General features: G+C 41.0%; 1 long non-coding RNA gene across 1 annotated transcript; it reads right to left on the bottom strand.

The window, feature by feature from the left end:
- LOC110405106 lies at positions 14,898-44,571 on the bottom strand. Its single transcript, XR_002442684.1, has 3 exons — positions 44,480-44,571; positions 18,926-19,067; positions 14,898-16,084 (listed from the first exon to the last, which is right to left on the bottom strand). It is a non-coding gene; the product is annotated as an uncharacterized LOC110405106 (long non-coding RNA).

The raw sequence follows: 72,089 nt of genomic DNA, 5'->3' as shown, positions 1-72,089 counted from the left end.
CTTACTGAAACTTGCATGAATTAATTCTTTATCCAGCTCCCAGTAGGCATGGAGAGCAACCTGATCCCTTCTTGGAAGTGATCTTTCAGACATTGCAATGTTGCAAATCACTTTGGGCTATGGTGACCTGACAGAATAGCACCCATTCCTCCAATCTTTCCTCACAGCTCATCTTTTTCATAGGAAGAGGTGGAAGAAGGAGTACTATGTGGCGGTTGGAACTTGGATGTGCTGGTCATGCTGCTTAGAAGTTGTGGGCAAGGGTAGTGGCATCTGCCTTGTCACCCCCCTACATGCAGGACGGCCCACAGCTTAGCAGAGGCCACGTGGTCTGCTTAGGCTCTTTTCTGTTTAAAGACTACAAACATTTTCTTTCCCTAATGAGTACAGGTTACCCTTATGTTTTGTAATATTTGGATAGTAGATAAAATAGAACAAGTTTGCCCTGTAAAGGAAATCTGTTTGTTCTGTGCGTCTGTCCCACCCTTTGTTGCTGTACTTCATATTGAAGAAATCTTCATTTAGCTCCATCGTTTTCATCTCACATGCTTGCTACACCTGGTTTCATAATCTGTTGTCATGGAAATCAGACAGATGTCAAAAACATGGCTTTATCACTTAATTGTGTGATCCACTCAAGAGAAAGAATAACGTAGAAAACCTGATGAGAAGTTTTGCAGTTGAAAGCAAAACAGGCAGACAACAGAGAGTTAAAATAAAAAATAAAATACATTTCAATTGTAACAGTGCTCTTACTCTCACCACTAATAAAATAGTGAAAATCTGAAGTTACTGCTTTCAGTGCTTATTTTTGTATATTATTGTGTGTTGCAGCTAAAAGGCTCCCACTCTACTCGTGGGGCTTCATCCCCAGTGCAAAACGAGCTGTGATTGTGCGAGGAGTTTTGCAAGTGTTCTCTGGGCTCAAACCTGACAAGTAGCACGAGAGGTTTCTTATACATGTTAAACAGTGAGAGCACCATTAATAGCAAAGCAGGAATAAAAGTAAAATGCCATTCCCCTGTGTGTCCAGCAGAGTGGGCAGGGAAGTCTCCTTCCCTGAGGGATCCAACCTCAAGGTAAAATGGCACCAAGTGAAGCTGGTGCTAGGGCTGAAAACCAAAGCAGCTACAAGACCCCGTGCTTCTTGCTCAGGGTGCGGCCCTCTTACCACCACTGCACTCACAAGTGCTTTCAATGGCACTACCTAGCCTCTTCTACTGAGAATGTCATCTTCCATGTCTGTATTAGTACAGTGGATTTCCAATTAGCTATTAACATTATTCACGTATTCATGCTTCCTCACCATGTTGTTTTTCAAAAACGATAAATATCATTTGAAGAGAACGGGTGCAATTGGATTAATGAGTAAAGCACATCAATTCTAGAGACTCCATCTCTGTAAGTAGGAAAATAGAGGTTTGGGTTTGCTTTTTTAAACATAAAAAACCCACCTGTATCTTTGTTAGCCAAGGAAGAAGAAAACAGTGAAATTAAAGACCGAAGTCAGGATAGAGCAAGGCTGGCAGGAATAAAGAAAGGGGGGAAGGAAGGAAAAGAAGAAAAGGAACAAACCAGCCTGTGAACCCAGCTTGAGCCTCAGTCTTAAGGATGAATTTGCTGAGTCTGGCTGTTGAGGAAACAACCCTGAATTATAAATTGAACGCATCTATATGGGAAACACTGAGAGACAGCGCACATAAAACTCTGCAACCACACTTCCACAAAATCATTATCCAGAGGATAGCAGCAGTTTCCATAGCACAGGATCTGCAAAATAGGCACCAAGACCCCTCCTGCGGGCTATCCGCACCGGTGTGCTGAGACCTGCTTAATGCCAGCAATAGCTCCCGCAGAGATTACTTAGCTTCAAACTGCCATAAGCACGATGACAACCATGCAGCGCCTACCAGTATTTTAATATTTTATGCAACAGAATGAACTGTAGCTTTTCAGTATTAATTCATATTGCAGCAACAACATTATAGTCAGAGAAGGGTAAAATTAACATGCTATTTATGCTGAAATTACATTGAGTCACAAACAGTGTTCCTGGAAGGCTGAAAAACAGAATAATTTTGAATAAATTATTGATGATTTTAAAAGCCTCTCTTATTGATTAAAGCTTATACTCTTAGATTAAAAGAGTGCAACTAAGTCCTGTCAAAGTCTTTAAAAGTCAGAGTTCATCAGAGTAAACAAGTGCCACCATGCTGCAGTAATCCAGGTCAGCCAACTGGGAGTGAATGGTACCAGGTGCATTGCTTCATCATGTAAAACTGCTCAATTTATTACCTCCTTGTTTTCTGAAATTACTCAGGAATTATACAGAACAAAACTAGAATCATAGAATCATTCAGGTTGGAAAAGACCTCCAAGATCCTCAAGTGCAATCCCACCCCCACCACACCCACTGCCCACATCTCCATATTCCCGGAACACTCCAAGGATAGTGACCCCACCACCCCCTTGGCAGCCTGTGCCAGTGCCTGACTGCTCTTTCTGAGAAGAAATTTCTCCTGATATCCAACCTGAACCTCCCCTAGCCCAACATGAGACCACTACTCTTGACCTCGATGGTTGGACTAGGTGATCTTGGTAGGTCTTTTCCAACCTAGCTAATTCTATGATTCTATGATTCTATGACCTAAAAGTATTTCAGCTATTCCAAGTTACCTTCAGTCCACACTTGCCTAGGTTGAGCATTAGGTGCCAGGGGACACCTAGGCAACAAGAAGCCACCAGGCACTCAGCAACACAACCACAGATGCTCTACTAGTACCCACCTCGTATACTTCCCCCAGGCCCTTGTAGCCTGCTTACCAGCTGGTTCACTCACGGTGCTGCATTAGCTCTGCATTGCTGTAAACATGCTGGCAGGATTACCACAGGCTGTTCTCAATTTACTTCTGGATAATTGAAGTATCCTGTTACTAACTGCATTTAGTTTCTAGATCTGTTTCCTCACACAGTGTGCTGTGGTCATGTGCATTTCACCCTAGAGGTCTTTAGTAAATTCCTGTAATTACTTCTCCACATCTCTTGTTCATTCATTCCAACTGAAATTATCTCTGAACATTAGTTCCATTTGCTAAATCTGTTCTTGCTTTATTAACTTTAATCAAACTAATATATATTGCTAAATGAAAGGTGGTCTATGATGCCCATACCTGGCTAAGCCCTCTTCCCAGGGGTAAACACTCTCTTGAAACAGTGACACAATTTAATTTTGCAATTATTAGAGTATAATTTGGTTGCTGTAATTTCAGTTATTGAGTAGTTGCCATTGATGCCATTCAAAAGCTGTACTGCTACCGCAAAACACATCTGAAAAAGATTCTACATATAGTCACTTGAATTTCAAAGTAGGTTCACTCTGCAATGGAGATTGCATCTCCATTAACGTTTGCTTTTCATGAAGTTTCGAGTGAAAGAAAATTCAGTTGGGCAAAGTGCACTCCCTCCTCGTGGAGAGGTGTGATTAAAGAGAGGAGAGAGAAAGAGGTTGGCTTTCATTTGTATTTATTTTTAGAATTGGTGAGGTGCACGAATCCTGTGGTGTTGAGGGAACACAAAAGACTGGCTGAACACTTTATAACACACCGCTGTTAAGGAAAAGATTCCTGTAGCAAAAAAAGAAAAAAAAACCAAAACTGTAAGAAGTAAGGCAGCTCAAAAAACCCTCATTAAAATCAACCTAACTAGACCTCTAAAACCATTTTGACTTCAATTAGTCTGCTTCTCTATGTCAAATGCACATTAATGGCCCAATCCCGTTCCCACCGAAGTCAGTAGAAACACTGGCCCTTGCCTGAATAGGAGTGAACAGGAGGGCAAGAGTCAAGCCAGAGATCTCTGAAGAGCAGATGAAAGCTGAGCCTCAAGCTGAAGTTTTCAGAAAGTCTTCAAACTAAGACGATAATTAGAAAAGTTGGTTTTTTTAAAATATAAAAATTTACAAAATACATAGATCAGCTACATTTATAGGGACATTGTTGCTCTTCTTTATATAGTGAATTTTTACATACAAAAATGAGAGAAAAACGTCCTTTGTGCTATAATACACAGTATGAGCTTACAAGTAGTTAGCTGGATGAACAAAAACACTTGCTTCATTGCTATCAATGGAATTCCTTCTGAAACACATCTATTGTGTATGTCAAAACTTGGGATTGAATTCAGTATTTGTTACCCAAAATTAGAGTGGGACATACACAATGAGTCATCTTTAAAAAATGGTTGACATCATTATGACATAAAGCATGGCATGCCACATAGGTTCGTAAACCTGTGGCAGTGAAAACCAGTCTGAATTCCAAAATAGAGAAAATAATTTTTTTTAAAAAGGTGATGTTTCCAAACTTCCTAAGTATCTGGCACTTTCTTTCAGGCACATCTATAATCCTCCCATTGCCTCCCAAAGAGAGCTTTCCTGACCTGTAAAAGTTAGCTGGCTGACCTCTTTTGTCCAGAATTTATCTTTATAGGAGTCTCCTTGCAGGTTTTCAAATTAATAACAGCACAGTTCTTTTACTTAACCTGAGTGAAGTATCTGCTATTTGGTGTATTTTCATGCTGATCGTCTTCAAATATCTGTCCTGGTAGTTTCCACTCTCCCTTGAGAGAAGATTTAAATCACTCAGTCACATACTGGGAACAGAGTTATCATTTTTAAGGCTGCATTGCAAGACCCAGACCCTTGCTGGCCTAATTATATGGTAGATAGAAACACAGAAGATATACATTTTTTACATCAATTGTCCTGTAAATTCAGACATCTAAAATACCCCCATAAAAGCAGATAAACCAAAGAACCAAAAAAAAAAAAAAAAAAAAAGTCCACATAGCACATAAGAATAGCAAACCTACATTAATATGTGTCTTTTGCAAAGGGCTAACAAATGTAGAGAAAAAGGAGAGTTTTTGAATTCTGTGAGCTTGTTGCCTTTCACTGAGACAAACTTAGAAAAAAGTTTGTAGCGGATCACTCACAAAGTTTCTAAACATAGCAAAAATTTAAGTCACCTTGAATCTACATCTCTGATATTATGCTATACATTTTTCTCTTCCCTTTACCATTTTGTGCCATCAAAACATAAGGCTGAAAGTACCAAGATCTAATAACCAACGTCTCAACGTGTTTGATGAGTTATGTCAAGTACTTCAATTTTACAGCATTTAATTTTCAAGTTTGCACAGGTCTCTCCTATCAAATAGCTGTTATCATTTATACAAAAAAAAAAAAAAAGACATCTTTAGTAGTAAGTTTTTATAAATGAAAATCCTCTGACCAATTAAAAAAAAAGTTGTTACAACTGACTGTATAAAGCATTTTGTTTTCTGAATTACTTTAAAATGGGAAATTTAAGTACGGCGGATGTCTCTGATGGACTAAGCCTCTGGAAATAGGCTTCAAATCAGCAGCTCATTTTCTTGGGCCTTGACTGAGAATTAGTCTTAGCTTTTGGAAAATGGAAAGAGAGCAAACATCAACTGGATATCTGGGTAAACTGTGTTTCGCTGCTTACAAAATCAAATAAATTCTGGCCAGGCACGGAGTTCAGATATCTTATCTGCAGGGATTTTGCTGAAAAGTTTTCCAGATAACCAGCACTGTTAAGACATTATCTATTTTCAGGGCTGTAGCTATATCAGGATCAGAAGAAAGTGACAAAGCACAGATAAAGCACTCCTCTGCGGCCCTGGCTCCTTGGAAATACTGCTGAATGCTGCATCAGGAGTGCTTCTCATAGCCATAGTCCAGAAACATCCCCAAGGAGATCAGCCCGGGCTGTGGAAAAAGGAACACTTTCCTAACTCTGTGTACTTGTTTGACCTGAAAATAAGAACCGTGTACATCCCAAAATGGCAGTTCACTGAATATTCAAATGTGGCACCATCGTTCTTCCATTCAGTCCTTGCCTGACTTAAAAATAATAATAAAAATAGAGTCATCTTGAGAAGTAGTGTAGAATAAATCAAAGTCGATGGAGCTACTGCTGTCTGAACACTTAGGGTTATCTGGTTGCCAAGGGCTGAGCGCAACCCAGCATTGTGAGAAACAGCTGAAGATCTGATTCAAAATGGAAGTGAATGGAAGGAGACACAGCTGCCTTGTATTGCATGAGGCCCCATGAGAAGAAAGCCTCTGTAAGCATATTTTAACATCTTGCAAAAGTCTTGTATTCAAAGACATAAAGAGAGCAAGGTTTGAGGCATCTCTATTACAAAATTATCCAAAGGAAGACAGGCAACGCAGTTTGCCTGGCAGACTAAACACTGCTATAAAAAAAGCTCCAGTATTTCCACAAATGCCATTCCCCAAGCCACAGTGCTGTGCTTGGAATCTGGTATTCTTTACGAAGCTTCACCGAAACTCTATAAATGGGCATATTCTTCCCTCTGCCTTCCCCACAGCCCTGCTCTTACCTGCAGCCCACGAGAAGCAGCTGGCAGCAGGCTTTACTCAACAGATGGCAGGCACAGGGGCTTACGTGCATTTACTTGTCTCTGGCACTAGTCAGGGATGGATGGTATAAAGAAATTCTTCATAGCTGTTGGATGAAAAAAATACAGTCTGGCCCATTCTAGTAAGACAATTATTTTATAGGAGTGTGGTTTTACCTTGGTACCTTTTCAAAGGTCAGCTGAATCTCTTGGAGATCTGTGAAAGGAAATCAACAAATTACCTGGTATGTTTTCCTTATCATTGCTTTAGGATTACTAGCAGCGAGGCTGGTCATGTTTTTAACCAGTAAGGATTCCGCTGGCTCTCGCTTCAATCAGCAGTTAAACGAGCTGAATGCATGCTTCAGGGAGGAGATTCTCCCTGACACATGTTTTCTTAGGAACGCTCTATCTCCATTAATACAGAGAGATCAGGTTTTAATCATCCTAACCAAGTGGTAGGAGAAACAAGAAGCAGTAGTGAAATAGCAGCGTTGATTTTAGCGCGTTGTCTGTCTAATTGGTGCCTTATTAGACTCTGGTGGTTGGATGTTAGGCTATTTCAAACAGCAATGTTTCATGTGTGGTCTATGCACGTTTTAAATGTGCTTTCAATAATATATATAGAGAGGAGTCTGCAGGAATGAGCTCATGGGAGAGTGAGGAAAACATAGGACTTTTATTAAGCCTAAGAAAAAGGGAGGAAAAAGCTGGAATTTAACTGGATCTGATGTGATGATGTTTACCTCCTTGTGTACATCCCTGCAGGAGAATGAGAAAGCGGGATTGCTGTGGGAATTGTATGTTTCTATCAGGTGCAGCAAATAGTTCTCTCTCCAAGCAGAAGAGGTCAACCCAGGATGATTGGTAGCTACAAACTATTTGCTTAATCAAAGGATTTCTCAAAGGAGTTCTAAAAGTTGAGTTTAACCATGACATGCTGTCATGTAGAAATGGATGTGAAACATACAGAAACATACACTTGCCTGGCAGGCTGGAAGAGCTTTTCCTTATATCGTCTCATTTCAGCATTTACAGCATTTTCAAATGCTGTAAATCTGATGGTTTTTCATTGCCTTCTGAGGACACAAAGTTGTTGGTATCTGCTCCCAGGGTCCCAAGTTCCAACAGTTCCTCCATCACTAAGTACAACTGGTCCTTTCATAAAGCAGCCTCCCTTGGCTCTGCACTGCTGTTTCTTCTAAGAGTCTGCCACTCCATCTTTAGCTAAAAATAGTGGGGAAAAAGCATTAGAGCTTTAGTGAAAAAATGAAAACTTCAGTTAATTTCAATGTCTAGTAGTTAATGGGTTTTCCTAAATGCATGGTCCACAAATACTGTAAGCTTCTAACTGTCTTAGCTTAAAATAGAGTTTTTAAGTAAAACTCTACAAATGAGCAAAGAAAATTTGTTCTCCTATTTAGGAATTTTTTTTACATTTAATATTTTTAAAAATTGGGCTCAATTTTGTTTTGCCATACCACCTCACAGTAAAGGCAGGATGGGAGCTGAGGTACCCCTCTACCCACAAGAAACATCTGATGAGCACCAAGCTGTTAATCCAACGTTGCCTGTGGTGTATCTGCAGTAAGCACCTCATCATGAGAAAGATTTGGAAAATACTTCAGCACGGATGTTTTTAGGTCCTGCCTGATTTATACAGAGCTCTGAAGGCTGTTGCTGAAATCAAAGTTTTCCATCTGTGCTGCCTCGCCAGCCCTTAATTTTCTTTCTGGTGATGGATTCACCAAAACTACTGACAGGTCTGATGTCAGCATAGAGCTCCTGCAGTGAGGGAGATGTGGGCCTCACCTGGTCTGCCCGTGGGCTGGCAGTGGGGCTCTGCCAGGTGATGTGCCAGGCAGATTTGGATCTGTATAGTGGCTCAGAGCAGATCTTCCAACTTTCTATAATGGGAATATATGAGCTGGAAACCCTGAAAAATAACAAAATGTGTAATCCTCCTATCTAGCTTTTTTTCCCAAACAGAAGGCACCTCTTGAAACCATAGACAAGTATTTGAATTAAACAGGAATAATGAATGTAGCCATATAGTTGGGGCACAAATAACTACAGATCAGCAGAGCAACACGAGTGCAGTGGACAGAGGTCAGAGCAGCATCTGCTTTGATCTCGCATGTACAGAGAAGCAGGTCTAGCAGTTTGTTACCCTGGAGCTGCCCAAGCATACAGGACATGGATTTGCAATAAACGGAGACCTTCTGCTTGAGCTTATGTTGCTTTCTTCCTGCTGCTGTTCTGGGATTTATCTGGAGTTCACAGACTGGGTAAGGTGGCCACTAATCTTGTGGCAGCAGATAGAACATTTCGGTGGTGCAGCAGCTGCCAGAGGGGAACCACTCAGAAGCAGGCACTGCCTGTGCACAGCAGTGAGCCCTCTGGGGTTGGGAGGATTTTTCTGAGCGCGCAGGTGAAAGCAGATTTATTTTCACCTGAAAAGTTTGGGGAACCAATTTTTGGCTCACTTTGAGAGTGGATCCCAATAGGAATTAAGCATAAAGAGAAACTGAAGTTGCCAGCTTGCTCTTGCTCTTAATGCTCCCTATCCGGTTAGGGAAAGGATTTTGTGCGTGAATCACATTACTGCATCCTTGGAATCTATGAGAAACCCCATGCCTTGGAAAAAACCCTCAGCATATAGAAAAAGCATGCAGGAGAAGGCACCAGAGAAGGAGAAAATGCTTTCTGGGGGAGGCAGGTTGAAATGAAAGGTGTGCCGAGTGCTACAAAGCATGATTTAGTGCTGCTGAGGATATACAGCTGGTTTTGGAGGATGCACTGAAGTAAAACATGGAGAATCATAGATTCTATAGAGAAGCGGATTGCTGACGAGGCATCCAGTGTGCTGTGCTGCTGATCAATTCACCTCTACCCTGTCCTTTACTCCCAGTCCCTATCTACCTATGGTCTTGGGGCCTGTGTCTAGATACAAGATTTTAAAGTCAAAGACAGTTTCCTGTGGCTGTTTCAGGCTTGCACAGCTGCTGGCTTAGCTATCCCCCCATGTGCCACCAGCTCTGCAAAGAGCTTCAGCAATATAAAGTTGCGTATGTAGCAAAGGAGCTGTGGGATAGGGTTGGTGACCAACAGTGAAGCAAAAGAGGAGGCTTTGCTCTTGAGATAGATGCTCCTTGAAGTGCAGAAAGGGAGAAGTTTTTGTCTTTTGGGGTTTGGCAGGGGACCTGCTGAGATGCTCCTGAAGTATTCCCAGAAAAGTCATCAGGACTTTTGAAATGTCACCAGCACAATGATATTGAGAGCAAAAATTCAAAGTCTTGGCCACTAGAGCCTCACCAACATCTGCAGGGAGCAAGCATCTGGCTGCAGGGGCTCAGGGGTCACCAGGAGAGCCATGAAACCCCAAGGGGCCAAATCCAGCAGCCACAGCCAATGCGTGCATGGAAAGGCTTTCTAGCCAGGCTCTCGGGAATGGGCAGAAGGGCACTTTGTCAGCAAAACCAGTGCCGCTTCTGATTAGGAGTGCAGTGGTTAAATAAGTGGCTGAGAGCAGCATAAACCACGTGTGCCAAAATAATCCCCCCTTCTGCATCCCAACTTCCTGCGGTTCAGCATCCATTGTAGGCCAGTCCATATTTAGCAAAGGTAAAGCAGACATAATGTAATTAAGCAAGGTGTTCCTTATTTTCCTATTGGAAATGGTAATAACAGTAAATTATCCCAAATAATTATGGGCTGCTCACAGAATTTCCACAGACAAGACAATACACTTTTATATGATAAGATTTTATAACCATACAGCCTTTATAGCTGTAGAGGTAAATTACTTTTCCTGTGGTTTCAACATAATGGGTCGTACAGATAAAGTATTTTTGTGAAAATATGAACGCTTCCAGATGCATCACATATTTTCTCTCATTGATTTAAACTTTATCGTCACATGATTGTGCATAGGGAGCTCATGCAAGGTATGTATAAAAAGCATGAATGGAAAAAGGTGGGGACTTGGACCAAGAAAATGTAAAATCTTATATCAGGTTTAAAAGCAAATGATGATTAGATTGATTATATCAACCAAATATAGTCAGAAATGCTGCTAGGTTGGAAACCTTGTGTTATTTCTGATGTCATGCCAAGAAAATTCTAATCTATAAAAATAATACGCTAATAGGCATTGTGCCAGTTCCAATGTGTGCACTCTAAATTAAGCCTGAGGGTTCTTGATGTCCAATTTTAAGATCGGCCTTGAATTTAAATTTCACCAAGTAATTATTAAGATATTGGTTGGGAAATAATCCAAAAATTAATCCAAAACCAATTATCAAATAATAGAGACACAGGGACTCCCTCAGGACCCAAAGACGTGTATTTGTTGTATGTGTGTGCTGTGTTAATAGATAAATAACCTTCCTCTGTGGCACAAAGTTTCCTCGGTCTATGGCTATTTGAGTTTAGGAGTAGAAGAAAGCAATGAATAGAACGGCATTTCATCCTGTGTTTGTTGCTAGAAATGGGAACAAGAAATGCACATAGGTTAGCGCGGCACCAGAAACCTTTTATTCACAGGCTTACCTTCAAGCACACACCCAAATCCTATTGAAATCAGAGAGCTTTAGAAGTGCAATTAAAGCTAAGTATACGTGTCATGCTTAGCTGACAAGGGGCAAAGTGCTTGGGAGGCTGTTTAGCATTATATATCACTTGGACCAGACAAAACTTATGTTGGCCTTCTAAAACTATTTTAATGTGCATTCCCATCAATGTTAAATGGATTATCCCCAAAAGTTTCATGAAGGGGTCTACAAGCAAGAAGGTAGCAAAGTTTTCAATGAAAACTCTTGGCAAATCATAATTTTCGATGGCAAACAAATCCAGCACGTTTGATCCTAATTTTCATTAAAAATGTCAAAGGAATGCCATTCAGTCAAATCCCATTTTACCAGCAGAAGGAATCACATTGCAATATGATTTAAAAGTCATTATAAACTTTGCAAATAATTCAAAATGAACTGTAAATTCGCCTGTGATAGGAAAGCAGGCCTAACCGCACCTAGCAGCAGAACTTGGGGGCTGGGGCAGGTGAGCTGCCTGCTGGGCAGCTGCTGTTGAAGCCTCATGTTTTGAAGGGTTTAACGAGAACAAATAGCAGTGCAAGAGGAAAACGGAGCTGAGCAGAGGTCTGCCTCGCTGATCGCCCAGTCAGCGCTGAGCCACGAGCCAAGAGGATATTGGCAAACGTTGTTAAGTACAAAATAAAGTAATAATCTTCATAAGAATGTCCATATGCTTCTAAACCTGTAGGGCCTTAAAAACCACAAAGTGATTGTGAATGTAGGGCTCCCGGGTTAATAGCTGGAAATCAAATGCATTAGGAAGTCCAGCCGGAAGACACTGATAAGAAATACTCTTTGTTCCTTTGGAAATAGCAATACTTAAGATAAAAGTGGAGTACATTTTAGAGTGGCGATGAATCTAACTTCCAAATAAAACATGAAGTGAATATTGAAAAGAACAGCAGGGAAAGCACTTTTGATTTTCCTCTCGAGTTCAATATCTGAACTTTAAAAATACTGTATATTTTGTTTGTGTTGATAGGTCTATAGGAGAAGAAAACTTCAGGTTTGCTGGGTTTATACAGTCTGCATTTTTTTTTTTAAACTAAATTGCTTTTTAAAAAATATATATATTTTTATAAGCAATGCTCTCAAAGTTAGTGACATAAACCAAAGAAAATCCAACATTTCTATGTATGTGCTGGTGGGGAGTAGAGCCAAGCCCTGTGCCCCTCATTACCTGAGCCTGGAGAGTTTTGCTTCAGATTGTACAGAAGATGCTGTGCAGAATTATTCAGGGAGTAGCTGTATGGTCCCACTGGTGCGCAGGAAAGAAGAAGAACTGTAGGCATTGCAATGTGCTCAGAATACACCGCTTGGGAACTCACCTACCTGCCTTTCTGTGTTCATCACATCGGGATGTTAGGAATGTTCCTGAAGTATTCAGAAGAGACGTTGAAACCCCATTTACTCACAAACCAGATCAGGCTTTCAGTGCTCACCCAGCCAAACTCTGCACATCCCGTTTTCAGTAAAGGATGAAGTTAATGGGTCTGTTGCGAGGGGTACACGAGGAGCACTACGAATCTCTGGTCTGGGCGACATACAGCTCCATAGGTTTCTGACATCAGAGCCCTGAAGATGCCCTTCAGGAGTTAGGCTGCAGTTAGCACATACTTAGGGGCCACAAATTAATGCCATAAACCCTGCACGTTCAATATTTTTGTGAAATAGGAAAAGCTGGAAAGAAAAGGACATGCAGAAATCACACAGCTTCATTTCTTCTTCTCCAGCTCTTTCCTGCTCAGGTTTTCAAAGTTATTCTCTAGGATCCAACAGGATTCATCTATGCGACTCCACAGTGAGTGAATGTTTCCATCCCAATAAGGCTCACAGCAGACATGGGTGCAACAGGGTAAGGGCTTAACCTCGTGGAAGAGAAAGTTTACCTCCTGGTGTGCAGAAACTCAGGTGAGAGAGTGGCAGGTTGGGGGGTCTCAGAAGTTATGAATGAGTTAGGATTCAGCACGTTCTAATGTGAATGTCATAACGCAGAGGGGGAAAAACATTATGTCACTTAAAGGTCAATCAGTCTTTGGCACTGTAGATAACCTTATCAAGTTACGGATGTGAAATTTGATTCAGCTGAGGCTTATGATAGCTCAGAAAATATTTAAAAACAGTATCTTCAGTATTTTACTCTTTAAATCATTTGGCCTTTAACAAGAAAAGCTGCCAATATTTTCAATTAAAATAGACTTCCAGAGTATCAGTAAAATAATTTAGAAGATGTGACTCTGATTTCTTGGCAGTGATTTATCGCTTTTCTCACTGTGGCAACACGTTGATGATATTACCTACTGCAGAAATAGAGCTGAAGCGGACAGTTACTGTTTCCTCTTAGTGTAACTAATCTATTCTTGTTTTTCCATTTATTCTTATATTTTCCCCCACTTTTTCTTTTCTTTTTTTCCCTCCAAGTTGGTAAAGAGTCGTTTTCTCTGGAAAATGAACAAAATGATCTCTAATGAGCGGTGCAAAACTGAGACTAGGACACAGCGAAAGTAAGAGCTGCTCGTTCAAGTCAGGAGCCTTTATAGCCCTTTCTTCCTCAGCTGATGGAAGGAGGAAAACATACCTCTTTCAAGCTTGGCTGGATTTGAAATTATCTATTGTCATGCTTCCTCTAGCTCAGCATCCTCACGGGCTGTTCTTAGTAACGTCTTCATTCTAGGATTATATAGACTATTTAATGCATATGCAGCAGACGCCTAATTGCCTTTGTTGCTGCAATCCTCGGTCATCAAGTTTCTCTCCCAGAGGCTGGCACACGCTCATGGAGAAACGCTCTTTCAGCAGGAAATTCACAAATGGGGCAGAGGTGAGGAGCTGGCAGAGGGTGTGGGGGAGGGAGAGAGCTGGGGCACCTCAGTGTGTGCAAGACCACAGCTCAGTCCCAACCTGCACATGAACGGTTATCAGAAGGGAAAAGCCAGCAGACGTCTGCCCGGCCTGAATGACAGGTGCATGTACAGGCAGAAGTAGGTCAGATGTGAGGGGAGCTGTTATTTCAAAGGTTTATGAATCACAAATTTCTTCTGGAGCATGTTCCTTTCTTTTTCCCAATGTATTACCTGCTGGGACCAAACTGGAAGTGCGGGAGCCCTCCATTAAAGTGTGGCTTCTAAAACTTAGATGCATACAACATGGGCAGTTCCACTGTTTCATTTCAACATGCTGACCCTCAAACTGCATGAAATTAGATAGGCTCCAACTAATATGAAATTATTTTCCATTTAATCTTGTGTCAAATTTCCTTCAAAGCCTGTCTGAATCAGATGCATGAGAACATAAAAATATATATTTATCATGTGGGAATTGGAATTAACTTTGTTTTTCATATTCATTCCTCAGTAATTCTCATTTGTGCATTAGGTTTTCTGTTTCTTCATAGCTGTGCTAACACAAGCCTTACCTGGCTTATACCACACACAGACTGAGAGCATCATTCAGCTAGCACCGACACTACAGCTTGACCTAGCAAGCGCTGTAGGAGAAGGGTGGTGATGCAGCAGTTCCCACAGTGCTGATTATTTAACTATAATAAAAGCAGTTGTGAAAAGCAATACCAGTACTGAAAGGTAGGAAAAGCATCGCATCCGAGTTTTCTAGGAGCGAAAAGGTCACCACAATCTTTCCTTAGTAAGACAATCCCATAAAAATATCACAGAGTCACCAAGGTTGGCAAAGACCTCTAAGATCATCCAGTCCAACCATCCACCTAGCACCACCGTTTCCCCACTAAAAAATAGGTAGTTGTTCAAAAATATAGGCAGTCACCATCCTCACCGTAACTTAATTTACTTCTATCTGGTAACTAAGAGACACATACCCTTTTTTTTTCCTTTTTTTTTTTTAATCAAAGATAAAAATCTCATCACCATCAAGAAGGGCTCCTGTGAGATTAGCTGTTGAGCTGATGTTTTCAACATTCAGATTTCACACATCTGGCCCCGACATTGTGCATTTTCTGTGCACTTCTGGCTACATGATTTCTATCCAGAGGCCAGAAAGTAACCAGAAGGCGATCAGATGAGTAAAAAAGTGCTCCTGGGACAGCGTGTCCCTGCACTCACATACACACAGTCATCCCAGGAAATACACAGAGTAATCACATTCATCAGGAGGAATTGGTAAAACACCTGGAAGCCATCAGGCCCTCTGACTTTCATATCACAAGCTTTTATATGGACTGTAAGATGTAAAACACGGTTCCTTATCCCCTGCACACCTTCCTGAAGAAGAGCAATACCAACCCTACGTGTCATGTGCTGAAGGTCACAGCCATAATGCTGAGCACTGTGTTTCAAGAGCCTCAAACATGCGTCTCCCATTACCCATTCTCCCCAGAGGAGCTGTTTCTAGTTTTTTGCCAAACCATATAAATTGATGAGTACCACAATACTGTATCAGCATTTTCCAGCACTCTCACACTAGGAACAGGTGCCGTTTCTAAGAACAACCCCAGTGAGAAAGAACTCCTTTTTTCTCATCAGCATCAACTTTGTTAAAGCCTAATTTTTTTTTCCACCATCTTTGAAGACAAAGCTTTAAAAACATTTTCCCACCGAATTCTAGAAGACCCACCAGAATTAGATTTATGATGAATTGAGCTTGCTGCAGTGAGGAAGATATATGTAATTGTTATCATCCATAGTTTGTTAATATTGTGCATATTTTTAGCCCGTGACCTATATTTAACAAATATATGCAATGTGACACATGCCATCAGAAATTAGAGATGTCATTATGAAAATATAAAGAACGTGACATACACCATTAACACGTGTCAAAAGCCATTAGAATCCTTCTCCATTAAAGCCACGCAAACACTTATAAAATGAGGAATCCCAGCCTCTTTATAAACACTCAGTTTAGCTGGTACACCTTGTGTCTTCGTGCAGGCTCCCAAATAAATTCTGTGCTATGGTTACATTCACTTTCTTTGCTCACAGAGCATCCAGTCTTTCCTGCAGTACGTGGCCAGAAGTGTTGCAGTACAGAAACTGGTTTCGGATAGCACTTGGCACATGCTGATGGGATTTCTATAGATTAAAATGCAAAGCAAGTTGATAATGGAATGCAAAATATTTTTCAGACCTGAATCAGAAGCAGAAAATGTAGCAGCCCTGTTCTCCCTCTCAATCATTCAAGAAATATTGAACTTTACTCTTCTTCTCCAGAAAAGCTGTTGATCCATCCCTCTCTTTCTCCATTCTCAGTAAAAATTAATTAATTCCTAGAAGCATTAAAGGGGTTTTGTCCACAAAACGTGTTAGTAACATCGATGCTATCACAGTCATCTTCATCTAAAGAAGATTTTTGTTGCTACAAAAAAGTGCAAGAAAACCATTTACAAGCCAAAACAGCTCACTTGGAAGGGTTGTGTTAAGATCTGAGTTTTAAAGAAATTAACATTTTCTGATCACTCAAGCAAGAATTTATCTATCTATATAGTTATTAAGGGAATAATAATATACATATAAGTACATATGTGATTACTTATTATTTTGAAAATACCCTCGTTCTCAATCTGGATTCTCTGTGGATATCACACAACTAATCCTTAAGCCACCCTTGCAAAGAACATGGGTAGATATCTCCATTTTATCAAGGTGAGCAGACAAAGCGGCTTGTGGCCTGCCAGACCCACAGCTCAGGCCCCAAACCACACAAGGGTTTTCCAGGCAGCACACAGCTCTGAATTTGACACCCAGAATAACCCTCGTCCTGTCCTCTCCCGTATTTCAAGTCTGAAAGATCTTCTTTGATCTTGGGAGACTATGAAAGTTATTTTTGCTCTTTCCAAATCTAGGAGAGAAAACAAGAGGTTGCAATAGATTTTCAACATCCCTAAATGCAGTGACATCCTTCTCCCACACTCAGCCAGCATGGTGGGATGTGGGAGTCCCTGAGCTTCCCCTGGGACAGGTTGGCACCAGCAGGATGGAGAGGAGGAGAGCTGGACAACAGAAGTGGTCCTTTCTGCAAAAAGTGGAAGAAATAGTGAGCATCTGGCCTCCCTAGCTACTGAGCGAGTGGGTAGGTAAACTGTCAACGTCAATTTGCTTCCAGCCTTCGCTGCTATGCAGTCTGGGGTGTCTCAGGAGCATCACTCGGGAACATCCGATCCCGAAATCTCATGCTCTACTTGTCCCCGGGGCTTGCTGCCCTTTGATTCATTAGCGCAGACAGACGATTCCTTTCCACCCCTTCTCTGCACATCCCACGCTGAGGATTCTGCTTTTGGGTGTGCACAACAACTTGTCCTAGAAAGTCCTAAAATGAAAAATGTTTGCATCACAGCTTGTTTGCTAGAAAAGTCGTATTCTCACCTGACACATTGATCTTTTTCATACTGTTTTTGTTCCCTCGTTAGCATACACAGCTGCCTGCATTATACCATACAGAACGTAACACACAGAGGATGTGCTTGTCAGTGTGTCAGGCTTGAAAACCTATGATTAAAAATTATGTTGCTCATTAGTCATCGCGAATCAAACTGAGAACGATGCTCTCTGGCCAATTTGTAAACAAACATCCTGTTCAACTTGTTCCGTGGCTCCTCTTTAAGGAAGAGAGTAAGAGACCAGCTCATAAATAAATAACTCCCTCATTCTGCTGGAGACACATACTCAGGGCAGCTTACTGGATGGATAAATATTCCATAATTTCATTTTCTTCAAAATTGCTTCCTACAAGTTTTGGCTTCAGATATCACTAATGCTAATAATGATTCATAAATATTTTATGGAAGGAGCCGTGTGCGTGTGTCTGTGTGTGTGTGTGTGTGTAAGAGAGATGTATGCCTGTTCTCATGCAGGCAAGGAATTACCATTACAAGCTACAAATTAGTATCCTGAGAATAACGTCAAGAACATCACACCAGTCATAAAGGAAACCTCACTATGAAGACAGATGTATGTTCCCCTTCTGTCTGAGAGCATATGTGAAAAGGTGTCAATATGACAAAAAAAGGAGTTTCCTGTAAAACTCCTGCAGGTGTTCTCCCTCCACAAACATGTCAGGTCTCTTGAGCACCACGAGGTCTAGGGAGAGCTTGGAAATTGGTGGCATGACGCCTCTGCATACCTGACCCCTAACCCGCTCATATGCAGAAGGAGCACAGACCATGTACCATACTGCATGGATGAAGGCGCCGGCCACGTTTAAAAGTAATTCTGGTTTTGTCACTGCACATGTAAATGTAAAGGTCTGATTCTTCACCTACTGACACAGACTGACTTCATAGGTTGTTAATTAGAAGCCATTTAGTACTCTGAGGCACGAGGGCTGATATTGTTGAAACAATCCTGTTTGTTTTAGTTGTTCCTGGACGCAGTGAGCATGCTTGACTTAATGTTCCATTGATTTAGTGACGCTAGCGAGGTACAGAGGGACAGCGCAGAGCCCAGCACAAGCTGACTTGTAGCTCTGCCTAAGGATGAAGAAAACACTCATTTCAATTCCTCGTTGCTGGTTTTTTTTTTTTTTTGAGCAGTAAGTGTTATACAATCTACATCTCAATTCTCTTCTAGTTCATCAGGCAAACATCTACTCTCATTTGCCTTTCAGTTTTCTGAAGCAGCGTTATTAACCCAGCAGACCACAATAAATCATTGACCAGATATACCTTTGTATTTTCACCAATAATGCACATGTACTTCTGCAAAGTTCCTTTCCAGCAGCGCATGACACTGCAGGCAACGTTCCCCAGGACGAGCTAAGTGCTACTGCCTGCGTGCCCTGACTCCTTGCAACTGAGCAGAAAAGAAAACATTTCTGTCAAATCTTGTAATACGGTGCACTGTGGTGTTCTACTGACAAACGTCTCTGGTTTCAACTCCAATCCATTTGAACTAGCACACTAGCAAGAAACTACTTACCGTTATAGCATTAGATGACTAAATGCTCATTTGCATTCCCACGTGTAGGCTCCAGGTGGGCAGGGCAGCTCTGCTCCAGCGCTCTGCGTCCTCCGAGCAGCATCTCAGCTGAGGCACACGGCCACCAGGACAGGCGATGGGTCTGATGAGCAGAGAGACACGTTTCTGTTTGCGAAGACGACAAAGGCCGCATTCTCCCAGATAAGCAATTGGCAGCGCTGCTTGCACCTTATGCAGAGGAGGTTTTGTCTCTGCTCAGGTACCAGCTCAGCCTGCAGCTGGGCCCATCAGAACCTCCGTGCAGTGCATTCCAAAGAAACAAACTCAGTAATGCTAGTTTTCCTATTCAGGATTTCTCATGCTGTTTCGTTATGTGGGTCTCTCAGACTACGCCTTCAAGCCTTCTTAGGACCAAACCAGTGCTCAGCAAAGTAGAATTTCTTTGTACCTGGTATACAGCCTTTGTGTCTTGTCTATACACTATGCTGTTTTCTATGTTGCCCTTGTCCATACGTCCTTCCATTTTGATTTTTCTTTCCCCCCTCAGGACACTTATTCAAAGTCATCTGATATTCAAATTCTATCCACCAAAGCACTTCCAATTCTACTAAATTCACAAATTTTTGTTTTCTGTTTTCAGAATCATTTGTTTGGCCATCCAGGTAATTAATTTATATATTGAACACTTTTCCTACAAATCCCATTAGGTGCATCTCTCCTTCTTGAAAAGGAATCAACTTCTATAAGAATATTCTTTTTTTCATATGAGATTTGCAGCCATTAGTTATTTCATTAGGTCTTGCTCTAAAAACATAATGATTATTGAATTGCTAAACTACAGGAAAGGTCAAGAAATGATAACATTACAGCATATTCACCATAGCCCTGTTTACTCCAAGACCTACTACTCTGCTGAACAGTATCATTAGAATTGTTGTTTGTGTGCTTTAAGGCAAGCCCATACACAAAATAACATCAAGCATTAGCCCGTCATTAGACCTGGAGCATTTTGAGCATGCTGCCAAACTCTGAGATCAAATACTCCGATACAATTATATAAATAGTAGTGACTGTACGCTAGCGATTTGGGTAAGATCCATGGCGATGCTAATCACACTAGCAACTCTGTCTTCACATGGGTCGTACTCTTATCCTGGTCTTGATGCGAGGAAGATTATATTTTGAGGAACATAGATAAAGGCCTATTGCATCAGTAAATACCAGTGGATCAGACACAAGCTATGATTGCCAATGAGATCCTCATTAAAACCAATGTATTGATGGTAGTATTGCCTGTTAAGGCACTATAAGATATAGACAGCTGGATCATATATAATTTACACCATTCTCACTTTAGGAACCTGACAACCGAACAAATATAATTGATTCATGTATTGCAATATTCATTCCATTAGTTAGAATATATATCCAAAATTGAAGATGTCAATCAAATAAAATGAATGCATGTTTTCATAGAGTGCTGTGATTCCTTTTATTAAACTAAGAAAAAAATATAAAAATCAATCACTGGTTTCTTATTCAGATTCAATGAGAGCATGACTCCTGCAAGTGACGTGGCAATAAAGATGTGTGTTTATTTTAGTCGTGTTAGAAAATTACTCTGGTTACTTTTGATCTATTTAATGTATAAGAAAATAAGCTATTTATGATAGCAGTGTCTATAAAAGCTTTAAGCAAATATTTTATCTGACATATAGGTATGGGAGATGGCACCGATTCCCACTCACACCAATTTTACACTCCATTGGGTTCACGAGTCTTAGTCTTGATTTACACCAGCACAGAGCAGAGGAGATAGGAACAGGTCCTGTATTTTAACTGCTGTCTTTCACATGCTGATCTGCGGCTCCCAAACCACCAGATGAATGATGTGGAGGCCAGTATTACAGGTTCCATCTGCATTTTTGTGGTAATTTACTTCTGAACCTTGGGAATAAAAACAGAGATCTGTCACCAGCAAAGCACTCATTTCCTCTGTTTGGAGCAATGCCTGCACTTGGAGAGCGGATCTGCCCTGTGCCGCATGTACAACACGCTGTACAGTGTTTTCTTTTCCAAAAAGAAAAACAGGAGGGAGGAAACTTTGCTGCAAGTCTGAGACCTGAGAGCCACGGTTTGTCTGTTCCTCAGGTTGCTGCGTTGCACTGACCTGGAATGGTTTCCTTTTCCACTGTGCTCATCCTGCATTCTGTGCAGCACACCTAAGGAAGGCGAGAGCCCGCACAGCTTTTCCCAAAGCCACAGTTTACATTACTCAGGCTATTTGAATGTTTGTTTGAAGCATTTTAATTTTGACCTCTCTCTAATATACACTGCTGCCTTGGATGTGTGCATGTGTACAGAGCAGCACTGGGTCCCTCCTCACACAGGGAGGGATGAAAGTATGGAGGCCCATGTGTGTATGTTAGAACATCGTCAGAAAAATATGCGATGGACATTATATAACATGTTATTTCTATTTTAAAATACCAATAAATATTATTAATTAGAATATGCATTATGATGTTCTAATGTATATCCTCTCTTCGTTGAAATAAATGGAATCTAAATTTTTTTTTTTTTTTTTTTGCCATTGAACCTGCAGTCAAACCACAGGAGCACAGCACAGTCCTCCCAGGAAAGAGATGGTTGTCCCTGCCCCATCATCTTTGTCCCAAAGAGTTTCCCATGGCCACCTCCGCTCCCGGCCCCAAGAAGGGATTTCAGTGACATGGCATCACCATCATGCAGGAGGGCCTGGGAACAATGCTCTGCTTTTGTAGAAGGCAAAAAATAAACACACTTTGCCGAGCGTGATAAAATAAACACACACAAAAGTCTATGTAATATACACCCGGCCACACTGTAACTTTTAAAAATTAATACCACTTACAATTTATTTCCTTAACCTGTAACTTGCAGCAATGGGCCCTGACACGAGCTGCAGTGGAAGTGCTCAGTATCTGAGAATTTCTACATGCAGGATCTTACAATATCATTACCTGGTTCTCTGGACATCCGTATGAGGGAATGGTATTGTAGATTTTTTTGGTAGATGCTAGATTAGGGTTCCTTGATGTGCAGTCACACAGATGCCTTATAGAGGAGCCAGCTAGTCCCAGAGGGAGGACGGCTCAGGCTCCGGGCTCTCTGATATCGCAGGGATTTGGGGTACACACAGCAGGAATTATGGGGAGGGATGGCATTTATCATGTGTTCAAGAGGGGACACAGCCCTGCAGTGACCAGATAGATCCCTAGAGAGCTGGACACAGAAAACAACCCCTTGCCCACAAAAAGCTGCGGAATCCCTTCACTGGAGAAGCCTGCGTCACTGGGTGGGATGTGGCCATCCCCCTCACCCAGCAATGCCCTGCAAGCCCAGCCCAGCTGCCCACAGCGCCTCAACCAGAGCAGACCAGCAGGCAGATCCCACCCAGCCATACGTTCTTGTGTCAGACCCCAAATCTGCAGTGCACACGTGGCAAACCGTGAGCAACACGCACAGCTCAGCCACCCGTCACAGCACCATATGGCCAGATGTAAAAAAAAATAGGCCCTAAGGATTAGATTATAATGAACTGAAATGAGTGGCTTCGCTATTATAAATAATTAAACCTTCACATAGGCATAGCTATATATATGTGCATGTCCACCTCTTCATTTTTTTTGTTTATATACATGCACACGTATACAAATTGAAAGCAACTGATTTAATCCATGTTTACAAAGAGGAAGAATACATAGCACCCACATGAACGCACTTCACAGTCACAAATCCAACAAAAAAAAATCTAGCTTCTTGTTTAATTTAAATGAACCTATATTTAAAAATAAAAAGCACTGCCTGATCACAAATGTCAGAGTCTGCCTGAACACACCTTGGGTAAATAAATTTCTTCTTCGAAAGTGGGGCAGTGGCTGCATATCTACTCCCCATACCCTGTGCTGGCAGCCAGTGCAGCACCTCCAATCCTTTGCTTTCTCCAGCTAATGCTGTAGCTCAGGAAAACCTCTGCAGATGGGCACTAACACGAGCCTGCCTTCTCCACAGGCAGACTTGCAATGATCTGCGTTTCCTCTCTTTAAACTAGTGCTTTAAGATTTCAGGAGTGGGCCAGTAACAGTGCTGCTGATGAATCCCCCTCGTTCACTCTACCTTATTCCCAAACTGTGTCCACATTTACCTCACTACACTTCTGCAACACCACGAGAACTTTCTTGTTGCATTTCCACCAAATGCCGAACAGCAAAGAAATCAAGTCCCCAGCAAAGGGTTTTACCATTTGTGTCAACACTGAATGACATTTCTAACTACAGACCTGGTATTGCTCTGCTGTAAATAGAGAGGAAAGGATTTGTTATGGCACAAGCTAAGACCTCACTGAAAACAACCAATTCCCCATCCTGCCACAGAGCCCGTGAGCCGCAAAGCGCTGTGGCCTCGTCTCCTCCTCAAGAAAGAGGAAAAAAACGTTTTGGAAAAAGTTACATGAACGTTTACAGCTCTCAGCTTTATCACTAAAAATTAATAGATGTCTTTGAATGTGGATCTAGACATCGTTTCGGGACCTCTTCTTTGGTGAAAGCTGGTCAGGCTCTGCAAATACATACGCATGTGTATGTTAGTATTATTAATGGACCGCACATAAACAGTTACACCAAAGATGTGTTTATTCTTCCAGCCATTTTCTTAGTTTGTTCTCCTCCCTTCCTATTTGATCTCATTATTCAAACATGTAACTTGAGGAGAATCTTTTTCCTTCACTGTGGGTAGATATACCTGAGAGAAAGATGTAGGATAAACACCAGGAAAACAAAGCAAAACAGAACAAAGTACAGTTTATCAGGAAAGCCCATTAAGCAGCTCAATTTCCATTCTAAAACCATGGGTTCTCTATCACTGGGAATTTCAAAGGACAGACACGATGTGATTAATACTATCTCAGTGTAGAATAAAATAGATGGTTTCTTGAAGCCCTTCTACCTGCATTTCCTGCAGATCTCAGTTTAGTGCCTCAACCATAAGGCTGTGGCTCTTTGGAGGAACTCTTTTTCCCTCTTATTTCACAACACCACTTCATCCCAATAGGCACGATAAGGTTGCTGACATCTCAAGACATAAAGAATTGCTGTGGGATAGGAAATAGCCTTTTTCTTATCCATCTGTATCTAGATTGCTGGGCTTTCATCTCTAAAAAGTCAGTTTTGACCAAAATGGCTTAAGTGATAAAAACAGCTAGTGTGTTCTTTTCCTTATGTCTCCATCTTTCTATATTTCTGGGGGGAATAGAAAAAGGAGCAGTTCCTGGGGTCAGATCAGGAGAAATTCTGGCCACACACAGCTCCTGTCACAATCGTGTATGTTCCTTTGCTAATTAAGAGAGAGGATACTTGACTCTTGTACTGGGTTCAAACAGTAGAGTCACATTTCTGTTAAAAAAAAAGCAAAACAGGAAAGGACGAGCTCACCGCAGCTCAGCATGCCTTTTTTTTTCCCCTCTTCCCATCAGAGCTAACAGCTTTCCTCTTGGCACATTTTCCACGATATCTATAGCACGTAAACCTGTTTGAAGGAGCTGCCGGCAATGGGCTAATACAGTGTAATGGAGTTGTTATCCGTTATTCCGCGGCAGGTTTACAAGTGAGTAAAAATGATTTGCGAAGGATACCGAGAAGTAGATGTCTTCCTGCTAGTTTTACGTAACGTGAAAATGGAGGGATAATCCGGGAGCACAGACAGGCCTGCACACGCAATTAATGCATTTGCAGGCTAATTGGTCCTTGGAATGCACATATACAGGTAAGGGCTCAATCTAACAGCATAGCATGAATCAAAGGTGCTGATCCATGCTATGGACAAACGAAAATATTAAGTGAAAATATTTCTATATGGACGTATGTTAAGACAGTACCAAGAAGTCACCCTTTTTCCAACTGAAATAAAATGAGCAGTCAGCTTTATCCCATAGTGTCAGTGTTTAGAGAAAGGATTTGTTTCAGCTTTACCTCTGGACTCAATAGATCTCTAGCACGGAAATTTCTGTGCTTCCTTCCAGGCTAAACACCTCATGCAACTTTTTACTTTTGTCTTTATCACAGAGATGCATTTCCTCCCATCAAACTCACGCTGAAGCCTCAGTAGGAGTCCTTATTGGCATCAGTGCTATATAGACTAATATATAGACTAATAGTATATTTCATAACTACTCAAAAACAAATGTATTTTCCCCAGAAAAGGAGATTTTTTTGTCTGGAAAACTTCTAAAACCCTTTTGCTGTGGGGAGCGCTGTGGCGAGAGTGTGAGATTTTTGTGCATGTTGTTTTTTCTTTTCTGTGTCTGTTTTGTGCCACACAGGGGCCCCCAAAGATCTGGGGCCCGGGGGGTGTTTTTGGCTCTCGTGTGTGGGGGGTTTTTTTTGCTCTTTTATTTTTTTTTTGTGGTGTGTGTGTGGCTTTTTTAGGGGGTTTTTTTATGTGTGTTTTTTTGAGAATTTTTGTGAGATTTTAGGGTGTGGGAGAGTCTTTTTTTTTTCTTTTCCCACTGTGGCGTCTTGTGACTTTTGTGCGAGGGGCGCGCCCCGCTCTCTCTCTGTGTCTGTTTTTCCTCTCTGTGGGCTGTTGTGTAGCGCCCCCCAGCGGTGTTCTGTGTGTTCTCGTGTGTGTGTGTGTTGTGTTTTTTTTCCCCCCCCCGCGCCCTCTCCCAGCGTCTGTGGGTTTTTTTTTTCTGTTTTTTCTTCTGAGACCCCTTTTTTGTCTAGGCTCTCTTTTTTGCGTCTGTTTTTTTTCTCAGCGCAACCTGTGGTTTTTTTTTTTTTGAGAGAGATTTTTGCTTTTTGTGGGGACTGTGCACCACCAGCTGTGTGTTCTCATATATATATGGGGGAGCCTGTTGTGTGTTCTTTTTTATCTCTCTTTTTGTCCCAGTGTCCCTCTCGGTGTCTCTTTTTCTGTTGTACCATTTTATCGTATTTTACACCTTTTGTGTGTGCGGGGTCTCCTGTGCCACGCTGTGTGGGCTGTGCTGTTCTCGCGTCTCCGAGTGTGTCTGTTTTTGGGACGAGCTGTGCGCGATGTGTGTTCTTCTGCGGGGTTTTGATCTCTGTGCCGCGACGCGGATGTTTTCTCGAGAGATATGGGCACGGTTTTGCTCTAGCGCCGTTTTGCGCTGTGCGCCGGGGCGGCGCTCTCGTGTGTTGTGTTCTCAGAGTGTGGCGGCGGATGTGTTTTTTAGAGCCCGTTTTTTTTTTCTGTTTTTGTTGTTTTTTGTCCGGTGTGAGGGGTGTGGGGCCATTTTTGTCTCTGTTGTGGGGTTTTTTCTCGCTCTGTGTGACATCTTTTTTGTTATATATCTCCAGATTTTGGGGAAAATGTGTATTCTGTGTTTTTTTCTCGAGCGCGCTCTCGGTGTTATTTTGATATCCTCTGAGATTTTGTGTATCTCTCTATACCACTGTGGTGTCTCCTCTAAGTTTTTTTATCATATTGTGTCTTTTAAAAAAAACTTTTCGAGTGTTTTTGTGTTCTCACAGAGAGCCCCAGATGTGTCTCTCCGTTTTGAGTGTGTTTTTTCCCCCTTTTGTCTCTTTTTGTTTTCTCCCATTTTTTGTGTGCTGTGTGTGTTTTTTTTTGGGACTGTGTGTGTCTGAGCACTGTGCGCTATATTGTTTTTGTCTATGTGTGTGGCCTGTGCTCTCTGTGTGTGCGATTTTTTATTTTTCCGTGTAAATATTCTGTGCATTTTTGTGTCTTTTTGTGTCTATCTCGTGTGGAAACGGGGTGTGTATCTCTCTGGGGTTTTGTGTGTATTTTTTTTTGTGTGTGATATTATATATTTTTTTTTTCTAGGGTATGGTGTACATCTCCTTTTAATATGATGTGGCGTGTACTTTTTTTTTTCTTTTTTGTCAGCGTATAGCGTTTTTTCATTTTTTCTATATTTTTTTTTTGTTTTAATATAGTGTGATGTTTTTAACATTTTTATGGTGTTTTTTACTGTTGTGTTGTCTATGTTTTTCTATGTGGGTGTTGTGTATATTTTTTAGCGCTCTTTTGCGGAGCGCGTGTGTGGTTTTCTGCGGAGCGGGGTCTCCCCGGTGTGCGGGGGCGGGGGCCTGTGGCCGCTCTGTTCTCATCTCACCTCTGCGCTCTATAGAGTGTGGCAACCCCTGTGGCCCTCTGAGCTGTGGAGCCCCCCCTCTAGGTGTTGTGTGTGTGTGTTGTGGGTGTTCTCCCCCCGGGGGGTGTTATCGCTTTTGTCGCCACCTTTTTTTTATCTCGCGGCGCCCTTTTCTGTGGAGATTTTTCTTTTTTCCAGCGCCAGATTTTTGGCGTATTTTTTTTTTTTTTCTTCTCGGGGGTGTTGTTTTGACTGTGCCCGTGTGCTGTGGTGTGTGTCTTCTCCGGGGTGTGGGGGCGGGGGGAGTTTTCTCTTTTTCTCTAGCGCGATGTGGACACGTGTTTTTTTGGCTGTGTGTTTTTGTATTCTGTGTTTTTGTTATGCGCAACACAGCGGGGGTTTTTGTTTTTTTTTTTTGTTCTAGGTGTCGGTGTGTGTGTTTTAGCTGTGGTCTCTGTTGTGAGCACATGTGTTGTGTCTCCCCGCGGCGTGTTGTGTCTCCTGTGTTTTGTGTGTAGCGCGTGTCCCGTGTGCGCGTGTTATGTGTGTGTGGCTCTACTCTATGTGCGTGTTTTTTTCCTGTGTCTTTTTGTGGTGTGTAGGGGATCTCTCCCCAATGTTCTCTTTTATATCTCTATTATATATACATTTTTTTTCTTTTATGTGATTTTCACGTGTCCCCCTTTTTCTCGAGGGGCAAGTGTCATCTTCTTCTAAGTTTTATTTTTAGCTCTGATATTATATATAGACATGTGGTTTTTGTGTGGGAGCTTTTTTGATTTTCATGTTTTAGTCTCTTTTTTTTTTAACTGTGTGAGAGACTGTGAGACTGTGGCAGAGCGTTTTTTTTTATGTGTATTTTATCTCGCGTTTTTCAGCGCGATTTTTTTATTTTTTTTTGTTTTTATGTGTTGTGTACTATCTTTTCTGTGTGTGAGCGCGATCTCTCTGTGTGTGGATATATTTTTGCCGTGTGGGGGAGAGCTTTTTAAATGTGTTGTGTCCCCAATCTTTTTCTGTGGCGTGTTCTCCCAGGGGTGTGTCTCCCGTGTTGTTGTGTTTTTATATGCGCTATATGTGATTTTTGTGTGTTTTGTCTGTGTTTTTGCCCCTTTTCGGCGCTGTTGTGGGGACGTGTGAACGTGTCTCTATATATGGGGGGACACAAGAGTGTGGGGTTTTGGTGTGTCTTTTTTTTTGTGTGTCCTGTTTTCTCCCTCTTTTTCTCTGTGGCCTTTTTTCCGGGGTCTCTGTGTTGTGCCCTCTTTTTTTTTTTCTCTCTCTTTTTTTACGAGGCTGTTCTTTTATAGTGTATTTTTTGGGGTTTTTTTTGGTGTGTTTTTTTGTACAGAGTGTTTTACGCGCGGGGGAGAGATTTTGTGTCTGGTTTTTTGTTGTGAAGAGCTTTTTGTTTTGGGGCGCGTCTTTTTTTTTGAACAGAGAAGATGTTTTTCTCTCACCCCAACACTCTCCACTGTGACATCTCCCCTGTGTTGTCTCGGGGGGGGCGTGTGGCGCTCTCCCCTTTTTGTCTGGGGAGCCCAGAGAGCCCTGTGGGGGCGCGTGTTCTTTTTCTCTTGTGCTCTCACTGTGCGCCTTTTTGTCGCGAGACATGTGCCCATCTCCTTTTCCCAGCGCGCTGTGGTTTTGTGCCAGGGGCGGGGCTGTTGTGCCCCCTTTTCGTTTTTGTTTTTTCTAGGGGTCTCTTTTTTGTGTTGTGGGTGTGGGAGGTGTCTATTTTATTTTTGGGCTCTTTTTTTCCAGAGTCTCTCCCTCTTGTGTGTACACTATATGTGGCGTGTGTCTTTTATCTTCTTGTTTTTTTTTTATTTTTTTTGGCTTTTGCGTTTTTTTTGCGGGGCTCTGTGTTATATGTGTTTTGTTTTTTTTATGGTTTTATTTTTTGCTCTACTCTCATATAGCGGTGTGACACGATATATGTGGCGTTTTCCCCCCATATGGGGTGTGGTTTTGTTGTTATCCGCGCGCTCTGTGTATGTGGGGGTGTGTTTTCGGGGGGGGCACAGCGCTTTTGTGGTGTGTTTTTTTTTCTTTTGTGGTTTTCGATTTTTGGGCGCAGGGGCGTTTTTGTTGTTTTTGCCAAAAAAATATATAACCCGCGACAAAGTGTATGTGATTTTTTTATTTTTGTTTTTGGGTCTCCTGTGAGCCGAGGGGGATCTCCCTCTTTTTTTTTAGGGGTTTTTTGTCTGGGGCTTTTCGTGTTTTTTTGACAATATAACAGAGTATGTGTGAGATTTTCACAAATGTGAGAGCGCCGGGTATCTTTTTTTTGTGTTGTATGTGACAGTGTTTTGTGTGTGTGTGGGAGATCTGTGGAGAAACACTGTGACTGTGTTCTTTTTTTTTTTTACACCACTGTGTGTTTTGGGGTTTTTTTTAAAAAAAAAGTTTTGTCTTTTTAGTGTGCTCTCGCGCCCTCTCTGTGTATCTCTGTTTTTTTTTCTCAGCGTCTGTGCAGCTCTCTTTTCCTATTGTTCTTGTGGTCTTGTAGTTTTTCCGTGTGGGATATGTGACACTCTTTTAACATATGTGTGAGATTTTTCGAGTTTTGCACATGTTGTTTTTTATGTGGCGATTTTTTTTTTCTTATAAGCGTCTTTTTATTTTGTGTGAGAGAGAATTTTTATCTGGGGTATAAACCCGGGGCCCGCGGGGTGTCTGTGAGTTTTTTGTGTGTTGTGCGTGTGGCCCCGATTTTTTCTCTGCTTTTCGCCCCATGTGTGGGGGTGTTGTTATCGTGTGCGTCTGTGTCTGCGCTGTGCGCGAGTGTGCGCCGGGGGGCTGTTCTGCGCCCCGCGCGCTGTTCTGCTCTCCGGGGCCCCCGGGTGTTGTTTTTGGGGCGTGTGGACACACAGAGCGGGGGCGCCCTGTGCTGTGATCTGTGTGCGCTGTTGTGAGAGCTTTTTATATATTGTGCTATTTTTTGTGTTTTTGTTTTTGTAGAGCTGTTTTTTTTCCCTGTGTATCGGGTTTTACACAAGAGCACCCCGAGACAAGAGATATATGTGTGTGGTGTCCGAGGCGGGGTCTTTTTTTTTCTATAGGGGTTTTTTTTTTTTTTTTTTTTTTTTTTTTGTGGTTTTCTGTGGTGTAATGTGTCTCACCGCGCGCTATTTTTTTCACACCCCCCACATCTTGTGTTTTCATATAACTGTTGTGTACCCGGGGTGTTTTCTGTGGTGTGTAGTGTGGGCACAGAGGGGGGCGGAGATATACTTTTTGTTCTTGTTTTTTTATATTATCAGGGTATATGCGTATATATGTGTATGTTTTTGGGGTGTGAAGGGGAATTTTATGGGGAGAGGGGTATTTTGTCTCTCTCTGTGTGGCTATTTTGCCTATATCTTTTTTTGCTTTTTGAGCTGTGTCTCACAAGGGGTGTGAAATCTTGTTTTTTCTCATCTGCGTGTTCTCTCTTTTTGTTTTTTTTGGGTCTGTGTATTGTCTGTGAATATCCCCCATTTTTTGCTTTTCTCTTTTCCCGCGTTTTCCTGTGATATACATATTTTTGTATGTGTTTTTTGTGCCGCGCGCGCTATATGTGTGTGTTATAGTGTTCTCGTTTTGGCCCTCTCTTTTGCAGGGGTGTGTGGTGTCTTGTGAGAGAAGCGGCTTTTTTCTTTTTTGTGTCTCTGTGTGGGGAGTTTTTCAGTTTTAGCGTCTTATCTCCCTTTTTTTTTGAGAGAAGTGTGTGTTGTGCGCACACAGGGTGTGTGCGCGCGTGTGAGAAATCTTTTTGTGTGGTGTGTGTGTGGGCGCCCACGGGGTGTGCCCTCTCTCCGCTTTTGTTATAGCGCCTGTGTCCGTGTGGAGGGGGTGTGGGGAGCGCCCCCCGAGTGTGTTTTGGGGACTTTTTTTTGTGTAGTTTTGGGGAGCTCTGTGTGTGTCTGTGAGATCTCTGTGGCTGTTTTTTTTGTTTTTGGGTTTTTTTGCTCTGTGTTGTGAAACTTTTGTTATTGTGGTGTGCTGTGGTGTTGTGATTTTGCTCTGTGTCTATGCTTTTGGGTCTGTGTCTTGTTTTTTCTCCAATCTGATCTGGGGAAGCGTTTTCTCTGTTTTTTTGAGAGCTTTTTTTTTCTGTGCGCGGGTGTTCTGGGGGGTTTTTTTTTGTTGTGCCCCTCTTTTTGGTTTTTGGTGTGGGACTTTTGGAGGGGGGCGTTTTTTTTTTTTTCTTTTCTGTGATGTGGTTTTTCTGTGCTCTCTTTTTTTCGCGCGATATGGTTTTTGGGAGCACAGGGTGTTTTGTGTTGTAGTGTTTTTTTTCTCTCTGTGATTTTTTTTCTTCTCCAGTTTTTTTTTGCAGCGCATGTTGTTTTTTAACATGTTTTGCCCACTCTAGATTTTTTTGTTGTCTCGCGCGTGTGTGTTTTGTGTTTTTTAGATTTTCCTCTCTGTGACGCGGATGTGGTGTGGTTTTTTTTTTGTTTTTTTTTGTTTTGCTGTGTTTTTGTGTGGGAGCACAACTCTTGTGTGTGAAACCTTTTTTTTGTGTGTGTTTTTTGCCTTTTGCGCGCTGTGAGCGGAGGTGTCGCGGGGGCGCCATATATGTGTATATATATATAGAGATATGGTGTGAGGAGGCGTGTGGTGTCTCTTTTAGAGGGGGCACCTTTTGTTTTTGTAGTTTTCGTGTGTGTGTTGTGTGTGGTCTCCACGAGCCTTTTTAGATTTTCCAGTGTCATCTGCGGTGTTTTTTCGCGCTTTTGTTCTTGTGCTCTGAGTGTTTTTCCTCTTATTATATGTGTATCACGTGTATAGAGAGTGTGTATATTTTTATCTTTTGTGTTTTTTTTAAAGGTGTATGTTTTTTCTATGTGTCTGTGTTGTGAGACAGTGTGGGATTTTGGGTGTATGTGGGGAACACACGCTGTGTACTCTTTTTTCTGTGTGTTTTTTCTGTGTGTATATATTTTTTCTCGATCTCCTCTCCCTCTCGGTGTGTGTGTTCTGCTCTCTGTGTGTGTTTTTTTGTGTGTTTTTTTATGGTTTTGCGCAGTTTTTTTTCGGTGTCTTTTTTTGTGTGTGTGGGCACCCCTCTCAGCGGCTGTGCGCGGTGTGTGTGTGTGCTGTGACCTCTGCGCCCATCTCGCGCATATCCCATCTCTTGTGGGAGTGTCACGTGTGGGGTGTGGCAGGGGTGTGTGCTTTTGGAGAGTGTTCTCACGTGTGACTTTTTGTGTAGATTTTCGTCTCGTGTGATGTGTCTCCCTGTGTGTGGTGTGGGTTTTTCCACACAGGTGTCCCGCGTTTTGTTTTTGCAGATGTTTTGTGTGGTGTGTGGGTGTGGGGGGGTCTCCGATCTGAGACCCCCCAATGTGTGGCGTGTGGGGCGTCTGCGCCCGAGAGTGTGTGATATTCTACCCGATTTTTCTATTTTTTCATATCTGTGCGTGTGGCTATTCTCACATCTGTGGGGGGGCTGTGTGCTTTTTTTGTATTTTTGTGTTATCTGTGTTTTTTGTGTGAGTTTTTTTTTCGGTTTTTTGTGTGGAATATGTGTTCTAGTCTCTAACACAGAGTATAAAAATTTTCCGGGGGTTTTCTGTGATATATATTTTAGAGGGGTTTTTTTTTTTGTGGTTTTTCTCCCCCGAGATGTGTATCGGCGCGATATTTTTTCTTGTGGTATCTCGTTTTTTCTCATTTTTAATCTTCTGTGGATTTTGCTTTTATACCTTTTTTTTTTTTTAGGGGAGTGTATTGTTTTTGTGTTTTTTCTCTTTTTGGTTTTTATTTTGGTCTCGTGTTTTTTGGAGTTTTTTGTGCGGATATATCATTTTTTTTGTTTTAGAACTTTTTGTGAAAGCTCTCATTTTTATATTTTGTCTTTTTGTTCTCCCCACGATATAGTCTATATTGTACAAAGCTGTGACTTTTGTTTTTTTTTTTTGGTTTTGTATTTTGACCACAGGGGCTTTTGGGGTTTTTATATATTCTCTCAGGGGCCTTTTCTTTTCTTTTTCTTTTTGTTTTTGTGAAGATTTTTAGCTTTTCCGCTGTGTCTGTGGAGTCTCTCACTTTTTATTTTTTTTCGTGTGTGTCTAGTCTTGTGTCACTTTTTGCTCTAGGTTTTTATATCTGTGATATATGGTGTGTATGTGGTGTCACGTTTTTTTCCCCCCGTGTCTCTGTTTTTTTTTTTAGATGTGTATCTCTATATGTGTCTCTCTGTTCTCTGTGTAGAGCTTTTGCGAGTTTTTGTGTAATATCTTGTTTTTCTTTTTTTTTTTTTTCTCGGCTTTTGAGCACCATTTTGCGCTCTTCTGTGTTTTTTTTTCGGGGGGGGTCTTTTGTGTCCACACCTGTTTTGTATGTTGTATTTTGTGGGGGTATGCGCCTTTTGTAAACAGTGTACTTTTTTCTCCCCTTTTCTTTTTTTTTTGTGAGGCGTGTGTCTCGCCCAGCTGTTTTTGTGTGTGGTGTGTATTCTCAGCGTGTGGAGTGTGCACACCCTCTCCCTTTTCTGTTTTTGCGGGGGTGTGGCGCCGGTGTGCGCTCTTCTGTGCAAATATCTTTTTGTGAACACCCGGGGTGTGCACGGGGGTTTTTGTTCTCTGTTGTGTGTGTTGTGTTTTGATCTGTGTCTTCTTTTTTGATGTGGCGCGCACAGAGAGCACAAAAATGTGACTGTTGTGAATATCACACTGTGGAGTATCTCTATTGTAAATATTTTCCCGTGTTGTGTTTTTTTTCCCATCTCTCTCTCTCGCGCAAATATCTCTCTCTCTGTGTTTTGTATACGGGTTTTTCGTCTTTTTCTCGCTGTGGTGTGTCCTATAATATGGTGTTGTGTTTTGTCTCCATGTGTTTTTTTATTATACTCTTTTTGGTTTTTTATCTCTCACTATTTTTTTTTTTTTGTGTTTTTTTTTGTGGAGAGGGGTGTGTATTTTCCGGGTTTTTTTTGTGTAGAGCACACAATATTTTTCCCCGCGCGTGTGTGGGGTATAATTTTGATATTATATTTTCCACTCTTCTCGGGGGGGGTGTTTTCCACCCCAGTGTATTTTCTGTGAGATTTTTACTTTTGTTTTCTATGTGGTGTGGATATTATTATTTTTATACATCTCTAGATATTCTATCGGCTCTCATCTTTTGTTCTGCGGGGGGAAGTGTCTCTTTTTTTTTTTCTATAGGGGTATTTTTTGTTATCTTTTCATATCCCAGAGGAGTGTGTTTTTGTGTTGTGTTTTTTTTGAGATGTGGGTCTGTGTCTTATTCTATGTGCCCGCGCGCGGAGAGGGGGTGTACACCCTTTTTTCTCTCGGGGGAAAGTGTTGTGCGCGTCTCCCCCCCGAGCGTCTCCTGTGGCGGTGTTGTGGCCTCTGTTGTTCTGCGCTGTGGCTGTTGTGGGGCGCTGTTTTTTCACAGCGTCTGGGGCATGTGCGCCGGGGGGGGGCTGTGATGTTTTTTTTGGGGGTCTCCCTGTTTTTTTTCTCTCCCTGTGAGCGCTTTTTCCAGCGGCGGATGTGCTCTTATAAGGGGAGAGTGTCTTCTGTGTGTTTTTTTGTGCTTTTTTTTTTTTTTGGGTGTTTTTTGATATTTTTTGCGGGTATATGCGTCTTTTATCTTTTGATGTGTGCATCTTGTGCGCGTGTTGTGTTTTTTTTTTTGTGTGTGGGCTGTGGGGGGGGTGTGTTTTTTTTGTCCCCCCATGTGCTGTTGTGGACCCCTCTTGTGATTTTAGCTCTCGCGCGAGAGGTGTGTCTGTGCGCGCCCACCACTGTGCATTTTTCTCTTGTGCGAGCCCCGTGTGTTTTGGTTTTCTTTTCGCGCACCCCGCGGATTTTACGTTTTCCCATTTTCTTATTGTGAATATCCCCTGTGTTTTTTTGTGATGTGTTTTTATCTCTAGTTTTTTCTGAGAGTGTGCTGTGGGTGTGGCCCTATAGTATTTTTTTGGTTTTTTTTTTTTTTTTGCTTTTTTTTTTCCTACTTGGCTTGGAAAACTTCCACATAAAGTTCACTGTAAAAATAAAGCACCTACCAGATCAGCTGAATGTTGTATAATGTGATTTTTTTCTTTAATGAAGAAGAATATAGAAAGATACCTGAAAGCAACTTCAACTCAGATTCTGGAGAATGTTAATAGAAAGCGTTTGCCCATTTTGCACCAATGAGATTTATGACAGAGTAAGAAGATTACGACTTCTACTTTGTAGTTCTCTCAATGTCATGTTACCCTAAGGTTTATATTTAAACATATATTTTAATATTAACAAGCATATTACTAGATTTTGGATGAAACATTTTCATTCCAACCCTACTGTTTCTTGAAAGCTGAAATTAAATGTTTCTACATAATTTTTAACTACTTTTTATTTGGAAGAAAAATCTTAAAGAGCCAACATTTCCTAGTTTTACTCATCTGAAAAAGATAATTTTAGCACCAGTTTATTTTTACTTGAAAGGTACGTTTAATTCAGTGTCACCTTGCAAAAAAAAATACTCAAACTCTTTCCTTTCAAATGTGTAATAAAAAAATTCTCCTCTCCAGAGTGGTCATCCTCTAGTCATCTATTTTGATTAAACCAAACAAATCTTTTCCAAATGAAAAAGCCTGTAATTAAGTTTAATATAAAAATCACTTTGAATAGGAAAAGTGGGGAAGCAATGAATAGACTTGACTTTACCAGATTTTAAAAAAATTGCAGTAAATATGTATTAATCTCCTTCCAATGAAATGCTGAACCTCAAAAATTGCTGTAGATCTATACCAGGACTTCATTAGCCATCTACTCCTCTTCCTGCTGTTGAAGATGAAAAGTAGCTTCACTGAGTTATGTCCTAAAAAGAATATGAATTCACTCAGTCTATTGACAGAAAAAATAGGTTCTCCATTTCAATTATTTTTAGTTCATGCAAATATTCTTTCGCAGTAGTACTACTAGTGGCAGCCTATTCATTCTCCTCTTCAGTATAGGGATTATGGGGATATTGCTCCCTGGTATTTAAATAATTCATTAGTTGACTGCTGTTGTGCTCTGGACCAGTTGAAGCCAATGGAAACCTTTGATTTTAAAGGGTCAAAATTTCATTTGACGCTTGTAAAAGCACATCAGTGCAGCTATTTTATGGTTCTGGATCTACAGTGAAAAAAATTGGCTTGTAAACCTGGTGAAGACTGAAATAGAAAGGACTTCCCTGGGTTATAGGATTCCCCAGACAATTCAAAGGATAATTTGCTGTGTAAAATACCATTAAAAACCTCGGGAGTCAAAATATGGTCCAATTATATGAGGAAAAATTCAATGATGTTTCTTTTACATTTAATAACCATTAATATATAACTCTGACAAGTTAATAACAATGAAATTTTGGGCTGTGAGGTCTTAGGTGTCATTTTAATTGCTCCAAGACTGTGTAAATATTACTGTAACAGCAGAGATCCAGAACTGACTAGACTACAGCTGCAGTAACCCTTTTGGTTCTGTTTTTCCTTGATTCCAATATAAGCTGCGAAGCATATTCACAAGGGCAATTAAATCGAAGTGAAATACATAAAAATAAGACCTACAAGCATGTGGCTGCCTTGACATTCCAGCAAAACTATTTTGCTTTGTTCACCAAAATGCAATTGTTTCTCCTTTCAGATCCAGTACAATCCCTTACCAGTGCTCTTATTTTGCCAAGTCTTCTGGTACATTCTACATTTTAGTATTTTAAATCCCTTCTATTTTCTGGATTCGTCACATGCCTTATTCTAATAATATTGTACTTGCCCTTGAAAATGTATAGCTCCAATGCAGCACTCTCACCGTGCTTCTAGTATTTGTTTAAACAAGATGGAGAGTTTGTGAGAGAACACATACATGCCAAGGACAAATTTTCTTTTCCAGACATCTTTTGCTGTATATCTCAAGGTACTTTTTAATTGTTAAACAATTGATGCATTACCTTGGGAAGTGGCAAGTTACCTTGTATGTTCAGTACTCTTGCTATCAACAGAAAACAAAAACAAGGAGCTTGGCGTGGTAATTTTCCCTATTAGTACAGCATCTCTCTCTTCCTTCACACAAAACACGGGAAGTTCAAGGACAAGGCAAGTGACCGCAGAAATTCAGAGTCATTCAAAGTACTAACTTGAATGAAAAAAGCAAGAGACAAAATGGGTCACGTCTTTGAGGCCATTCTGATTCTTTAATTGATATTTAATAAAGTCCTATCATCTGCAAACATCAGCAGATATGAATCCTTACAATCTTACATTATTTCAGTGTACAAAATAGCCATAAGCCTCTACAATTAAGACTTGAAAAAGAAAAGAGCCCTTCAGGAGAGATCTCACTCTGGTAAAAAGCCCTGGTGCTCCTTATTCTTCTTTGTGGTGACAATATAGACAGACCTTGACTGACATATGGGGCACTGATTGGTGTTTCTAGTAAAGACAGAAGGAATTATTTTCACTTAATGCTCGAATAAAGCTATCGTACATGCTTTGGATGATGGATGGAATGGAACTGTTTCAGGTTAAACACTTAAATGTTGGATCACATCTTATACGTGCCACTTAAATCTCATTAGTATAGCAAAGCTTCTCTTAGAATTTGGTGCTGTTTTTTCCACTCCTTCCCTGCAATTTCAGGTCACAGCCTGAAACAAAGCCAGAAAGATTTTCTTTAAAAACTATTCACTGTTCTTCTTCACCCTAATGTGAATAATGGTATATTTTTCTTCTACATTATTAAAAGGGAATCAAATCCATGGGATTACACACAACTGTAAGAAAAAAAAAGATGCTTTCTCCTGGAAATTAACAGATTTTGCTATTAATTGTATAATATTATTTGAGGAGACCAGCAGAGGAAAATCATGGTAGAACAAATCTACAATCAAGGAGAGATTCATATTTTTCAAGAATAAGAAAAGCTGCAACAGAAGTAAGGACGTAATTAGCATTCATATCTTGAAAGCAAACAAAACAGTTTCTACTCATGGCTTCAAGAATCCCCTGTGGGCTGAATGCCCAAAAAAATTATGACTTACACCCATTCCTACCTCAGGAGGAGAAAGAGAACACTACTGTTTAGGATAGATGGAAAACAAGATGAGCTAAATATTAACATTTAAAGAAAACAAAACCACAGGAGACCAGCGATGGTCTGTTTAGCCTACTGAGTATTTTAACAGAGAGATTTACATAGGCTGAATGAACTACTATTATTTGTTTCCTTAGAGATAGGATAGCATGAGTCCTAAGCCCTTCACTGTTTCCAATCTAGTATTTCTCTTCCTCAACATCTGTAAAAATTAATACACTGAATCATGGCATTAAAGGCTCACCATCAAGCCAGAGCATCCAGAAAGAGGAAAGACAACTACCATGCACATTTACAGGTAAAGAATAGTCCATTTGTGCAACTTATGTCAGTGTAAAGAAAACATCAAGGGCAGTTGCTTGACAAGAATCGGCTTTGGAAGAACTGTTGGATAAGATGATTCTTTGTTTAATCACCCTCTTTTTGACCTCAGTGACAGTCATTTCTTTCAAAATACTTACTATATACACTAGTGCTATAGATTTGTGTGGAAAAGCTATTTTGATCTTCAAATAGAAGTATTTTGAAGATTCCTTTTCCTAAACTGCAGAAGTATTGATAGCTATACACAGCACAAGACCAGCTCTTGTTGGAAGCTGCATAGCAAGTGCTCTCTCCAGAAGCAGAGGCAGCAGCTAGAGCTGCAAGCTCCCATGGAGAGCAGCAGTGCCTTTGGGCAATCAATGCCAGCAGCCCTGACTTCAGCTGCCTGCATCTCTTGCTACTTTCACAACTGCCCTGGTCTGCTGGTGTAGAAGAGCAGCACAAACACTGGTTTCTACACACCTGGGAAATAGTTTCAAGAAGAGTTTGGAGTACCAGTGCTGGAACAAGAGGCCTTGCTAAGAGCTCTGCCAAGTGTTTAGAGCAGGGTCACCCCTGGTATCACCCCCCTAACCAGCATCTGGTGACCTGAGCCCATGATGTCACCACGGGGCTCATTAGCGCTCAGAAATGCACCCTCCAACCTAACAGCACCACTCATAAAGGATAGCACAGTGCTAACACGATGCTTGTCCCTTTAAATATTTTGATTGCCTATAGCTGCGCAGTTAAGATATCAGTCGAGTACACTTTAATTAGCCCAGAGGAAATCACAGTAGGGATGAAATGAGTTGGGTTGTTATTCTTCTGTTTTTACTAACAGCAAATAAAAGCATGTAATTAGATTAAGACATTTTTGGGATCTTAAGGTTATCATAACTGTAAACAATAGTATATTCATCTAATCTGAGAGTGGCACTTGAAGTATATTTTAGCTCTGAATAGGAACATTAAAATTACAATTGGCCTACAGGTTTTTGAAGAATTGCATACAGGTTGAAATACGCAGTTAAGCAGCAGTTGCAGGGGAGAGTTTTAAGGAGGCTTTCAAACAAGAAAACTATTTCTGGATTTGTTTTGGCACTGTCAAAAAAACGTCTTTAGCATGAAATAAAAGTATTTTGTTTTGATTTATTCAGATTCATTTATATTAAAATATATTGTTTGAATAATGCATTAGTATGCGTAATATTCCATAATTCATAAGCTATGCAGACTAAGATTTAGCAACATAATACTCAGAATTCTCAATCACTTCAAAATGATGTGATTTTGGTATAAATGAAATAAAGTGATTTAACAAATGGAATCCTTGAAGACTTTTTCCAGATTTTTTTCCCCACATCATAATTTCAGTGCAAGTTTCCTAACAGTTTATTCCACACTCTGTCTGCTACCTGAATTTCAGATGAACCCTCAAGAGCTTGGTTTTCCCTTCAGTTATATTGATGGGAGGAATTTCCCAATGAAATTATATGAGTATGGCCAAAGAAAGAATTGGATAAGATGTACTTCACTGAGATATCATTGATCAGTTGTAAGATAGTGGGAGACAGTGAAAGGAGCAAACCTGCAACAAGAACCAGCCCGGTCTGCACATGGCCAAGGCTGCGGTGAGAGCAGAGGGGCTGGAGAAAGGGGATTCAGCACAGCTTCACAAGAAAAGTGGCTTGCAATTTTCTAGAGGGAGCATGCCGCAAATTAAGTCTCCGATGGAAAATTATCACCAACAGGTTTCTTAAAAAGGAATATTGTTCCTTTAATGGCAAAACCCTCAGAGCTGAAGAAGTCCATATTGCAAAATTAATGGGACATGGAGAATTAAATGCTGATCTCCCACTGGGTTCACTATTGGTCTTTGTCTTTGCATTTAAGACAAATCCTGCCCTGGATTCCACTTGGCACAGACCTTCTATCTGGGGCACAACAGGAACCCACAGCCACATGCACTGGGGCTTTCACTTCCAAAAGACACAGAATTGTTAAAATGCTTTGAGTTTATTACTACTCATCACTCATTGCAAAATGAAATGTATCCAGGAAAATGCTCTCTCCTTGGTAAGAACTTCTATAGGCTACTATCTTTTGATATTTTCTTTGGAATCACTTTCCTGCTCATCTGTGGGTATACAGAACAGAGGTTTCACATCTCACCTCAGACAGTAAAAGCCTTTTCATTTACTCCTGTATTTTATGAGGTAGATTGAATTAACCAACAACTGCATCCACTACCAATATTACAGCTAGCAGCACGGTGGAGTTGGGTTTGCTACCGACCAGAGGGTTAATGCTGAGCAATCTAGATAGGAATGCTGCAATTCCTATATGGTACACACCTGTCTTGTAAACATCAAGGTTAAATATATATATTCTCTCTTACTGACCATGCAGGGATTTTTACTGATTTTACCACAGAGCAAGCACATCCATAACTGAATGAAACCTCCCGTTCCCATCTTGCTGATTACAAGTGAAAAATCTTAATATGGTGTAGATTACCCAGAATCCTCCCATCACCCATACAAAAACCCTTTCCCTATTCCATACATCTCCTGCAGTAAATCTTAGGTACTTATTGATTGTTGAGCATCAAATTCTGGAGAGAATAACCTAATGAGCTTTTCCACATCTCACTCTGACCTTTTCTAGATAAATTCAGTCAAGGCAGCATTATTTTTTCCTGCAGGTGTAAAACATTTGTCTTGCAGTAACTCTGACAGACACCCCCATACATGCCTCACAAGACTGAGATACTTATTTTCTTGCAGAACATCACCAAGATCCCTTTCCTCCAGCAGGTATTGATAACACCGTGGTTGATCACACCACAGAGCACGCGCTGCTGCATAACCATGGTATCATTACACATTTCCTTGCTTTTCTATGTAAAAAGCCACAAAATATCAGACTTTATTTTTTTGGCTCAGTAGAGAGAAAAGAGAGGAAGTAGTACTGCTGTTACCCAAAACCATCAATGCTCCTCAGAGCTTCTGGAAACTCACCCCCAGAGAGGACAAGATAAAGGCATCAGTTCTGAAGGGTATTTCCAAGCTCAGCAGCTGAGAGACCAAGAGCTACGGAACACCAAATTAGATGCTAGCTCCTGTGAGCTTCTGTGTGTGGCAGAGATCATACAGCACAATGACATCAATAGGAAATCTATAGGTTTTGATTTTTATCCTGGATGCAGCTTTCCCATGAAGCATTCTGGTTTGTGACAATTGCTTTATATGCCTGTTCTTCAGAGATGCAGAAGGAAAAACTAAATGGACATCAAATATCAATCTGTCCTTGCCAGCAAAGTATTGCCAGCCTGAACGTCTATTTTAACTCAGAATAATGAGAACATTTAGCCCTTTCAAGTTCTGGTTTTACTTCAGCTAAAGCAACTACACATCAACTTAATGTCTTTCTTTATTCAGTGACACAGAGGTCACTGCTGTGAGATTTATTTGATTTCACAGTTTGGCTAATTAATTTGCTCATTCTGAGCATACACCATCAGTGTTGCTTTTGGAGTAGTACTACCAAAGCAACGGATTAATTTACATGGTACAGTGCATCCAGAATAATTATTACCCCACAGAATTGTTATTGCTCAAAATCTGAGGGGAGAGGGAAGTTTCCTACTGTGATAAAAGGGCTCTGTTGTGGCTTTATCAGATGAAAACTATAAGGACTAAATTACAAAAGAAGCTTCTTGCTAATGTCAAGCAGCACAAACATCCTGAAGTCCATAAAGCTGTTACAAGACCAAATTCGTTTCTCAGTTTTAATTCTTAACAAATTATGTTGACAGGCTCAAAATTCTCAAGCCACCCCCATTCTTCCAGCAATATTAGCAGAGGCTTCACTGATCAATGCCAATTAATACAGCAGCGGTTTCCTTGCTACTGAAGTGCCGCTTACCCGCTGCTTTGAAAGCAAGTCTGTATAAAGGTCTTTATAAAGATGTACTTGAAAACGAGTGGGAGCACAGGTACAGATGGGAAACTTTACAGAGACAGCAAAGTGAGATTTATAGTGTCTTGCCTTGAGATACTTAAGTACCTTGAGTTCTGGACAACAGATTGACCAAGCAGGCAGCTCCTATACTGCCAGGGAGAGCTGATCTAAATTCTCTTGCTCTGCTTCTTGGGTCTTTGATTTGCTTTGACCAATGTGTTAATTCTTTTCACGAAGCTGCGAGAAGCAATCTTGACTTCTCGCTGCGCATCCAATTCCTACACCTCGTTCCCATTCCTGGGATCCTCAGTGACCAAAGCCCAGGGGCTGGAGCTGAGTGCCAAGGGAGTGCCCAGAGGTGCTGGGGCAGGCCTCATTAACAGCAAGACTGAGCCAGTCAAGTTTTAAAGGTCTCCAGCACGCCCGAGGAAGGTGGGAGCAGCTGACAATTGGGATGAAGTAAAGAGAATGACTGCTTTCCTAATTAGCCTTGGAAAGGACCTGAATAGCTGTCATCTAGTCAAGTGAGCTAAGAACAGGTTAAGACCGTTAAGACTTAGCAGGTCATTTGCAACCCATTTGGAAGCGCTCACGTTGCACAAAGCGCAAAATTACCGACTTCCCTAGGTTACAAAGCAAATATATTGACCCAAGCAGATGTTATTTTTTACCTTTCATCCCATTCCTGGCTTCTCAGAAGCGCAGATAGTTGTATTTATTGTAGAAAACCTTCCAATGATGGGTACCTCCAGCCCTGCAAGGCCGGGGAAAGCAGGCAACACACCAAAAGAAGCCTTTCAAGTGCAAGATGCTCAAACCCTTAACAGTAGGGGAGGTTTCCCTGGCCTGTGAGACTTTGAAGAAGTCTGCCAGGATGTTCTTACGACAAAATTGTGCTAAGGGAGCCCACGACCGCTCCGTCTCACAGAAAGGACGCGGCCTGGGCTGCGACAGCCTGCAGCAAGCACGAAGAAAAAGCAGCCAGACGGCAGCTTCCTGTGTCAGAGGCTCTTAGCTGCAAGGATGAAAGTAACAGCAACTGCTGCATGGCTTTTAGGGATTTCAGTAACTGTGGAAGTTGCAGGAGAATGTCAATAAAAAAGCCACTGCTACGTCGGCCATAACTCGTTCAGAGAGCTGACACGGGCGACAAGAGCCTTCAGCAGAAGGGGCTGAGGAAGATAACTGCTCCCATTTCTTCTCTCTTCCCCCCCCCCATTTTGGGGAAGTCACTAAGGCAGCAGCATACAACGAGCACGTGTATCCTGAAAGAATATTTCTTCAATATCAGGCTCATCGTTCAATAGATTACACTTGTAGTAGAAGCAGCAGGAACAGTTATTTCCTGATCTTTGGAGTTTATGCAGCTACACTTCAGGCTCAAAAAAGATGTTACTTGCAGGCATAATTCATCCTACTTTGACCCCATTCATAAAGTCAAAATAACACTGTACGTTTACTACAGGGGATTTTGAACTCTGTATTACAACTATGATTTAATATTGCCACAGGGAAATCAACCAATCATTGCACATCAGAAAAAACACATTGGTGACCCCATTTAAAGTGAACTGGTCAATTGAATTGAGATGTTTGAAGATTAAGAATACAGGATTTTATTAACATTACTTAGATGTCATAATACAGTCTGCGTATAATGCAAACCCTGCAAATAGATAAAAAGCATTTGCTTTGCATAGAATATATAATGAGCCCTTCAATCAAGCCTTCTCTATAGCTTCCAGGAACCTTGATAGCTTGAACACAACTAGAAATTATTTCCTCTTTGTCATAAATGCAGAATTACTTCACTAACATCAGTGGCCCCCCAGGGAAAAAGTCAAGGTACTTGGGTTACTCAGAGTTCACCTTTTGGAGGATTTGCTTTCAGGAGGAGAAAGAGAAGGCAAAGCTCCTTGGTGGAGCCTCTTTACCCAAACCATTCCTTCAGGCTTTCTTGATTGCAGCAAAAACCAAAGTAACATCACCTCCAGTTCTACCTCCTCCTTCTACAGCATGGCAAGACCTTAAACACCTTCCTTCCCCAGCCAGGCACCATCTCTCAGTCTTCAATAATCATGGTACACAAAAATCACTGCCTACCTTTCATCCAGGTACTTCCCAGCACCAGCACACCTCCCCCTCTTGCTTCTTTGCCTGGTAAACCCAAGAAACAGCTGCACTTGCTGAAAAATAAATACCAATGGTTTCAGCCCACAGGTTCAGTGAGTTCTGATGAATTGAAGAGATTCAAGTCACCTGCGCAACTCTGGATTTCTACTAGTAAGAATTTTCTACCAGTAGAAAATAAAACATGATAATAAAATATATGTGATCAATTGAGAGTATATATATATTTATAGCCATATGAAGGTCAACGGCAGGCTGTACCCTGAAGGTTCAAAAATGCCATAAATACAGATGTACAGATATATAGATGTATTTATATTAAACACACACAGACACTATGTTATGTATGTACGTGCAAAAACATTATTTTTTTTCAGCAGATGAGACTACAGAGGCAGTGAAATGAGTGGTTGTTCCTCCTGATAATTTTCTTAACTCATTGCTTACAAATATCTCCTATACTCTCTGCTGAGGACCATCCATTAGACAATGCTGTTCCTAAGGCTTGTCATGTCGTTCATGGTTCTTTGCTTTCAAGCAGTGTGCTCACAATAGACATTCAAAATCCCTGTATGCTAGATATAAATACCATATTGTAGCTGCATGAACCTGATTGAAAATGCATTATCTGGTAATGGTACATGGAGCCTATTTCGCATCTCTCTCATTCTCATTCATTTGAGATCAGATCAGGCCAAAAGCTGTGGCCATTGAGTGTACAAGTAATAGACTGTGTAGAATGAACTGTGATATTGATCCACTGCCTGGAGGATAGGTCCCACTATCACAAATGGTATATATAGATAGCTCTGCTGCATACAGTACTTTGAGTATAGAAGCTAGCAGTGGAGCTGCAATTATAGTTGGGTTAAATTACTGGGCAAAATTGCTTAAAAAGTGATACACAAAGGTCAGTTTTGTGCGTTGAACTGTTGCTTCTGCTTATTCCCGACGTAATTGCCTCCAAGAAGTTTTCTTTTGGCCTACAAAGAGCTGTGTGTGGCTGCTGGTGAGTCAGTGAAGCCTGTAATGCCATCCCCAAAGTGTCTGGAGGCATGAGACGTGGGGATGTAGCCGCGGAAGCACAGCGCTGTTGGTAGTGGTAGGTATCTGGAAGAGGAACATAAGTGCATTTCTGAAAAGTCAGTCTGCGTGTGATACTGCCCTTTACATTGTGGGGGAGCAGAAAGGCTGTGACTTTTAATTTGACACTGAACTTCATGGTCTGCATCAACCCAAGCTATCTGTGTGGTTGGTAGATTGCATGTGACTTACAGAAGACGTACCTGTTGCTCTCTCTTGTGTGAGTTCCCTTGTTTAGTGACCTACTCCATTCTGATAGCTATTTCTATTGAGCAACACAGTTTAAATTTCCTCACTGATGACCATCATCAGTACAATTGTACTATGATTATCAGACTGTTCGTGCACTTATCATACAAATACATGGGAACTGAACTGTACACTAAGTACTGCGCAAACTGTATACAAAGCCATATTTTCATTTCCTTGGTCTATTCACAGTGTGGAAGGATATGAACTGAGTGCCTAATTAAAATGAAGTGAAACTCATAACAGTTTATTTGCACAGCAGTGCATTTGCCACGTTAGTCATTACATTGCATTCAGTACCTTAAGCATTTAGTTAGAGTACACCAGAACTGCCACTTAAAATGAAGTGTAACATATTCTTTCTTTTATTTGTGTCCAGAGTCTTAACCATCTGCTTTATGTGGCTTCATCAGTTTACACATCATGCTACTAATGACGACAAAGCTCTAATTGAACACGTGCTTTAAATAATAAGAAGGATCCGTGCTTTTTAGCAATGGGCAAAACTTGAGCGATTGACTTCTGGTCACCATTCTGCATGTAAAGTTATGCCAGTCTTACCTTTAATGAGTCCAAAATCTAGAATGAATATGCTAGTGTAAACTTTGTTCTGCTTGAAAATGGCTGTACCGAGCCTTTCAGCTGGAGATGGAATTGCAGATTCAGGATGTTGAAGTGTATAAACATTGCAGTATTCAAATGGTCTCTTCGCTGTAGAGCGTTCTATGATTCTGTGATTTGGTTTTCGCTATGAAAATTCCTGATCATCATGGCATACATCAATTTAGTGGCAGGGAGCTGAAGAAAGTGAGATATCTAAGTACAAACAGAATGGTTCTGCTCTCCAGGAGGACATATTTCCTCTGGTTCCTATTTGGAGGTGCAGAGTTTGTACACGCAAGATGACCTGAGGAAATGGAGCCAAGATGCAGTGCTTATGGGACAAAGGACACCGTTCCTCTGCAGCCAGTAATTTAACATTGTCTTCTTCACCTCCTGATAGGCCCACAGTCCTGAGCAGGGATCTCTCCTTTTTTCAGCTGGAAGGACTTCTTTGGCTTTTAATTGCATATGCTTATGACAAACTAGTGAGCCCTTACTGTGAAATTCAATCCAGAAGCCAGCACACTGCTAAAGCAGTATGAAAAGACAACAGATCTGCAAAGCCTTTGAAGAAGTGTCTGTGAAAGAAGAAAAGAATGAAATGCAGATGCAGAGTGCATGCGTGTTGCCTGTACCCAGAAAGTGAAGGTGCCCCAGCAAGGCTGCGCTTCCTAAGAACTGTAACCAGACATAAATTAAAAAAAATACATTGATTACAGTTGTAAATCCAAGGTGGTATTCCCAATGTCTCTGGCAAGTAATTGTATATTGAATTGCTTTACAGTAGCATAGAAAAGATCTTTGAGATTTTGCTCAAGTTAAATAAATTTTGTAAAGAAAATGTGCTGCCTCATTCAGCAAACATCAAACATAAGCATTTTAGTTCAACATCAGAGGTTGCATAAACAGTATGCAAAAACTGGGTCAAAATATTTGTTTAAAAATGCTGCATGTCTAAATAGGAAAGGGAATTGTTAATCCATGGACAGAATAGATCACTCTTGCAGCTGATTACCTTCTTTTAATTGTTTTATAATTGGTGCCATTGGTACTGTGCATAAACGGTGGGCATAAATAATTCTACTTTAACAGAAGAGGTTGCTGAATTGGAGACATTAATTTCATTTTCAAAATCTCTTTTCCTAAAGTTTGAAAATCAGCACATTTAAAGACATGAAGGCAAATTTTGGATATGTCTGATTGGGAACACGTGCATTTCTATTCCCCTAAGCAAGCCCAGCCCACACACTTGGCATAAACCTGCAATGGGAATTTATGCTTTCCAGGTTCTCATCTCCTAATCCTTTTATTTCTGTTTTTTTTTTTTTTAATTTTATTTTCACAGAAAAACCCAGCCCTGTTTCCTAAAACTCCTGAGTCTACAGAGAGAAAATGCTTTTGTAAACATGACCCAGATATCCACTTGGAGTGTGGTAGTGATCAAAATTATCGTACAGCTTTTGTAATCTGATTTCCAAAGTTCTTCTTGTAATGGATTCCTTTGTGTTTATTTCCTTTAGCTGTGTCATTTTAGAATATTTATGGGTACTGTTCTCCTTCAGCAGAGTCCTTGCCCTTGTGAAATAAGCAGCCAGCGTAGCTTAGGATATACCTCAGTATAAATTATTTATGGAGAGCATAAAGTATTGAAGAATATTGTTTTAAACTTTATTCTCTGGCAGTACACAAAGAAAGCATCATCTAATTAAAATGTAAGCTTTATATGAAATAGAAAGAATTTGCTTTCTCTGACTTATGGTATTGCAACCTTTGACAGGATTTTTTTAATAAAAGAGAAGCCATATGTTTCATAGAAAAAAACACAACAGGGATGAGTTATCCCTGAAGTAAATACCCAGCCTGCGAAACATAAATAACAGGGCTAATGTAAGAGGAATATAGATAGACCAGATTAATGGAAAAGATGAAAGAGTGAAAAGAACGAGTGTGCCACAAAAACTCTCCTGGGTTAACGAGAAAAACTTGTCAGGGTGCGGAGAGGGAGAAAAGAAATAAAACATTAAAGATCAAACAAAAAGATCCTGAAAATTGGGTAGCAGTTTCAGGTATTTATGTGTACCAGCGAGGTAGCTACATATGTAAGAAGGACCTGCAGTAAAGGCTAAAAATGAGTAAGGCAGAATGATCAAAACCTAGAAATAAAACGTCATTTTCCATGAAGATTTTGGTTGCAGGTGCTCCCGCAAAATGTGAATTCCCCTATCCAAGTTTTACATGGTGCTCCTCCAACCTCGTGCGTTGGCCGAGTGCGTTGTGTGCTGGGCGCCAGCACAGGATCAAGGCGGTGGGTGGAGGAACAAAGCTTCACTGCTGCTGAAGGCAGGGAGTGCTCGGAGCCCTCTGCCACCATGTGGGGTGGCAGTGTCCTGACAGCAAGCTGGATTTCTCAGCAGCTGCAAAGCAGTCGTCCAGGCTTGGCTTTTCAATTAATTTGATCGTACCTTGTTTACTTACAGCCCATGTTAGCGGTATTGATTTCCTGGGACAAAATGTGCACACTGAGGGTCTTGCTAACACCGCGGCACCACCAATCTCCTGCATCTCCCAGTGGCCAGTTCCAGCTCTGTTCCCACATCAGCTGAAGGGAAGAAAATGTTCATGTCTATAACCCCATCTTTCCTCCTGTAAAAGTAAATGAAGGGCAGAAGTAAATGGAGGCAGCTCTGTAACAGATAATTTCTAATCCCTACTACCACCTGGACGTACCTGTAAACCTTTTCAACTTTTGACAGAGCAAAACAAAACAGAATCACTTCATATGCAAATGTATTTGAAATTATCTGCATTCAGGATTTCTGGGTTCCTTTGCCTGGGCCGTGGCCCCGCTCTCTCTGCTGGGCTCTGCAGAGAGGACTTGAACTCACGTGTGCCCTGGGCTCAGAGAAGCACAATGCTATTTTGCTGATAAAAAACACTTAGTAAATGTCAATTCGGAATTAAACTGCACTCCAAACCTTCTGTAAAGCTACATTTAAAATGACTTTATTGCAAGATTAATATCTAAGATATACCAGACTTGTCTTCAATTATTGGAGTTCAGTAAATCTGAAAACCTCAGAATGAGCTATTTCTTATTCTTGGCCAGGTGGCTGCAATCCTTCGATTCCATTATTTTTTTGACTTTTTTTTTCTGTAGTCATGTTTTACTTTCTGTAAAATGCTCTTTTTATTACAGCCCCAGTCATCTGTCTACACACAACAGAGCTTAAATGCTTGATCCTCTTAAATAAATGAAAGTCTATCCACCGTCTTTTGATCCATCCCTCAAAAGGAAAAAGGATGACTGGGTCGTATTGATTTAGTTTCAGCCTCACCTAACTAGTCCAAACTCATTGGAACAACTCAAATTGCAAAAAGGCAAATAACTTAGTGCTGGGAAATGTTAGGCTACCCACGTGCAGTGGCACTTCTGCTACCACGTATAGTAGGGCGTCAGCGCGTAATGAACAGCCTCAAAAACCACGGTTGAAAAAGTTGTTCATTTTGGTAACCTTGAGACAGGCTGAATGGGCTGCCTTTGTGAAAGCCTTTGTAAAACCTTTGTGAGAGGTTTGAGAGAGCAGAATGGCTGTGACCTGCCCAGTGCGATGAAACACAATGTACAGAAGATACACAGATTTTCTACAAGGCAGCTATCATCCATAAGCAGCGTTTTAGAACCTGCAGATCAAAGATGGGTAATGTGAATTCTCCATAACGGTCCATAGTTCTCAGACAATCCAGAGATAACTACTTGACTTGAAGCTACGTATTAAGAACTGTTGGATTATTGTTGAAGTTTCCTTTTTTACTGTTGTTTGCTTAATGAGCTTATAGCTTATGCTTTCATCTGCTGCCTTTGAGGGAGTGAGGTGGGATGTGGGCTTTAACCATTATTAATTACTTCAAGTTCTGCCAAAAAATGTCATACAAATAATTCAGCACTTTGAAGGATGTTAGTCATCATTTGCACAGATTTGCTATTGTAGTTTTTGGCTAGTAAATAAATACACTGAGTTGTAGCTGAGGCTGCCCTTCTTCTGTGATTCACTTTGAGACCCACTAGTGTGGATCTACAGATAATAAGAGGAAATATCGGTAATAATCACAGATTTTCACTCCAACATTAACAGAGCTGAACATGTTGGCTAACTCACGCTGAAGATACCTGCTCTCCCTTGGGCTGCTCCATGGGGGTAAAGACGGGCAGAGCTGCTGCTCGGCTGTCACTCCTGCATTGTTGCTCCTTTGACAATTATGTTGATCTTTTTATATAATCTCACTTGTCAAAACGATTCTCAGACTTCTGGAGTTCTCCACCTACGGCTGTTTTGGTACGTTGCTGTTTAGGCTCAGAAAACTTGCTCCATCAGCCTGCCCACATGAGTAAGGAGTTTCTGCAGTGACCTTTCACAAACAGCTTTTCTGCAAAAGCCATTAAGATTTATTTAAATGTCTCTTTCCTACTTTGTGAAGAAAAAAACTCTTGATGCAGTGTCAGACTTCCAATCTGGAAGCCTTCCTATAGCTGTAGCAATTTCAGACAGCACTTTGCTTAGCCCCCGGATTTCGTAGGCTAAAACACTGTTGGAAGCAGTACCTCGAAATAGCAAGGCTTTCAGAGCTGGCAATTCTGCACCACTCGTCCCTGCTTCCAGCATGGCTTTGCATTTGCCTGCTGGCACCGTGTCACCTGGTGGAGAAGGGACCTTTCTGTGCCTGCAGCCCATGCAAGAGCTTGCTCTGCTCTCTGGGAGGGGTCTGCAGAGCCCAGATGTGGCCCCTCTCCAAGGGGCTGTTGGCTGACTGTGTTCCGTGCTGCCCAGGAGCCATATGGCCACATTTATACCTGGCGGTACTAGAGTAAACCCACAGCCATGTGGCTGGTTTGGGCTGGCTCTGGAGGTGGGTATGACAAGCTGACATCTGGCTGCTGCCAGGATGCACCTTTGGTCTCACAGATCCCCCATGCGTCCAGCAGCTGCCCCCAGAACTGGCACAGCAATCCCATGTGTTCTGTAGGGCTGCTAGGGAGGGCAGAGATAAGCCTGCATTATATGTGGGGTTGAAAGTACGCCTGCTACAGAAAGAGAAAATATAACTCAGTGCTAATCCAGACTCTATAGTTAAAGAAAATATTTTGGCATTTAATGGTTACAGTAAAATGTAATCGTGATAATTGTAGTAAATAATGCAATAAGTAATATACTGAATATTTTTTTCTTTTTAATTATCCATCCATGTACATATAAATATGCCAAGTGAGAGATGATCATATCCTCTTCTCTTGTGGGTGAGAAACATCCAAAAATGCTAAATAAATGAATACGAACAGCCAAGCCTGGCTTCAGAAATAAAAAGAAATCCAGGTTTTATACATTGGGGTGTTCAGCATAGAGTTATTTAAAATTCATGCCTAGTTAATAATAAATGCATTTCACAATTAATATTGGAGGTCAGTTGCAAAACTAAATCTGCGAACAAAACCACTCTGTGTGTACTCAAATAATCACACAGACGTGTAGTGGACGGTAAAGGGAAAACTTACAGAAGTCAAAGTCACTGAGGTTCCAGGCCCTGGACAAAGGAGTAGTAAATACAATCATGGAGAATCATAGAATCATAGAATCGTGGAACCATAGAATGGTTGGGTTGGAAGGGACCTTAAAGCCCAATCAGTTCCAACCCCTGCGGAGGGCAGAACATCCCCCAGATAGACCAGGCTGCCCAGGGCCCCATCCATGGCCTTGGGCACCTCTAGGGATGGGGCACCCACCTTTCTCTGGGCAGCAGTGCCAGGGCCTCACCGCCTCTGGGTAAAGAATTTCCTCCTCATATCTAAGCTAGATCTACCCCTTTTAGTTTAATGCTGTTACCCCCCATCCTATCACTAGAGGTGATAAGACACACTGTGTTCTTGTGCGTTGCTCCTGACTACGTAACACGTTCTATTTCTATGGGTGATTGTCTTCAGCAAGTGTACAGGGAGGTCTACTGCAGGCTGCTCTTGCTAAAAAAAAGAGAATGAAAAGGCACCTTGAAATGTTGTGAAAAGAGACAATTTAAGGACCTAAACATTGATCAAAATGAATTAGTAAGAGCCTGGGTGTGAAAGCTCATGACAAACTGCTCCCCTGGTTTTGTGGTACCGTGTGGGCATGGACAGGAGTGCTAGCAGTCCGAGCTTGTTCTCCATTCGCCACTGAAAACTGCTGTACCTAACGCTGAATTTCTGTTCCAAACTGCCTTGGGGAAAAAAATGATCATAAATACTATACTGCATATACAGAACATAAAAGGAAATGCTTTTATGTTCTGTATTTCTGCAATTGTTTTTAATCTTCCTTGGTCTGCTCCTGGGTAGAGAGGAGACATGGATTTCTTCCCTGCTGTTTAGATGCAGAGGAAAAGCTTTCTGAAGTCTATTACCCACTTTAACTTGCTGCTCTTTAGAGGAAACGCTCTGTGGTTTGGGATTAGAGATGTGAGAAGCAGCAGACGTGGCACCAGCAGCCCCACCACGGTCTGTCCTTGTGTGTCCCCCAGCTCCTTCCCTGCTCCTCGGGAGTCTCCAGCAGCACTCGCCAAGCATTTCCTTATAGTTTTATTAAGCTTTTCATTTACAGAATTCATCCAGAGGTAGCTTTTATTTTCTTTCGCAGCTCTCAGGGGGGAGCAAGCAGAGGAGCTGCTGGTGGACGTGGAGAAGGAGCAGAGCAGGTTGTAGCGATGCTCCCCAGCAGCTCCAGGGACCCAGCACTCCCTCCCCACTGCTGAATCCCATCTCAAGGTTGTTAGCCCTGCGAGCTCTGATTGCTTTCAGCCGATTAGAGCTGAGACAACCAGCTCAAGTTTTTTAATTTCTAGGCATAAGTAGGTGAGCTAAATTCCACTCAAGGAAACACCATCTACAGTTCTGCACTTTTTATTTTAAGCACTGTAGCAAACTGCCGTGTTGTCCAGACATGAGGTAAATTTCAATGCCAGAATTAATGCCAAATCTCTCAATACATCTTTAAAATGAACTCATTATCATAACGCTGGAAAATAGAACATTGATCCATTCACACAGCGATCCAAGGGGTCCAATTTTATGGTCTTCCTCGGAGAATTTACTGAAAGTTGTCATCATAAATTTAAAAAAACCTAAAGCTCTCCAGAACGTTTGCAATGCTCAGAACAGAAGGGATAAAATGAATTACGGTAAAAACACGTACAGTTTAGGCATACAAAGTATTGTGGAAGGCATCTTTCATCAAGCACCGAGTTCTGTGTCTTCTTTCATAGTGTGTTTGTACATTTGTGCATTATGTATAGAGAAATGGTTTTGACTGTAAGTATGCACCCATTAAAAATCCATATTTAATCTTCTCCCTAGTTTGGGCGCAGACTGTGCATTGCACCATACGTAGGCACAGATCGGGAATTATTATTTTCTCCATCTTTTTGATCTCAAGGAGGCTGCACTGTTTTCACATGCAGTTTACTAAACATATCCATCCAGCAACACGATATCAGGTATTCATAAATCATCATATTTCAGATAACTAATTGACAGAAATCAACCCCCAGAGGAGTCTTCTTGTAAATTCAACAGCACTTTACAATGAAGGACTCTCTAACTCGAAGCTAAAATCCGTTTGAGCTTTGAACCAAGACCTGAAGGTCAACAAATGTAAGCTTAATCAGACCAACATGGAAACAGATTTCATTGTAAAAGCCTCTTTATTGAATAACATGCTTCTCAGCTCAGCTCGGCTGGGAAGGCATTACACGGTGATGAGCGAGGGACCTAAATTACCCAAACCCAAGAAAGATGCATGGCCTCATTCAAACACAACTATTCTCCGGAAGAAGGAGAGGGTTTGTGTGGTATACATGAGAAACATGAGAAAATGGGAGTGCTCGCTGCAGTGCTGGTGTGCAGCCCTGTGCTCCCTGTGCTTTTGCAGAGGTGGGGCCCTGGGAAGCCCAGAACACCCCACTGGAAATGCTGGGAACAGCTATCCAAGCTGGGAGCCTGCTGGAAGACAGACACCTGCTGTGCAGAGGGTAGGAAAACTGTAAAATATGCTTTTGTATTAATTGAGTTTTACATCCCCTTGTGGCGGAGTAAAAAGAAAATCTACAAAATTATACTTCTTTGCAGTTAGACAGAACAAATTCCAGTCCACTAATTTGCACTGAGAATTTTTACACACTTTTTTTTTTTTTTTAAATTTACTTACTTTGTTTTCTTCTGCACATATCACACCTTAAAATAAAGCCTTTAGAATGAAAAATAATTTGTTTGTTGAGGTATCACTGAAACCTGAAATGTCTCAATTTCTAAGAATGAAGAACATACCAGAGACCCTTGGAAAATGGCTGTAAAGATTAGTTGCAAATCTTAAAATGTTTAGTTTGAACTTCAATCTATTTTACCTATTACATATTGGCTAGCTACCCCATCTGTTATTTAGAAATCCCCCTCTACAAATAGATACTTGCAGACTCTAAGTTTAGCCCTTGATCTTTGCTTTGCTGAGAAAAAACAACAGCTCAATTAGCTCTGTCTCTGCACTTGAGGGCATGTTTCCAATCCTTTCATCATTCAGTGGTACATATCTGATCCCATCCCAATTTATCAGCATCCTTCTTGGGCTGCAGCCAACGGAAAGGGACATAACATTGACATAGTAGAATAATCTGCTAGTAATTAAAATGCCTCTTTTTCTTTATCTGAAAAATGCAGTATCTGTTTTGGCTGCAGTATCTTCAAGAGCCTGTGCTCAGCCATTATCTGTTCTGATCTCAACGTATTTCTTGGTGACTGCTCCCCAGACAGGCTCTCCAGGTAAGTTATACTGAAGTTAAGTAAACTTCAACACTAATTTATTTCCTATTTAATGGGTTAATGAGTTGATTTAAACTGCGAGGAGAGGGAAGCTGAGCCAGTGAGGAAGGAGCACAGTGGTGTAAGCTTCAGAGCTGTAAGGTGTGGATTCAGCTCCCTCCTTCCAGCACCTTTAGTTTGTGACCTTGAGCAAGCCAGACTAGCTTCTCGTTTCTTACTTCTCTACCCGTGTAATGCAGATGATCATATTCCTCGTAGCACTGGGGGAGCTGGGAGGATAAATAGATTAGAAAGATGAGCCAGATCATAGCTTTATTTCCATTTACAATGTATAAATGTATATGAACACACTTTCACTCTTCTGGCCAAGCATAAAATGAAACATTTAGAAGGTAGGATCCAAAGAATTTCATTAAGAATCCATTGCAAATTGCAAATGACACCACATATATTGGAATGTGAATTGTGAGTTGGGTGTTGCAGAAGTGTAAAATTATTCCATAAATTATCTATGACAAAGTCAAAAAACGTATCAGTCAAAAACTGTATCAGTAAAGCCACAGTTTATTTTTAGTTCCTCAAACTGTGCACAGTAACATGTATAATACAGAGATAATTACTCCATTGCAACATGGTGAAATGAGACCAGAAAGACAACATTTAGAATAAAAAATAATAGGAATTTGAATTGTGAAATTGTGAAATTTCTGCCTGTTGACCTCTTGGAAAGCATATTGCTTAATGTTATATTAATCAGCCTTCCCTATCATGCAGAGACATTATGTGATTCTACCTCATATATTTTCACATTTTAATATTCATCTGAAGATTTCCCTCATATTTCAAGGGAAATGGTAGATGCATGCACAGCATCTCAACTACCCTTCATAAAATTTGGGACAGAGTTGACTGCAGAATTTTGCACTCAGCTGAAGTTCAGCTTAAGATCCCAGGAAACAGGTGAGAGAAAAAGGTAGAGGATTAGAAAGTAGGTTTTTTTCTCTTCCTTTTCCCTAGTCCTTTGCTAGCTGGAGGAAGAAACTCCTTCAGATGCAACCAGACTGCTCTGCAGGTTCCTCAGTTGGCCCAGGTGCACCACCTGTGCCAGCAGGCACTTGGGCCACCATGGTGCAGAAGCAAATGGAACAGAGGTCAGTGCAGCAGCGTGCTCAGGTTGCTTCTATATCTGAAGGCACGTGCCCATTGTTTTGCATTGTCACCATCCCCCTGTTAAGAAATCACCCAAGCGAGCATGAAATCCATGGTTCCAAGGCCTTTGAAGATACATTTAAAGAGAAGTGAAGTACTATATTGTTATATACATTAAATAAAATGGGCGTTAGTATATGAAATGAAATTTTAATTAATATGAGCCTATCTGCATAGAGTTACTTGGGATATGAATAAGGTGTGTGATCTTTCAAAAACTATTGTAGTTTGGGGTCACTCATATTCAAAATATTTCATGACTTCATAACAGATTCCAATGGATTTGATGAAATTGCTATGAAGTATCACCTAAATATTGTCAAACTTTGAAATCTCCACCAACAGGTGGGAACATAAGCTGGATTAACAGTGAAAGGAATAGGCTGAATGCCAGCCTACATTTACAATTCAACCTTCTAGTAGTTTTGAATTACTACCTTAATGTTACTTAAAATTATTTGTGTGTTTGTAGTTATTCCTCTCCAATTTTCTTCATTCCCAAAGAGTAAGAGTATGACATTTTTCCACATTAAGATAAACTGAGTATGTTAGTCAAGTACTACCATTTTTTTCACTTCAGTGTTTATAATATTAATAGCTGTGCACTAAGAAGTGTACTATTGAACTGTCAAGAATGATTTGTTACCAGGTGTTAGCATAATTTGCCAGCTGTCATATTTTAATCATTTTTATTTGCTTAAAATCTGACACTTAACTTTACTGGTAAATCAAGACATATAGCAGAACTTATTTGATGCTACAGTAGCTAAGGGCAAAAGAAGTCTGTGCATCCTACAACTGGTATTTGTATTTTCACTTAGAGAACAGATTCTGAAGTCCACTTTCATTCATAAATCATGTCAAATTGCCACTGTCCTCCACAAAAGCTTTTTCCATTTAAGCAGTTCAAACAGATGCTGCAGGCTTTTACTCAAGTGTGTGTTTACTCATGTGAGTAGCACCAGCAAAATTCTCCAGCAGCCTTTGCTGAGCAAAAGGCACTTGTTATACGAATAAGAGGTATAAACCAAGATCTTGTGCATAACTAACTTTTCCAAGGTACCGGCCTAAATTTAGCATGTATGGTCTCATTCTTGATTTATAAACATATAATGAATCTAACTATACTAAAGTATTCTTGTTTTGGAGGAGCAAGGTTAGTTAATGCTCTTTTTTATTTCCCTGGTCTCGTAATTATTTACCTTCAAATCAATCTTCACGTCATCTGAAACTTTTATAAGCCAATCATTACTGAAAATGATTAATAGCAGTAAGCAGATACCAGCCGAATACCCGCATTGCACTTAATTATGATTTCTCTCTGATGACTATGCTTGAGATCCATTAGTTTGCCCATTTTTAATAGATTTAACCTGTGCTTTATTGCTATTGAATAATTCTCAATTTTAATCAAAATATTCCCAGGACTCAGTCAAGTACTGTGCAAAAGTCAGTGTGTAAGAGCTTCACAGCAACCAAGCTTGTAATGTTATCAGAGAAAAAAAAATCAGGCTTGTTTGAAATGAGCTGCTTTGTATCATCACGTGGAATGACAATCATATTCCCATCTTTGATTCTTCATCACTTGGATCTTTTGTCAGCTTTCACACCATGCTTTGCCCAGGATTCAGGTCAGACTAACAGACTGAGAGGTACCAAGGTCGTCCTGGCTGCATATCTGGGGCACTGACATGACATAAATACTCTTCTAATCTGCTGGAATGTCGCTAGTATTCTATGCTGTATCAAAAATAAACGTTGCGCTGAGATAACCTCAACCAGCTACGAAGGTCACTCTACAGAGAAGACAACACGACTGCAAACGTAGAATGTTTGTATTTATATGTATTGTTTAACATCCTCATTAGTTACTAGATGACTCCTAAGTAAAAAAAAAAAAAAAATTAACGGAATTTTTCATCTATATATTCTCAGATTTTTCTGTTTTCCACCAGTCTGCTAATTCTCTTGGTTCTCTTGGACCAAGTGCGCTCACTCACTCAAAAGCAATTAGCAAACCCTGACTGCAGCTTCATGGGAAACAACAGTGCACAGATCCTCAGAAAACACAGCTGTAGGATCGGGGTTCCATTTAGTTAGGTGCACAATCAATCAGTTTGATAAGCGAACAATGAAGACTCATGAAAAGTGCTTGAAAGTGAGTTAGAAACCAAGAATTACTAACTAACAAAATTTCTGCGGATAATATAGCCGAGAAAGCTGTCAGGGTTTGGGACAGTTTGTGAAAAGAACGGAATAAAAGTTTTCATCAGATAAATTATCTGCGGTGACTGTTTTTCCAGCTCTACTTGTAGCCAGCAATAGAAAAAAACTGGTTCCTTTGACATTTTCTCAGGTTGTGACAACGGTTTAGTTACGTATGTTGGAATAATTTCATGGCTTGTTATTTCTACCGAGGTAAGACTCTCCCATCCTAATGGTCCTTCCATTTGAAAGTAGTGCATTTGCAAGAAGCTCTGAAGTCGTAGCTGAGTCAAAGCTAAGCTTGAGAGGAAGAACAAAGCATTCTGCAGAGGCTGGAAAAGTCTAAGGGGGGAGGTGCTACAATGGGTGATGCATCTGGGGAAGCGTTGATGTCTTCCTCGTGGCTACCAGGAATAACATAAGGAGTAATGAGCTTAAACTATAAAAAGGAAGGTTCGGGTAAGACAGAAGGAAATTTTTTCACAGTGTAATGTTGGTTAAGCACAGGAGGAGCATATGGAACTTCTGAAACCATCATATCAAGAAGCTCTTGGAACTGATTCTACAACAGAAGCTATCAGCAATGATGAAGGTGGAGAAAAGAGGATAAATTAAGCGACCTCTGAAGATGAACCTGAAGTCCCTTTCAGACCAATTGTTTGCTATTTCAACTTATATTCTGAATGGATTGCTTTTCTAGACCAAAAACTCTGAGAAATGAAACAGATAAAATTATTTGAGGGCACAGAGACATTTATTGCCAGCTACAAAAGAAGACATGTCATAAAAAGTTAGTGAATATATTAAATGTCATTGTATTTATTATAACAATTAAAATAGCAGAAGCTTAATAACTAATGAACCTAGAGAGAACTTTGCTTTCAAATAAATTTGGTGATAAAGAATTATTTTTGACAACAACATTTATCATGGGCTACCTAGTACTGTTGTAGCTATTTGTTGTACTTAATAAACAATGATAAATATATCTCCTTGCAGGAGAGTAGCTTAAATGTGTGTTGTGCAATATTCTTGAGAAATTGTAGCCAAGACTAATTAAATGATTCTAATTAAAATTGTGTAGATAGGAAGAAAATTAATGGCTTCATTTGTACTATTTGTTTATTTCATTGTCAAGTGTACTGGATATAATTGCAGTGCAAAGAAAATCAAAATTATTTTTTACTCCGTTGATTCCCTGTTATACCAATTTACTGCAGAGGCTTCCTTTTCTCTATGTTTAGAGAGAAACAATGCTGGCAAAATGGAAAACCTCGACAAAGTTATTTTCTTGTTTGAAGCTGTTAGATGGAGAATACATTTATTGAACAAAATAAAGGTTAAGCTTCAATTAAGCATTCTAAATATATTTAGCGAGCTATTGAAAAGCCATAATGTCTCAGCCCACATGCTTCACCAAAAGCTATGAACAAAATAAACTGTAATAGAAGCAGGAGGAGCGCTCAGATGGTTTGCCTCCAACATGGGACTTAGAAAAGAAAGCAGTGTTACTCCTACTCTCTATTATGTGCAGTTTGTATCAGATAAAGTGGGGGGAAAAAAATCTTTGTTATGATATTATTTTTAACTAGTAACAGACTCCTCTATCAGAAGAGGAAGGACGGCTAATTTTTTTTCACGGCTGTTTACATTTCACTTGTTCATCTGGGGCTCCTCACGTCCAGGGGACAACGATCATACGGAGTCTCCGGCTGAGACACGTGTGCATGAGCAGTGCCTCTGTGAGCAGCTCGGAGTGGACCCGCTGCTCCCCACCTCGCAGGTAACACCATGGGAGCCGCCGGCAGCCCCCGCGCTCACCCACCTCCGAGAGCTGTGCTCCCCAGCACTACTCAGGGAACTGCTAATTAATTTAATGGGTTTAAAGACAGGTAGAGTCGCTCGAGAATTTTGTTCCAACGAAAAGAGGTGGAAAGGTTCTGAAACGCGTGAGCTTAAAATATGTTTATGTTGGGCTGGATTGCGCTCGTGAAATTTGTTTCTTTGACATGTCGACATTTTCTATGGAAAGCAGATGTTCTTTGTGAAAATTTCTGATTAATCAAAAATACGCTTTCCTTTTTTAAATTACTTTCAGTCGAACAATTTTGACAACTGAACCGTAGCTAAATCCTTTATGCTGAATATAAAATCTGTCTTTATGGTTTTGTCTAAATGTGCTTCCGCAATGCCATACACAAACTAACTTTTACAGCCCTGATAAGTGGAAATATGTGGGAAATGAGAGTATATTTGAAAATTCTTCCATTAGAAACATTTGTTAAAGCTAGCTAGACTAATGGCTTATTTTCTGCCTAAATCAGAGAGATTAATCTATAACCTTAAAATCAGAACAGTAAGAGCTCTACCAAAATGTAAGGTGTTGAGTAAGACAATTTTCTTCCAGGGTAGGAGGCCAATCATCCTTCTCAGTGAATGTTTTTCATTCTCTCCTCTCTACAGCATGCTCTATGAAAACCCTGTTGTTCCTCGAGTCTTTGCCTTGCTGTGGTTATCTTCATAAGGATTCAATCTGTTCCTGGGGGCCGGGATAGCTACTTTGGGCTTGAAAACCACTCAGAGAAAAGGAAATGGAAAAACAAAATTTTTAATGACTAAGAGAACGGCTGCAGCCCTTGCTCAGGTGTTGTGAGCTCTCTGTGAGGAGGTACCAGGTCATTTAATAACGTAACTACTTAACTATGCCATGCATGTAAGAACCCTCCAGCAAAGCTGTTGTAGTGGTGCACCCTGTACGTCCCTGACCCCAACAGAAATGGTCACCTGGACGTGCACGTAGCCTTGCACAATTTCCACTCACTGCCAGCTGCAGCGTTGGTAAGCTGGCCATTTAATCATTAGTGTCATGTCGTATTGGTGCAACTGCTGTGGTATCGGTAGCTGTAATGCTCTAAGGATATAAGTAGAGCAAGTTCAGCAAATACACTATTTTTTATTAGATCAGCTGATATAGCTGAAAGAAGAGCAGACAAGATCATTATTCCTCACGGGAGACTCTTGGATATGAAATAGAGGTCTTCTGTTTCTCATCAGGATCGTTAAAATGCTCCTATAAATTAGAGGTCCTGGAGGTGTACGGCCAAGCAAAAATAGCCCCCAAATAGACAAAATATAGAATAGACGCCTGTGAAGGTACAGAATGGTCCCTTCATAAAGCACAAATTGCCATCTTTGTCCTTACAACGTGATGCTCATGTGCTAGAACCTACCAGATGTGCTGTGCAGGAACCACCAGGTGCAAGGTGAAGCACGTACTTGGAGTCATTTCTCAACGTACCGAGAGAAGAAAACTACCCCTGAAATTCTCAAGAGAAAGATCATTGTTTTGTGTTACTAACTACTGAATGCACCAGTAGAAAGAGGAATCTGAGTTATCAAACCTCGTAAAGTTCTACTATTAGTTAAAATTTTTGTGCTAAATAGTTTTATACTAGCATCAGAGCATAAGTCTATACTGTACACAGACAAAAGCTGTTTCCTACAGGATGAGAGGGATAATTGCTCAATACCAATGAGAAGATCTCAATCCTTTTTTGTGGAGTGTAGCTGTGCTGAGATGCAGCACCAGGATGTGAAGAGTCATGCAGGGCTTCCATAAGCAGCACAAAAGCTTTAATACAGGCACTTCCTAGGCTGACTGAAGAATTAGCAACCAGTTCACCTGATAAAATGTTGTCCTCTTACTTGTTTGAAAGCTAATTGAATTTTCTTTTTTTAATTATTATTTTTTTGGCTTGCTTTGTTAATCCACTTGCTACTCCCAGTTCTTCAAGGCGTATTTCATGCCATCCAGCTCCAACCAGGGTAACTTTTGGAATGGTCCACTGAATACTCCTTCAAGCATTCATTGTTCATCATTCAATATTGAAAGTGGTTGATTTCACACCCAGGCCAAACGGAGACCTTAGAGAAGCCACAGCTCACTCTTTTCTGGGTGCCAGTCCTGAAAAACATCACTTCCGAGTCCCTATGGGGATCCAGCAGAGGCTGTCAGGCTAACACAGCTAAGGACACTCTGAGCTTAATACAAAACCAAAATTAATCTATTTTAGAGTGAAGATTTATAAATGAATCTGCATAAGGGTATCTTACAAGAGAAAAAATCCCTAGCGTTTAGGAAACAAGTTCTGATGACACAGAACTGAAGGGCCAATACACCTTGCATGGGATCACCTTCCTTTGACCTGACCAGGAGCTATTCTTCATTGTGCTGGCTTATTTTGTGAAGGGGATAAAAGAAGACTGGATTTCCTTGAGAGCAAAAGTTGCTTTTCCTGCCTTCTTTAAAAGGCATCAGATGTAACAGTATTGGCTAGATGGCCGTAAAAAGAACAGCAGGGATCAGATAAAAGGAAGAAACTTCCTTTGAATTGTCTCTCCCCCTTCCCCTTATTTCACAGCAATATTGCCTAGTAGAATGTTTTTTCTTTTTCTCTGATGCAGGATGACAGAAAATAGTATATTATAAATACAGCAATCTTTTCATTTTCCTATTGAGCAAGAGAAAATGGAAGGCAGGCAAAACCTGCAGAATTACTGAGCTTGTGACTCGAATGCAGGCTTCTGCATCGCTCACTGCATCGCTGGTGTGTGCCACTCGGGAATGGGGCAGAGGAATTGCTGGGGAAACTGCTGTGCAGAAAAGTAGGAGGATGCCTGGGTATTAAATAAGAAGAAAATGAATGCAGCCCAAAGGTTGCCTCCAAGGAAACAAAACAGTGTTTCCAAATACATCTGTCTTGCTTCTTTTTGCCTGCAAATGCTGATGGTTTAGCTAAGCCACCTGCCAGAAGATAGGGGTTAGCCTCTGCAGTCCGCTGCTCCCACCTTCCAACCAAAACACTTGCCTGAGCTCTCCCAAACTTATTTAGATCCAGTTGAGCTGACTTGGCTTGAGCTGTAGACAGGACATGAGTTACTGGGGTCTGGTGGATCCGAGGTGGGAGCTGATGGCAGCCCAGGGGCGAGCACCCACAGACATGGCCAGCCTCAAGCACTGCACCTACCAAGGGCTCAGTGACAGCATGGGTGAGCTCTGGGCTTGATTTGCCACGTGGGAATGAAGTGTGATGGGAGGAAAGTGACTTGGGATTATTTTCTCTTTTCTAACATTTTAATTTTACTAAAAATCATCTAAATACAGATTCGAGGACTCTGAAATCTTTCTTCACAGTTTGGCCTAAGGGCAAATTTACATTTTTTTACTTAGATCATATTTTTTCCTTTGCGTTGATGACCACAGAGGGTGAAAGTGAGAGGATATAAAGATGCTGGCAAAACAAACGCATGGATCGTTAAAGCAGCTTGGGTCCCACTGTTCAAAAGAGGTCTCTATTCATATGTAGTTCACACGTTACACAAACTTTCATAAGGGTTTTTAATACAGATGACATCTCACCTGATTGCATAAATACGTAATGCTTTTTAATGGCTTAGCGATACAGGGGAAATAAAAACTACTCTAGCAAGTTCCGTGAGCTCTAAACTCCAGAGGGGTTTGCTGGTTTTCTGTATGTTTTTGTCAGTTTTTAACATGATGTTTCCCTAAAATCACTAGAGTGTAATGGACTATAAAGAAGGAAATACAATTTAAAAATTGTTATTTGAAAATGCAACCATCTAAAATAGACTGACAAAACAGAGGTTCATTAAATTTTGTATAAAAGACCAAATTCATCTTTTTCTGTTCCATACATAGTTCCACCACAGCAAAAGTGTTAGGCCACAATAGATAAAACATCCTACATGGAACAAAGACTATAAGAAGTTGAGGTATAATCTTACAATACTGTCATTGATAATATCTTTTGGTAATCAGTCATTGTAACTAAGGATAAGTGCAATTTAGAATGAGTTAATTCTGCAGTGATCGTGCCATACCTTGGGGCTTTCTTGCAAAACTATTAACCTGTGTGAATAACTGCTCTGGAGACAAGGACATTTGTTGTGACAACTCCTGAGTGCTAGCAGAAGCAAAATCTTTATAGTTCAAAAGTGCCTAAGTCTCTTTTGCAACTTTTAATGGCATAATAATGTTGCTTTTTCTATGCAAGATAGTGCACCTCTGCAAACAGCTGCTCTTTTATAGCCCTCGAGATGCCTGAAGATGAGCTTTGTATTCCTTTTGAAATTTCTAAGGAATTAACTCTTTTCCTTCAAACCAAAACCTTTGAACAAACAGGTATTTTTGGTGCATGAGCCTACAAATATAAATCAGTTCTCTTATCAATATGGCAGAGAGACTGCAAGAGGTGAGAGAAATAGGTAGAGAGATGTTGGACTATCCATGTAGAAGATAGTTATTGTCCTCTTTAACTGGTAGGTTATTCAGCACTGAAATTAGTGTATTAGCTTGGGGTGGTAGGAATGGAGGGTTCCGATTAATGGATTAATAGTACTGAGTTATACATTCTGCCTCCATGAAAGCCTGAAATGACCCATTAAATCACTCCTGAACCTAAATGATTGAAGTCCCCCTGCACTTCTGAGAGAAGCCAAATGCAAACCGGCTGTCAGGCCGGTGGGCGCCCTGCAAGGTTCAGGAGTCAGTTGTGTGGCATTTGGTAATCCAGATGCATTTCTGTCTGGCTCTACTAACCACAAGGTAGCGAGTAGGAAGCAAAGATTATTTCTCCAGCTCCTGATATTAGCGTGACTCTGAGCTGACTAAACAGGCAGGTTTGTAAAGGTGTCTGTTAAATGGGGCTGCCTTCAGTACAGCTGCATTGTCTTGATGTCTTCTCAAGAAAGCTGAATTTTACTGGTAAGAGCACATCACACTTCCATATCTCATATTGATTCTCCATTAATCTGCATTTCCTTTAGCACTTTAAAGGGAAGTTACACAGAGCTATGCTGCGTCCTGATTAACACCTGAGTGCAGAAGCTTTTTTGGCATGCTTGATTATTAATAGAACAAGTGTAGTTAATTGCACTGGTTGAATCGTCCCTGTCACTGATTAATGACTAAGTGCACTCCTTGTATTTTCAAGTTATCCTTCTTAAACTGGAAAAGAAAATCACAGAGAATCTCACTCTCTGAAAGGACTCTTTATGATAAAGACAACTGGTTGTAGAGAGAACATATGATAACTTATTATAGAATGTAAACCATATAAAATTAAACAATTTTAGCCTTGGCTTTTGTCACAGTCATAGCAATGCGTGACTGATGTAACTCAGGGTGGGATAAAGTGCTTTCTGAAAGATTTAATGCAGTGCTTCTCCTATGAAAGAATTTAATCAAACTACATTTAAAACAACACAGCGCCAGTCATGAAAAAAAAAGTAAAATGTAGGAATTAAAGTATTCTATATGATGTATTTACACTACAGCTCCTTATGCAGCTTTCCTCTTTAACAGATCAGTATATGGTAAAACCATCATTCCTCTTTGAATTTTAAATCTAGGGAAAAAAAGTTCCCCATTGTACTGCTGTTACTTTAAATCACCTTCATTCACGTTCCCAACAACTGCCTTCACTTTTCAATGGTCTTTATACAGCCCTGACAGAGGTAAGTACTTGTATTTCTAGAGGTGCAAAGAAATCAAAATAGCAATAGCAAAAACCTGAGTAAAGAGCACATAAGGCTGTGACGCAGGGTACTAGGTCTATGGAAAAAACACCGTCTGCCAAATAACTTGATACATAATGGGAATTACACTGAACGAAGGAAAATGCAGGCTAAAGCTAACACAATTACATTGAAGCCACAGAAACAACCAGAAAAGAAAGGTACCACTGACATGGCCTATAAGATCCACATAATTCAAGATTCAGTGTATACTGGCAGAAGAAAATAACAACCTCAGTGGCGTACTTGCTAAATTTGATGGAAACATTTCACCCCACGGACAAGGTACTGCTGGCATTCAGCAGCAAAATCTTTTTCAGCGACTGCTATTAAGTCTGCTGAGCAGCCATTGCTTGAAATGCTTTAGCATTTCTCTCACTTCATTCATTTCAAATGATGGTCTTGCACAGCAATTACCACTGCATCACTATATATCTTGGTCCCAGCATAATGGCCGGGGTAATCACTTTATCGATCAGGTGGCTGAAGCTACTGCACGTGGTCTCCACGTAGGCAGGTCTCTTCCAAGAACATACCACATCCTCTCCGCTCGAGCTCCACTGGGAGTACACCTCATTTTTGCACATTTGAGGAATTACTCATCCCGCAGTGGATCCTTATTGCCGCAGTTCCTTTGGGAATGCAAAGTTATGGGAATCCAGTGTGACTTTTGGCACAGCCCTCACCAAGAGGGTAGCTGCCCTAGGACATACCCTAGCAGATTTATTTATTTATTTATTTTTGCTTTATGTTGCCAGGAAATTACATTCTTTTCTTCCTGTACATTACAGTGCCTGGTGAGTAGGGAGGACAAATCTGCTTTTCTGGCCAGCTCCTCACTCATATGCACATACTTTAAGTGAGAAAGTGAGGCCCAAAGCTTTTTAAAATACCTTTACCGAAATCAACAATCAAACCCTTTGAATGGTCCCAAATACAAAGGTGCAAAACCATTAACACACATGATTTTTCAGACAGAGATCTGAGACTCCCCCTTGACACAGATGGGATGCCCTTCTCTGCCTTCCTGTGGTGCTTTGTGGATTTTAGTGCCTCAGCACCGTGTGGTATTACATGAGCCATGCAACAACACAGAAACTCAAAATAAATGTTAAATCTCAGCAGAGAATGACTCAGAGCGTGAGTGTTGGTGGGAGTGGGTGGAGAAATACCAAGTTTCCACGCAGTTAGTGGGCTTAGTCATTATCTAGCTGCTGAGAAGCTAAGCCATGGCAAAAAAAAAAAAAAAAAAAAAAGGAAAAAAAAAATAGGCTTGTGAAGTGCCACCTCAGTGAAATAAAAATCAGACGTCCTGGTTTGAAGTGCAGGTGCAGAGAGCAGGAAAACAGGAGTTTTAAATGAATATCTCGTTAGATTAAGGAGGCTAATCTCGTTGTGGATCGGAGCTGAACAAGCATGAAGATTTTCACTCACTTCACACTTGTCCCGAGGATAGGGAGTGACAAAAAGTTTGGCTTCGTGTGGCAGAGACAAACTTTTCCATACTGGCAACAACCAACATCTCAATAGCAAATGTAGTTCTTACAGAAATGTCATTTCAAATTGAAGACAATTTCTGCTTGTATGAAAAAAAACTTTTGTAACAAAATTCTTGGCATATGGGAGTCCAAAGTCCTTGTTACTTTCTTCATACCTTTAGTAAGTTTTTTACTGGAAAATAAATCCATTGGTTTCTGACTGTGTTTGGTTGCTGTTTGCAGAAAATGCTTGCAGTGGAGATTCAAGGTAGATTTATTTACATTTTCATCTAGACAGCCCGATACCCATAGCTCAGGTCTTCCCTGCGTAATTTCAATACTTTATACCATTTTCTTGTAAGTGATGACAGAATACTTTATACAACACAAAGATATATATATATATATAAATATATATATAAAAATTCAAAGAGCCATCAAGATGTCGCAAAAGAAGACAGGAAGCTACGTTTTGCCTTTTATTGGCCATCTGCCATCCTTGGGATGGTAGTTAACAACAATCTGTCAAACAGTTAGCACAACTAATAAATAGTCACAATGTGACCTAATTTGCCAACCACTAGTAGCCGCCAGTTGGAAATTGATGTCCTGAAGCTCTTTGGTACCACACCTGACACCCAGGCAGATGGAACGAGAACATGGCATGAGAGATGGCCATTAATGAAGAAAAAGACACGCAGCCTTAGCATGTGTTGAGACACAGAAAACTCCCTTCTGATAGGTACATGGATGTAGCCAGTATGACTCATGCATTGCCTTGCAAATAATATACCACTGCAAGAACTGCTGAGATGCCACTGCAAACCTCTGCTCTTTGTGTGCCTCTGCTGTACTACATGGTGGAGCCTAGAAAGGTTCTGGGTTCTCTGCTCAAACTGAGATTTTCCACTTAATCCTTTTAGTAAAGAGAAGAATGGTGCAGAATACTAACATAGTGCATAGAATCTATGAAGAATCATAGAATTAGCTATGTTGGAAGACCTACAAGATCATCCAGTCCAACCATCCACCTACCACCAATAACCCCACTAAACCATATCTCTCAGCACTATATCTAAACGTTTCTTGAACACCTCCAGGGATGGTGACTTGACCACCTCCCTGGGCAAGCCCATTCCAGTGCCTGACCACTCTTTCAGAAAAGTAGTATTTCCTAATGTTCAGCCTGAATCTCCCCTGGTGCAACTTGAGTCTATTCCCCCTTGTCCTGTCACTAGTTACAAGAGAGAAGAGGCCGACCCCCAGCTCGCTACAACCTCCCTTTAAGAAGGCCTCCCAAACCCTGCAGAATTTGTATCTGATGTCAGGATCTGAAAGGACCACAGCAGCCACCCAACGTGGCTCCCCGTAATGCTATAATGTGATGGAAAGTACAGCAATAATAGCAGAGTGGCACAATCCTAGGCTACAGCAAATGAGAACAAGCCCAAATGCAGCAGCCATGGACACAGAAACAAACAAAGAAAAACTGCTTACCTTTGGAAGGCCTCTGGTATGAAGAGATCTCCAGTGAGATGCCCTCACCTCCATTACTGACCCCTAAATGAGGTCAAGGAAGGGGTGGATCCATCCCTTCTGGTCACTCAGGTACACTCCATGCACCTGAGCTCCCCTGGGCTGGCCCTGCCTTCCCACCAGGTTCTCAATCACTGTTTCAGGCTGTGACTTCGCCTTTCCACTGCACTCCCTGAAGAGCACAAGTTGCAGAGCTGCACCCAGCAATTCTTTCATCAAGTCAGTAACTTCCATCCAAGCTACAGTGTGATGTTACGATTTGGGAAAACCATCCACGTATCACTTACAAATTCTGGATTGATTTTTGAAATCTGTGTTACAATAACCTGGGTCTGTACACATTCTACCCCCTGCTGCTTACCAGGGCCCTGCTGGGAATGGCACATGCATGTCTACCTGTGAATAAGTCCATTGTTAAAGACACTGTGTGGAATAGACTTTATTTGGGCAAAACAAAAAAAATAACAAAATTGTCGATATCGCTGCTTTTCTCTAAGCTCTCTGTGGGGTTCTGAGATCTAAGAGAGCATAATTTCTCCATATCCATGCAAAGAGATCAGGGATTAGTGTCAGGCCTTAAATTCATAAAGACTTCAAAATTCTGAAGAGGTGCTCAGAAAGAAAAGAGAGTTTGAGCAGGAAAGAAAAGCAGAGGGTTCTATTTTGCAAAGCAGACATCTTCTTTAGCATTAGGATCAGACAGCACAGAAAAATTGTACGTAGCAGTGCATGGGGAAAGGACTGTTTGTCTCTTATCTCTTTATGAACCACTTAGGCTTCTCTTCAATTATCCAAATACATCAGTGAATGCAGACAAAAAAAATCAGTGGCAAATTCAGTCTCCATGAAATGCTTTTTAATTCCTGACTCCTTGTTCCTGCATCCAAATGCAGGCAGCTGCGACTTGGTGCTGAAAGGCTTCAATGCTTTTGAAACTGATGGAAATGGGTAAGAAAATCATGGGAACCTCTCCCTCCTCTGGAGCAGCTGTTGACAGAAGCAGATCACCCCCCACCCAGAACTGCATCCACAACACATGGCTCTGCATGATGGCCAAGGGACGCTACTGCCACGGGTGGGCAAAGAGCTCCAGTTCCCTCCTGACAAGGACCAGCACCTCCAGGAGGATGCAGCAGCAGGTGGTAGAGGAAGTAGAAAAGAAAATGCCAGTCACTGTGCTACAGCAGAATGATTTATTCCACTGCAAGAATTATGCAAAGTCATTGCATTCACTGAACCATGATGGGAATGGATGGGGCAGTTCATGACTCTCAAAGCTGGGGCTGACACAGCAGAGGAAAGAAAGCAGAGCAGAAAGCCAGAGCAGCATGGGGCTGTTAATGCCTTAAGTTTTAAGGTTGTTTTTGCCCTGTGAAAGGCTGGAATTAAATTGCTACAGAAAGAAAAATTCAGATTCTGGAGTAGAGTTTCACGGCACAAGGCCAATCCTGGAAATTGCTCGGCTGACACTCCAGGGACAGGTAAATAACAGCACACAAGGGCATAGACACACGCATCCCCCATGGCAGTGCTCATGTGTCCTCCTGTATCCTCCTCTGAAGCCCCATGCTGCCTCTGGTTGTGTTCATTCATTCCTGAAAACACCCATACAACAGGATGGTGCCAGGACTGCCAGCTCAGGTCCTGGCACAGGTGAGCTCAGGTATCCTCTTCACCTGCACCTCCTCACCTCCTCATCAGCAACCTCCCTGCTGATGTCTCCTGCAGACATCTCACTTCATCTCTCACATCGCTGCACACCCTTGGAGGACACTGTCCTGTGCTTATGCTTTTACTGTTTAGTTTCTGTGCCGAAGGGAATGCTGCACTTGCTGAGCAGTCTGGCAGGGAAAGCAGCAGCAAGTAATTCAGCTAATTAGGAGCTGGAAAATGCAGATGTGCAAGCCACCTTCCATCTTTTAGCCCAGCCTATCTTACCACATTTCAGATTTCACATGACACCAAGTGAGACTGGTTTCAGGGAGGCTAACAAATGAAATTGAATACAGGTTGTTTGTGTAAACACATTAATGCATCATTATTAATATTAACCTGAATTTTGCAGGTGCTGCTGAGCCTTCTTTGAATAGCTTTCCTCCAGCAGAAATGTTCTCTGCCCCACACTGTGCATGAGCAGCAGATCCCGCTTGGGCAGGTTCATGTGTGAACTGGGCTGGTTGGAAGGAAGGCAAGGGAAAAACAATTCCTGTGAGTTGAAGCAAGGCACGGTGGTTTTTAATTCATTTTTCAGTTATTCTTTCCTCTTCCCCTCCCCTTTCTCTTTCCTTCCTGGGCAGCAGTTAATCAGCACCTTTGAGTATTTGTTCCTTCTGTTCCAGAAAATCTATAGGAAAGTAGAAGGATGGATGGAGGAGAATAATAAAAAGTAAAATATATGATGTTGTCATACTTGTGCTCAGCAGCATAATTTATAATATATTCCTGCTCTTGTCAGTCACAAATATGCAAATTTAGAAAGATGTGCAGGTGGCAGAATAGGTGAGAACTTAACAAAAACATCTCCTCAAGACCTCGTCCCGTAGTCATGCAAAACATTCTAGGCAGAGTTAAGAGAAAGCAAAGGAAAGTTATATGCAGGTGTGGGTGGCTTGGTGGAAGGAGTGGTGGCAAATGCATACATACGTGGACATACACACAAGCAATCATGTTAGTGGGAACTTTGACAGACCTCTGGGACAGGATGGGAAAGCAGGTGCAAGACTGAAAAAGTCTTGAAGGCTGACTGGGGAGGATTTCAATTATTTTGACACTCATGAAATGAAATGGA

Source organism: Numida meleagris, chromosome 11 (genome assembly GCF_002078875.1).
Source record: "Numida meleagris isolate 19003 breed g44 Domestic line chromosome 11, NumMel1.0, whole genome shotgun sequence".
Taxonomy (NCBI): domain Eukaryota; kingdom Metazoa; phylum Chordata; class Aves; order Galliformes; family Numididae; genus Numida; species Numida meleagris.
The sequence above is the reverse complement of the archived record's forward strand: the minus strand, read 5'-3'. Positions and strand labels throughout refer to the sequence as shown.